The sequence below is a fragment of the Sciurus vulgaris genome (assembly GCF_902686455.1).
Source record: "Sciurus vulgaris genome assembly, chromosome: 9".
In the NCBI taxonomy this organism is placed as follows: Eukaryota; Metazoa; Chordata; class Mammalia; order Rodentia; family Sciuridae; genus Sciurus; species Sciurus vulgaris.
The window spans coordinates 115,389,176-115,461,264 of NC_136469.1; the positions used below are offsets into that span (position 1 = coordinate 115,389,176).

The window sequence follows — 72,089 nt, forward strand, 5'->3', positions numbered from 1 at the left end:
GGCAAGAAATACCCTTCCAGGGCATGCCCCCACTAACCTACTTTCTCCATCCATGCCCGTCTACCTAGTTTCCACCCCCGCCCAGTAGTCCACTCAGCTATCAATGGCATTACCACTCATGAGGTCCGAGTCCTCTTGATCCAATCACTTCCCAAAGTCCTACCTCTGAACATTGCTGCATTGAGGACTAAGTTTCAACACATAAGACTTGGGAACTTTCCAGAACCAAACCATACCATGAATGAGTACATGATTAGCTCTGAGGAAGCTGTCTTTTGAGATGGAGAAATCATATTTATGATTTAGATGCTATCCTTTCAAAATCCCTTCAAAGCAGGATGTGCATATTTGTTCTGTCCCTTATTTATTTTAAAAATCACACAAGCTTCCAATGTCAACCAAATAATACTTTCCCTTAATAGCATCGTGATTGAGATAGATCAGTGAGATAAATAAATGAGAGATAGTCCCAATAGTTCTTGAAGAGGAACAGCTGTTACTCCAGAGACCACAAAGAATAAAAGTAAAAACAGTTGTTCTGCATTTCCTCCTGCAAGTCAGACTCTTAGGTAATTTGGGACTTGAGCTTTCTAAACACCAAGAGAAAATAGACTGCCACCACTGTGCTCAAGGTGGATAATCTCCCCAGGCAGGTTTAGTGATTAGGATGAAGACTGGGCTTTGTGGCAGCTCAGTCCTGATCGGAGGCCAGTGACCCCCTGACTCTTGCAAGCACTTTTCCAGCATCTGCACACCACGAGGACTGTCTCACCTGTCACGTCAGACCACGCACACCCTTCAGGCCGCAAGAGAAGGTGTGAGCACAAGGTCACCCTATTTTGGTACAGAATATTTTCTCTCTCTTTGAGATGGTCTCTTATATGGTCTTATAAGAGGGCTAACTAAGCATTTTGCCAGGGGGAATTGCCAGTGATTTATTGTTGCTGATAGTGGCCCTTTATGGATTTCTACATAATTTAAAGACCAGCAGCATGAAATGTCCTCAGAGACCATGTAGTGAAATTTCTTCATTTTAAAAATGACAAAATTATCACCCAGAGTTCATTGTTTCCATTAGGGTTCACTCTTGGTGTCGTACATTCTATGGGCTTGAACAAATGTATAATGACATGTATCCTCCACTATAATAGCAGAAAGCACTATTTTCACTGCCCTAAAAATCCTGTGCTCTATCTGTTCATCCCACCTGCCCCCGACCCCTGGCTCCCACTCATCTTTTTACTGTCTCAATAGTTTGCTTTTTAATGATGTATGTAGATTCATTGGTTGTAACAAATGTACACTCTGGTAGGGGATGTTGACCAAGGGGGAGCCTAGACGTGTGGGGGCAAGGAGTATATGGAGTATCTCTGTACCTTCCTTTCAATTTTGCTGCAAAATTACAACTATGCTTAAAGTTTTTTGTTTTTTTTTTTTTAAATAATAAAACAGACTTTGTAAGGTGACGTGAGTTGACCAAGGTCGTAGAGCTGGCTCACTGCAGGCTAAGAATAAAACCCAGGGGTCTTTTTGCTTTGAGCTTTATGTACCAGGTAGTGGGCACTACCTTCTATCCCAGAATGAGATGAAGTTAAGAAATACTTAGTGAGCATCCACAGTGTGCTATTTCTTAGTAATGCAGATGAGAAACTGAATTAGAAGGGAGAAATCCCCTCTTGGTCCAAAGGGATCACCCATTATGCAAATGGCAGAGAAGTGGGGTGCTTCCTGAAGCTTCATCGGTTCTGTTTCCCCATCTTCCCCCTCCTCCACCGCCAGCTCCTCTGCATCTGCTGATGCTGCTCTGAGCTGGGAAGCTTCTCTCCTCCCTCTTTAGCTGCTCCTCACTCCTGAAGCTGCTCATCACTGCCTTCTCTGTGAGCTTTCTCTGGGCAGAGGGAACCCGGCACTTCAGACACGGAGTACTTGCCAATAACTCTTGGACTGAATTTGTAAGTTCTGTGGTTACTTGTCAGACTTTGGATTAGACTGTGAGTTCCACACAGTAGGACTGGGTCTTAATCATTTCAGACACAAACTCTGAAAACAGGTTCAGGGTGCGTGCCAAAAGAGGTTATAGAGAGAACACAGACCTATTTTTTTTTTTTTTTCCTAGAGAATAGTCTAAAACCAGAAAACATAAGCCAAAAATAACTATGGCTTCTCTGATGAAACCCTTGATAGAATACATTGGATATAGATTCAAGAGTTCTGGTAGAGGAGGCTGGAGAGATGGCTCAGTTGGTAGAGTGCTTGCCCTGCCTTGTAAGCACAAGGCCCTGGGTTCGATCCCCAGCACCACCCCCCCCCCCAAAAAAAAAGAGTTCTGGTAGAACACAAACTGTGTATCATGAAGATATGTTATTTTTGTCCTACCTTTAAAAAAATGATCTTCAATAGTATTATAAATCCTCATTGTTCTAAACCTTTTGGTAACCATTTAGATTGATTTTAATAATAATAATGGCAACCATTTGCTTTAATAATAGAAAGGGGATGGAGATGTATTTCAGTTCAGTGTATAGCACTTGCCTACCATGTATGAGGCCCTGGGTTTAATCCTCAGTACTAACAAAGAAAAAAAAAAGTAAATAAATAAAATAAAAAAAGAAAAAATCTTTTCAAAGTATATTTTGTTTCACTTTATGGGTTCCTGTAAATTGTATTTTCCCAAACATGAATACAACATATGACCTATTACTTTAATTTATAATTGATAGAAACATATATGTACATATACCTACATATGACAGTCCAAAATTTAGTACTTGTACAAGGTTTTTGATTATTTCAAATACACATAAAAAGAATTACACAGAAGACATACATTTATGCAAATTAAGGCATATTGATTACAATCTGTTTTTTGAAAGTTATTTTTTAAAGTGTAAAAATTCAGATAATGCCCAGGCTTAACATTTTAATAGAGATGTTGGTTTGTTAGGTTTGGCTATCTTTTCTTTAGTCCCCTTCAAGATCAAACATAAAGCAATAAGGAATGCAGATCTGTTTAAAATATATGAATATTTTTATAGTGATAATTTGAATCATTTGGCCCTCAAAAACATTGCTTAAAAAAAACCAAGCTTAAAAAGTGTTGGGGATATAGCTCCCCATGTGGTAGAACATTTGCCTAGTATGCATGAGGACTTCGGTTCAATCCCCACTACTTGGAAAAAAAAAAAAAAAATCCAGTTCAGTTTAGTTGGAGGTAAACGTAATTATGTCTAAGGCTGAAATATTTCACTCTGCCTTTGGCTGCAGATTATACTTTTGTGGCTGGAAAAAATTTTCTTCAATAGCATCGACTAGTTCATTCAGTTCCTTCTTTAGCTGCTCAGGGTCGCTGGAAAATGAGGAAAAATTCAAATTAATGGATTATTCCTAAGAACATATTAAAAGCTCCCTTCATTAACCAAGTGACATCAAAATTTAACTTTAAGAGGGGGACTAAATCAGAAAAAAAGCAGAACTCCAGTGACTACTGCATGGGAACACATTTGTTTACTTAGGCAAAAAAATCCCATGAGACAACATGTATTATTTTCCCTAAAGGTTTTTCCAAGGTCTTGACTATAAACAAAGTTAGCCCTTGGTCTTCTCATAAGAATTTTTAAGAAACAAAAAATTTTGGCCAATCATCCCTAAAAGATCTACAGTGTTTCTACCTAATAGTGTAAGCTTTCTTGATCTCAATTGCCATTAAGTCCTGCTGCACTTTTATGAATGACAGTTCTGTTAAGTCCTCAACGTCCCAGGCTACGAATGTTCCTGATGAAGGCAGTTCAAACTATGAAACTGCCTTCCTAGGATGGACACTGGTGGGAACCTCCTCACAGGCCCCCAACAGTCAAATACCAAGAAATGGGCCTCCAAGTGTTTTCTTAGTATTTATCCAACTCCAGAACAAAATTGTCATAGCTAAAGTACAAAAAAAAAAAAATCTAGGGCAATTGATCACACTAAGAAAATCCAGTTTTCAAGGATCAGGTGGGAAATATTTATAAGGAAACCGTTAGAAAGTAAATGGCAGATAAAACTGACTCAACAGTTAAACAGGTTTCTAGCAGCTTATGGAGTCTAGTGAGTTACTATAAGCACTTAAAACTCCCAAGCCTGAATATGAAAATTAAACACTTCAAGACATCATATTTTCCATTACTTTATACTTGACTATCAACAAAATTTATATGCAAAGTTTATTTGAGTGGAAATGGCTATCGCTGCAATTAGGTACAATCATTTTTACATTGCTATAGCTAAGCAGTACAATTAAAGCAATCAATTTCATTGCTGACATTGATTCTGGCTCTACTCCGGTGCTAGTTATGCGCCCTTGGGCAAGTCGCTGAGGCTCTCTTAGGCCCAGATTCCTCATTTGTAAAACTGAGATAAAGACTTTACCTTCTCAGGAGAGTTGTTGTACAGATTGAGACACATTATATAAAGTAATTAGCACAGAACCTGGTCCAAAGACCTCAATAAATGTAGCTATCATTATAATTATTTTTATCCCTATTGGCAACATTTACAGTAATTATGCTTCATAAATGCATATGAATTATAATGCTTTTTTTTCCTTCTCCATAAATGTGCTTTGAGAAAATAACAGTTCTCAAGAAGGCACACAATAATTATTTTTTAAAAAACCCCGAAACTAAAACTAAAACTCAGTGAATTTACTACTTTTTCATTTATTAATTGAGTTTGGTTTTAAAGCATGGCACAAATGCATATTGATTCCACTATGTAGTGATTTATAATGTTTCTGACACTGTGTTTCCTCTGCATAGGGGGAAAACTCAGTACTATTGTGACTTAGTGATAACCGAAAGTTTTGTCTTATTATTCTTCATCCTAATCACTAAAATGTTCCATTTTTTAAATTAATGTGTAAGAATGTTTCACAACACTTAAAAAAATAGCAGGACACCACCTATGACCTCTCAAATCAGGATGAGGAATCCCTATTTCTAAAAAATCTAAATCTGGAGCCCTTTAAGAAATGTATACGAAGTCTCATATTAGGCACTTGTTTTTCTCTAACATCATGAAAAACCATGTAAGCTAAATGAAACCTGGGACTTTCAGGCAAGTTTGAATTTGTTTGTCTAGGCTTTTGTCCCCAATTATTCAAATATGAATTATGGTGCTACTGTGAAGGTATTTTGTAGATGTGATTAACCTTTTATAACCAGTTGACCTTAACTGAAGGAGTGTATCCTAGACTATCTGGATGGGTCAGATCCTAAAAGATATTAAAAGCAGAACTGATGTTTTCCTGGAGACTTTAACCTGTGGACTGCAATTTGGACCCATGCCCAAGAACTCTAGTCTGCCTTCTGGACAGCTGCCCTATGGATCTCAAATGTGCCTCACCAACCCCCCAAAATCACACAAGCTAAGTCCTTGCAATAAATCTCTATTCTACTGGCCACTGCAACCCTGTCTTACTACAATTATCATCTAATAACATTGGGATATTAAGGGAGTGGCCTTGTTCTTAGAAGATGCATATTGAAGTATTTAGGAATGAAGTATCTTGAGGTCTGCAACTTACTTTCAAATGGTTCATAAAAAATTCATAACATATATACTGAGAGAGAGCAATACTGCAAGATGTTAGCAATGCCTGAGTCTAGGTTGGGGTCAGCAAACTATGCTTCATGGCCTGTTTTTTGTAAATAAAGTTTTATTGGGACACAATCACATCCACTGCTTTGTGTATACAGCTGGTTCTGCACTGCAACAGCAAAGCTGAGCAACTGCAGTAGAAACCACCCAGGCAGCAAACCCTGAGATGTTCACTATCTGGCTCTTGACAGGAAGTTTGTCAACCCATGTTCTAGGTGAAGGGTATGTGAGTTTGCTGCACTATTATGATGATGTTTATACATGTTTGAAAAATATTTAAGTGTTTGAAATTTTATTAGAGTTAACATTCCATGAGGTCATACTCAAATCAAAATGCAAAAAATTCCAGGCATACAGACAACCATTTGTGTTAATATGCCATCTTTCTTCTCAAAATCTCAAAATAGCACTGTTTTAATGATACAAAAAGTCTTTAGAAAGTCAAATCCACTGTCTAGCTGTGTTGGGTAAGAAACCTATGTCTTCATTCTTTCATGGAATTGAATCCCTGTTAAAAGAACCCTGTTTTGGTTTTACATTATCACAACACTCTGGTGTATTTTCCTCAATCCCCCATAGTGGACCACCATCTTGATTTCTCAGTAGTAGGGTCTATTTGAGAATCTTCAAGCTGACTGGGTGTAAATGTTTCTACCAATGCCTACTACGTTGTACAGGCCCTTTAGATGATTCAGTCTGATGATTCACATTTGCTATATAAAATACAGACTTGGTCAAAGATTTCTTTTATCTTTAAGGATAAAACTAATGTCTCAGTCTTCAAAATGACATTCCTGGGATAAAAGAGAACTCTCTGTAACCAAATTAATTTTAATCACATAAATTATCTTTATATCTATAACACTGCAGCTGCTTTTAGATTCAGCTTTGAAAGAGGCCCACATTTGAAATTTTTTAAAAATAAAAAGTTGGACAAAACTAAAATATCTCTAACAAAACTGCTTTGAAGAACCAGGACTTATACTTGAAAAGGATTTTCTATTCTACATGGCGAGTAGTCTATTGAATTCTATGAATACATGAAATCCATGATATAAAACATATTAATATTATTTAAGCTTCTTGGTCATGGATTCACTGTTGTTGTACATTAGGTCGGCTGGTGTTCTGCTTGAGCCAGGATGTTCTACTTATTGGCCAACATTTTAATAAATATAATACAAGGACAGATTTTCAGTTTTTCCATCAATGTATAAACAAATATTTGAATTGAAGTCCCGTTAGTAACCATGTGAAAAGTTTAAACAGTATAGAATCTTAAACATTAGTGTTGTTATTAAAGGAAAATATTATGAAATATTAAATACATTTCACAGGATCTTGAAAAAGAGAGGACAAACATATGGAGAAAACAGATTCTTAAGTTGCACTGATGTTCATTTGGAATGATGCATAGGGTTTGAAGACCTAAACTAGGAATAACAAAGAAATGTCTATGGAAAACATACTCAACATGGTAACAAATAGCGTATTATTTAACCATAAGGAAACACTGATACCTGTACAATACTATAGTAAAATGTTGATAATCAAGAATTGTTAGACAATGAACTGCATTACATGTTTGTTTAACGGGTGAGTTTTTGCCCCCAAATTTAAATTTAAAAACTAACACTTGATTCAGTTTTTGGTATAATCTGGATATAAGAATTACTTTTTCTATTGTAAACTTATGAATTCTAAATATAGATGAAGTATATCCAATAAAAATAGAGCATTCAAATTGAGACATACTTTAAGTGCATATACTGAATGAATTTTGAAGACTGTGAGGTACTTTTTTAAAAAAAGATGTAAAATATCTCAATAATTTATTACATGGATTATATGCTGTAATGAAAATATTTTAGATAAGTTAAATTAAGCATATTATTAAAATTAATTTTACCTTTTTTATTCTTTAAAAATCTGGTTAGTAGAAAATTCTAAACTGCATGTATGGTTTGCATTTTATTTCTATTAGGCAGCACTGGCTTAATGAACCTTTAGAAAAAATTGTGCTGATTCTCAATTATATCCTGAATAGGGAAGTGCCAATTAGCTCAGTATTAAATAGGTACACAGTACCACATTTACCTGTGCTTAAGGATGTGCACCCAGGGTTCAAAATGTTACTATTATTGGAGGGCGTCCAACTCAACTTTTTGCTGAGGTCACAGAAACATGACCCTGAAGCCAGAGGCCCTCAGCTCTTTGGTGGCAGGGACTCTTTCTGTGGTAGCTCTTTATCCTCCCCAGCACCTGACTCAGACCTGTGCAGATACTCAAAGGTATTTATTGAATGTTGTGAAATGGACTTTTATTTATTTTATCATAGACACAGGAAAACTGTCCTTTTTCCAAGAAAAAGAAAAATTCACTGTAGGGTCTATTTGACCAGGTACCATTGAAAATACTCAGAAAAATGGGGTTTTATTATCGTTACTGAAATTAGGAGTCTAATTTTCACAAAGAAAGGTAGGAGAGAAATAAGTAGGTAAGAAAGAGCACTATTATCCCTGGATCTTCAAGCAGTTGTTAATATCACAACATTGACATAATTTCTACTTACACTACACATTGGAAAGATGAAAGTTTTACTTAATACTTGAACTGAACCAACGAGAAAGTCTGGGGAATGAAAGACTCATCAGTTGCTACCCATGTCATACCTGTTTCCAGGGGGCGCACACAGCTCTGCGTAGTATTTGATCTTGGGTTCTGTCCCGCTGGTCCGCATGGTGGCCACACCTCCATTAGCAAAGGTGAAGGTGATCATTTGGCTGCTTTTGCTAGTAGGCAGAACCTAGGAATCAATTTACACATGTTGTACATTTAAGTAGTTAACAGACTAGACTGGCTTAACTAATAGTTTCCCCTGGATAAAAGCAAGAAAGTAAATGTCAAACATATTGGTTAGAAAAGAACGTTTCTGATAAAATGAGATAATGTTCTCCATATGAATGAAACAGTAATTTAGTGTACCAGTTTTTTATCTCCCCAGATCTACTAAGGTTACAAAGGTTTCATTCACATTAAGCACATCATTTCACAAGACACTAACTTACCTATATTAATAATGCACTATCAAAAAAATTAGACCACATCTCACTGTTGCTAAGTGAAATTTTACCAATAAAAAAGTCTATAAGATTTTTTTCATTTTTATTTTTTGGTATTGGGGATGGAACCCAGGGGCACTTTACCACTCAGCTATATCCCCAGTCCTTTCTTTTTTATTTTGAGACAGGGTCTCACAAAGTTGCTAAGATTGGCTTTGAACTTGCAATCCTCTTGCCTCAGCCTCTCAACTCATTGGGATGAAGGTGTGTGCCACTGTTCCCAGCAATTTTTTTAAATAAAGTTTCTGGCATATGAGTTTATAGTTGATAGCTCCCAAAACTGCTAAAATTACAGTAGAAGTATTTTCAGAAACATATACATAAGGGCCAAGAGGAAAAGAAGAGAGAGCAGTTGATGGGTTGCCAAGTAATTGTGGAAGTCAAAAAACAGACGGAGTTGCAGAACTGGTGTGATGCCAATGACATCAGAGTTCCTGAGCAGACAGGAAACAGTTGGAGCCTGCACACTATGCAGAATCCCAGCCAATGGCAAGGCATCAGGTACACAGGGGCCAGTATGAGGCAAGGGTGGAACACGGAGGCAGTATTGGAAAGAAGCTACTAGATTCTCCCAGATCCACACCCCAGCTCACATCGTCAGGGAGTCAGCTCTTCTCCATTCCTGCAGAAGATGCTTGGGTTCTCTGCAGCCTGAATCAGAAAATCTCGGGAGCAGGAAACCAGGCACCATGGAATGGAGGATATGGTATAAAAAGGGATTAAGTGAATGTGCTGAGACTGAAACACTCCAGCCTTCCCCCAGCATGTTTCCAGGGCCTTGGCATGCCAACTTAGAGCTTTAAGGCAATCCACTAGGCTTAGGCTTCCCTGGAGCAGCCAGACAGCCCCAGATGAGGGGTCCTCTTACAAAAGCTGACGTGCTATCCAATATCCCTGGAGCGAAGTAAGTCATCTGACTTGTACATCTACACAGAGCTTCCAGTCAGCTTTTAAGTATTCAAAGGGGGGCTGGGGTTGTGCCTCAGGGGTAGAGCACTTGCCCAGCATGTGTGAGGGTGCACCACATAAAAAATAAATAAATAAAAAATAAAGGTTAAATTCTTTAAAAAAAAAAAAAAAAAAATTCAAAGGATAATGAGGGACTAGCAGATACCTGGGGAAAGACCCTGGAAACATGACAATGTCCAAAACAAACTGGGAGAAAAACCCCAAAAGAACTTTCAGGAAATAAAGACAATACAGGGAAAAAAGAAAATCTATATTTTTAAAAAGGTCTAACTAATATCCTTAGATTAAATATGGCATATATAAAACAAGAACAGATGCCATTTTGAATGGTAGAGTAAGGGCTGAAACAAATGGTCAACAGAAGCACTGAAAGTTAAAGTTGAGGAAATCTCCACAAAAGTAGAGGAAGGCTGGGTGCAGTGGTGCACACCTATAATCCTATAATCCCAGCAGTTTGGGAGGCTGAGGCAGGAGGATGGTGAGTTCAAAACCAACCTCAGCAACGTAGACAGGTCCTAAGCAACTTAGCAAGACCCTGTCTATAAATAAAATATAAAAAAAAGGACTGGGATGTGGCTCAGTGGTTAAGAATCCCTGGGTTCAATCCCTGGTACTATCCCCCTACCCCCGAAAAAAGTAGAGGAAGATAGAGACAGACAACGGAAAAAAAAAAAAAAAAAAAAACCAAGATAAGTAGAACATGCATCCTGGAGAGCCGGCGTCTACCTAGGAACTCCTCAAGTAAGCCAAGTTACTTTACAACCAACCAACAAGCTCCCTCCCTCAACACATGACCAAGAAAACTCAGAAGTAAAAGGAATGATTCCACAGACCAAAACAGACTACCAAGTACCCAGAAAAATGGATAAAGAGACATATGCACCTACATCACTGAGAAATTTTAGAACATGAAGTTTACAGAAAAGTTCCTAAAATCTTCCTAAAGAGAGGGAAAAAAAAAACCCAAAAACCAATTTGCAAGGAAGTGGCTCCGTGTGGCCTTCACAACCTGGTGTGAAGCACACTGGGGCCTCGACCCTGCCGACCCTGTGGAGGGCACGAGTGAGTGTCCCTGCCACACCTACCAGTCAACCAGTAATGGGGACAGCTTTCAGAACTGAGTCAATCGAGCATGAGGAAGGAATAAGGCATTTTCAGACCCAATCACCTCCAAAAATTTATATCCCACCCGCTTTTTCTCAGGAAACAATTAAAGAACGTGATCTGGAAAAATAAATATAGGAAGAGGAAGACATGAGGTCAGGAGCAAGGGTCCCAATGCTGGCCATGCATTCCTTGGATGACAGCTGTGCACCTGACCCAGAGAACAGCTGGGTCGGCCCAGATGGAGGGACCAAGGGAGCCAGGAGGGAGGCCACTGGAAAAACACAGAGCCATAGAAGAGCTGAATCCTTGGGGCATGTGGGAAACACCACTGGAAGGTATCCAGAACAAATGGTGACAGTCACATGGAAATCCATGCATATATAGGAAGATAGCAACTATTAATTGCAGGAAATATAATTTTTTAATACAAATTAGGGAAGCCTAATAAAAAATACATTGATCAGCTAAGCAGGTCACCGTAGTTACTAGTCAATAATAATAGAGGCTCAGAATCTGATTTAACCAGGAGTTGTAGTATAAATTTATCATGAGGGCACAGAGAGGGAGAATTGAACATAGGAAGTACAAGAACTAAATCCTTATCTCCATGATAAAAAAAATTAATAAAGTCTAATCCTGATAAGTAAAAAATCACATTATTTAGAAATTTGGTGGTAAACTCCAGGAGAACCAATTGAGAGGGAAGTGGTTGTTCCAAGGATTCATCATAACTGTTTTAATACTATTTATCTCTTAAAATATGTTGTGGGCAGATGAAAATAAAATACACAAAAAGATAAATATCAAAGAAGATATCTAACATCTCATAGGATAATCTTATGCTTCTCCCAACCCCTGGCCAGAACTAGCAACTCTTTCTGCCTCCAATGGAGAAGCCACATGGTGTGAAGAAGATGAACTCCCATTTTTCAGCTCACAATTCCATACATTCAGAGAACAGGGTAAAATTAACTAGAAACCAAGTAGTGGAAGCCGAGTGTAGAGGTGCTCACCTGTAATACCAGCTACCTGGGAGGCTGAGGCAGGAAGATCACAAGTTCAATGCCAGTCTTGGCAATTTAGAAAGATCCTGTCTCAAAATAACATATAAAAAAGATGCTGGGCTGAGATTTCACCTCAGTTCAGTCAGTCAGAATGACTATTATCAAGAATACAAGTAACAATAAATGTTGGTGAGGATGTGGCGAAAAAGGCACACTCATACATTGCTGTTGGGACTGCAAACTGGTAAAACCACTCTGGAAAGCAGTATGGACATTCCTCAGAAAACTTGGAATGGAACCACCAGTTGACCCAGCTATCCCACTCCCTGGCATATACCCAAAGGACTTATCAGCATACTATAGTGACGTGGCCACATCCATGTTCAGAGCAGCTCGATTCACAATAGCACCAACCTAGGTGTCCTTTAGTAGATGAATGTATAAAGAAAATGTGGACCATATGCACAACGGAATATTACTAGCCATAAAGGAGAATGAAATAACAGCATTTGCTAGTTAATGGATGGACCTGGAGACTATCATGCTAAGTGAAATAAGCCAATCCCCAAAACCAAAGGCCAAATGTTCTCTCTGATATGCGGATGCTGACTCACAATAAACAGGTTTGTGGGGTGAGAGGCAGTGTGGAGATTTGCCAGATTGGACAGGGGGACGTGGGGGAAAGGGAGTGGGGGTGGGAATGAGAAAGACAGTAGACTGAACTGGACATCGCTTTCCTACGGTCATCAATGAATACAGGACCAGTGAAACTCCACATCGTGTACAACCACAAGAATGGGAAGTTATACTCCATGCAAATATGATATGTCAAAATACACTCTACTGTCATGTATAACTAACAAGAACAACAACAAAAAGAAAGGTACTGGGGTGTAGCTCAGTGGTTGTGTGTCCCTGAGTTCAGTCCTTAGTAACACACACACACACACACACCCAAAAAAAAAAGGTTAAGAAAAGAAAAAGAATGCAAGTAGTGGTTCCAAAGGGTGGACTGATTGTGTCAGCATCCTCATCACCTGAAAACTTGCTAGAAATGCACATTACTGGCCCCAGTCCTAGACCTGCTTGATCAGAAACTGCTGGGCACGAGCAGCACTGTTTTAAGGAGCCCTCTGTGTGACTCTGATGCTCCCAGTTGAGAAGTACTGATAGAAAGCAGAAGTTGCACCCAGAGTCCAAAAATAAACAGAAAAGGTTTTAGTTGATAAAAGTAAACCCTGCTCACCGCTTTTTTATCAGGCTGGCTATCATCATAGCCAGTTGTAAGATCTCTAATGGCAGAAATTTCAAATTTGCCACAGGTTTTGGGATAATTATTCTTCCCATCATAGTTTCTCAGGTTTCCAAATAATTTCTTAATGGTATCTTGATCGTGGCAGATAAAATATGAAGCTTTGGTAATATGGTAGCCATACCTATCAAAAAAATTACAAAATCATGCAAAATTAGCAGCAAATAATTCTGCAGAATATATACAGAGTATGTATTAACCTGTATATTCTAAAATAAATGAAACAAATAACCATAACTAACGTTAAAGGAATAATCTACTATTTAAAAAGAGGCCAATGTTGAGCATGGTGACACAAGTCTGTAATCCCAGATACTTGGGAGGCTGAGGCATAAGAATCGTAAGTTTGAGGCCAGACGTGGCAATCGAGGGAGATCCTATGTCAAAAAAGTTGCAGAGGGTGCTGGGGATGTCACTCAGTGGTAGAGTGACCCTGGATTCAATCCTTAGTGCCGCAAACATACAAAGAGACATCCAACGATCTATCTCAGGGATCACCAAATGCCTACCTGGTCTTCATACCATAATTACAAATTAAAAGTTTTATTGGAACATAGCCACACCATGTCCACTACTTTGTGTGATATCTCTAGCTGCTTTTGCACTATATATACAGAGTTTGGTACTTGCTACAAAGACTAGATAAATTATGAATATCTTTTAATTTTTCTTTAACCTTGGATACTTAAATCACAATCTTCAATTGGCTATTTCTGCCACTAATGTTGTCATTTAAGAATAAATACAGCTAGGCATGGTGGTACATGCCTATAATCCAAGTGGCTCAGGAGGCTGAGGCAGGAGGATCTCAAATTCAAAGCCAGCCCCAGCAAAAGTAAGGCATTAAGCAACTCAGTGAGACCCTGTCTCTGAATAAAATACAAAATAGGGCTGGGGATGAAGCTCAGTGGTCAAGTGCCCTGAGTTCAATCCCTGGCCCAATAAAAGGTCAAGTGCCCTGAGTTCAATCCCTGCCCCCAAAAAAGAATAAATTCAACCGCAAATGAAATTACTAATAAGTGGTTAAATACCAAAAGGAAAGGTATCATTTTTTTTTCCCTAAAAAATAGAATTCATCACCAAAGTAAGAGCATTAGGAAGAATATTAGTGTCTCATGCACAAGAACACAATAAAACATTTAAAAATATGACTACAATCAAACAAAGTCAATAGAAACTTACTCCACGTAGATGGCCTTTAACTGCTGAGATAAAGACAAATTCTTGGTTGCTAGAAAGCTAGCCAACTCTGCACTTATGACAGCAGCACTGACTCCATCTTTGTCCAGAACAAAAGGGCAGCACATATATCCTGCAGAAATACGCGGAGTCCTTCATTAAACCACGTCAGGCTGCTCATGTGTACGCATCCTGGCTGCTGCATATTAGAGGTGGTATGCACTGGGTACAGGCAATTTCTCATTTACTACCATACAGTAAAGAATTTACCCAGTGCCTAGTACAAAGCAGATCTTCAAGAAGTCTATGTAGAATAATCAGTGAGATTTTTCCCTCCTGGCCAAATGATGCTCACCGACTAGATTCATGTCAAGCCCTCCTGGCTCACATGAAGTTGGTTCTAATTGTTTTAGCCAATACCTATCTCTGTCTCCTCTGAAATGCGACAGTTCTTGATTGTCAAGTGCTTCACCTCGACACCTGGCCTATATATCTCTGTGTGGTTACTCACTAGGACTACGTCAGGAGCTCTGGGCTGAGGTCAGCGTCATCCATCTCTTCCAGTCACCGAGTCACAGATATAAAATTAATATTTGATAAGCAAATATAAGACAATCTTTTTTAAAAGGCTATAAAAACAATTCTGACAAGAATATAAATGCTATTACACTTCATTCAATTAAACAAATGATGTGCATTAGCTGCACTGCAGGGAATATACAGATGAACATAAAGTTAATGTGCAAAAGCTTTTACCAAGTTAACAGTTAAACAATTTCTGGTGCAAATATCTGATGTCCGTGTTTCTAGAGCTGCTCTCCTTTCTGCTCTTGTTTACTGACAGATTAGTACGAGGGTCTTCAGTCATTCTGGGTCATGGTTTCCCGTGACCGTGCCTTTCATGGGAACACCAAAGCAGTGCCTTCCCCTCGCTTTGGAGAGACTCAGCGAACATCCTTGTCAGCACTTTTGCAAGGGGGTAGACTCATTTAGGCTGGGTTCTCAAGCTACCAGCAGCCAAGTGTACAGTATTCTGTTTTCAGTCATCTGCAGATGGCCTGATTATTTGTAAGATATTTGTTAAAAAAAAAAAAAAAAAAATGAGATGCCAATTTTGGAGTGGGACCTGAGCAATAGAGAAACAAAGTAAACTGTGTGCTCTTATTTTACTGTGGATATTTTGAACGCAAATTCAAATCTTTCACCCATTTGTATCCTATATATTAACTGATTCTATGATCCTCATTATTCTTACCAATAGCTTCTTCAAATGCAAATAAGACAGTCTTCCCCTGGTCTATGAGTTGTTTGGCTCTGTTTCCCATCCACTTAAAGCCAGTTAATGTTTCCTAAAGGGATAATGCAAAAGAAAAAAAAAAGCTTTAGATCTTCTATAGAGACAAAGGAAGGAAAAATGCATGAATGCGTCCTTCCAACACCTTACCTCAAAATGAAAACCCTCCTTTAAGGCAATGGCCCGCAAGATTTTGGAGGAGACGGTGCTGGACAACATGTATGTGTCTTTGAGGGTACCTTGATCTTTGTTTTTCTCTTTCCAAGAAGTAAAGAGCCACCAGCCCAAGAGGGCCCCCAGCTCATTGCCAGAAAACACTCTCCATTCGCCACTGAAACAAAAATGCATTCAACTTTGTGATCTTAAGGAAGGCGTTAGAAGCCAGCAGAGTAGGATAATCGTGCAGATAAGGCCTCCCTGTGCTTTCTGTAGGACTGTCCCCATCTTTAATAACACATTGGAAACCTAACTGCCACTTCACAAATACGTGAGCAGCAACCATGTACTGGGCAAACAGTTCATCTCTGAAGACAGTATAAATAAACATGTCAAAGATGACAGGTAATGCTTTATTTTAGTCTTCTACAAAAACTTTGGTTTTGAAACATAATAGACTTACTTGCTATTCCTTTGTACAAATTCTATGGCTGAACTTGTCTTAAACAGTGTGCCAGTACCCCACAGGTATCGTTCCTGTTCCACCTAAATTCAACATTTCCTTGAAGATCCAGCTCCTTAGGATACACACTAACAAATACTGAACTGTGAAGGCAGCACTAAGCAAGGTATTGTGCCCTTATTCGCCACTGAGAGTTACATTAAAATCAATCGTAAAGTGATGGAGGAGCACAAATAGCAATTTCAATCCCAAGTACACACTGTGTTGACGTTCCCTGCATCATGCTGGCAATGATGTGATCCCCCTGCCCTTGAGATCAGTGTCTCTTTCTAAGTTAGAGAACTCCACAGAAAGTTCTTCAAGGTAATTTGCAAAACAAATGCAAAATAAATGGAAAATGTTTCCCCATGGATTCGGCATTCCCAGAAATACATTATTGCCAAAGATGTTGTCCTTTATAATTTCCATTATATGGATAATCACAATTCATTTCACCTGTCTTGCTTTTCTGCCACAGCAAGTCTATCGGCATCTGGGTCATTGGCTAAAACAATTTTGGCCTTGGTTTTGTCGGCCAAAGCAAAAGATAAAGTCTGAAAAAGAGTATGAAAAATAAAAAAACAATTACTGAAATCAAGAAGCAAGCATATCCCAGTTTTTATATATGTTCAGGTTTTTAAGAGCTGAAAAGAACTTTCTTCAAGCTAAGGCTGACTTTTATTTCTGGAGCTGGTCTTTCTTGGTCAGATAATATCTTCCTAGGTCAGAGGTCAAACAATGGGAGTACAATGTGTGGCCCATACCTGCCCTGTAATTCAACCCGCATGTGACAGTACATATGTGGTTGGACTGGTATTTCCCAGCAAGCCGTGTGATCAACATCACAAACAAACCAAAGTAAACTGATTCTCAACATCATTGTTACCTAACCTTTAAATATGTTATATGAATCATGATTTAAATAATACTCCTTTAGATCAGACAAATGACAATTAAGGAATAACAATCATAACATGAAAAAAATCCATTCTACTATTATTACTTTTGACATTAAGGAAACACAGTAAAATGAATTTTAAGTAAACCAATATTTAGATTCCAACTCATATCCTGGTTCTAAGGTGTCTAATTTCAAAGTTCCTTTAAGAAATTAATGACTAATAAACACATATTTCCAATGACAAAATTCATTTTCCTCCAGCACAATGAAAACACATAAAATTCACTTGGCAGTAATAATCTGAAGATTAAACGTAGGTTTCATAATTTTTAAAAATTAGGTTACCAAGACATCTTTACCCTCTTCAGGATTCGGGTATTTGACGGTTGGAAACTCAGGATCAGGATCTTTCTGCTGGGGAACAGCCTCAGGAGGAACAAGGTCAAAGGCCTTGAAAGCCAGCTGCACAAAGTCATGACCCACACCATGGACGGAGGTGTGCACAAACTTCACCTTGGTCTCCCTGTTCACACTCCTGGAATCAAACACATGATGGAAAACGTTAAAGCTACAAATAAGACTCTCAAAACTGAAAGGTTTGCAAAATACCAAGGAGCCTTAGTCCTCAGAACATAAGAAATCAATGCAGTTAAGGATGTATAAGACAAGTGAACAACTTTCCAATTTCATTTTAAAAAATAAACAAAGCTTACTATTCTCTCCCTAAACATATATTATCTCCCTCTGACAAATGCGAATTTACTCTGTAGTTATTTTCAGCAAATCTGACACTTTCTGATTACTATCATATTCTATGGTTAAGCTTTCACAGTCCAAGGGAGGTATAAGAAAGAACTGTAGCTCAGTTTCCAGGAAAGACACACAGTTAGGTCCATGCGTGCTGATCACAGCAGTGCCTGAGCTGGGGTCCAGGGCTCCATATATTCCTTATTAGTTTCAGAAATGACTTTAAAATGTCTCTTTCAACAAATTGTGATAAATTATGCCAAATGTAAAAATAAAAAAATAAATTAAAAAAAAACTTTTCTTTGCTAAGTAACAGTCCTGCTTGGCAAAGTGTCATGACCTAGGAATTTAAATATAGATAGAATAACTATAAAAATACAAACTGGCAGAAATTACAGAGAAGCTGACAACTTCCAATGCTCTGATTGCAAGAAGCTTAAGTTATTATTCATTTTTTGGAAATGAATAAATGTACAAGGTTTTGTTTACAAGAACAGTAGTTTAAAACACTCGTATAGGGCTGGGGCTGTAGCTCAGTGGCAGAGTGCTTGCCTAATATGTGTGAGGTCCTGGGTTCAATCCTTAGCATCACATAAAAATAAGCAAATAAAATAAAGGCATCTGTCCACTTACAAAAAAAATTAAAAACACACACACACACACACACACACACACACACACACATATATTAAACAATGCATCTGGAAAAAGAAATATGCAAGATCAGGGAGGACAAATCTGAAAAAAAAAACTTGGATATTAAAGTACATTACAAAGCTATAGTAATTACAGAGTTTGGCACTGGATATATAAAGGAGATTAAGGGGAACACAAACATCAGGCTACGGCAGGCATGAGCGTCTATTTTGAATGCTGTTCATTAGCACAGGTAGGATAAGGACTGAGAGCAACCCGTGAACTTGGCAACCTGGATATATGCATATAAAAAAACTCATGTTCATATGCGTATATGTATATTATGTATCTATGTGTATGCGTATGTGTATATATAAAAACTCATGTTTATATATAATACTATTGAAAAAATAGCATGTGTGAGGTACTGGGTTCAATTCTCAGCATCACATATAAATAAATAAAATACAGGTCCATTGACAATTAAAAATATATTAAAAAAAAAAGAATGAACTAAAGAGTCTAGAAACTGATTAAATTTGAACTGGGAAAGGTATAGGAGAAGCAGTACGGTTTAGTGGTTAACATGCTCTGGAGTGAGACTCTGAATCCTGGAGTTCTGCCCCTGTGTGACTGCTGGGCACTGCTTAACCCCTCTGTCTCAGCTCTCTCATCTATAACACTGCAAAATATCAGAACCTACTCTTACACTTTGTTGGGAGAATTAAAATGAAATTATATGTGAAGAAATTACAACAATTATCTGGTAGGTAACAGCATTCAATTAACATTGGAAACTGATTCTTAGAGTGGACATTTCCAATCCATCCAAAAACTGATGCATTCTTCAATTTATGGCTTATATAACTGCAAACCTTTCAGGGGGAAAAAAAAAAAAAAAAAAAGCTGCTTTTCCACTTCACATCCCAATCAAAATTAAAAATCACCAATGACACCAAGACTAAACATTACAAAATGTAAACTTGAAAATTTTAGAAAAAACAAGACTTTCTTTTCTTATAATCTTGGTGTAGTGAAAGCCTTTTTATAAAAGTATGACATAAAACTCAGAAGCTACATATTAGAAGACTGATAAATATTAACAAAAAAATTTTTAAAAGTTCAACAAAAAATTCAATAAAAAATTCCACAGCTGGAAATGCATCTTAGTGGTAGACACACTTGTCTACCATATGTGAGGTCCTGGGATGATCCCTAGAGCTACGAAAAAAGAAAAAAAAAAAAAAAAAAAAAAAAAAAAAATCCAAAAGTAACAACAGAAATAGTTTTCTTTATAAAGCAGCTTTCCAAATATAAAATATTAACAAACACATAGAAGAATATAGGTTAATAAATAAGAAGAAATAGTTTATTCATAAAAGAATGCAAATGAAAGTAATATCATGCTCATCTAGCAAATCAGGAAAAATGGGAAATTTTATGGGGTCATATACTGTTAACATATACTGTTGGTGGAATTGTCAACTGCTATAACATTTTTGGAGGGCTATTTGTTAACTATCAACTTTGTAAATGCATATACACATTTTTTTTTGGCAGGGGGTTACTGGGGTGCTTTACCAGTGAGTTATATAACCAGACCTTTTTAAATTTTATTTTGAGACAAGGTCTCACTGAGTTGCCCAGGCTGGCCTCAAAACGTTATTTTATGGATACATTGACACAAATATACACAAGCAATGTGCAAAGGAGATTTACTTCAGTGCTACCTGACGTATCAAAAATGTAAAGTCTATGAAGTTGAATTGGTGGGTCAGAGGTAAGGTTCACAGATGTGTTTTGCTTGGATTATGCAGCAGTGAAACAATGATCCTCAAAATTTAGACATTGGCAATTTTCCCTCAGGGAGAGAAATATTTCTATGTCTGGCAACTTGAACTTATATGTCACAGTTGAGGGTGAAATTCCACTGTCTGGCTTCTCCCTTCAGATGAGATTGGAGGCCACACCCTGCACTGCAACCACCACACCCAGGTGTCCAACAAGTAACAGTATTACAGACAACCCAGGAATTCAGCTTCCTAAAGCTGGGGACAATCGGGAGTCCTGGGACCTACAGCACACTGGTGAAGGACAACACTGCCACCCAGCTATACTGCTTAGCAATTGAAATGACTGAGTCTGTCACAGGGTTAAATAAATGGGTGCAGTGACCTTTAGAACACAAGGTCAGGACAGACAGGGACTAATACAGGAAGGTAGGGTCAGGACAGACAGGGATTAACAAAACAAGGTGCCCACAGCAAACTAACTGGGTGGTAAAAATTACAGAATGAGCTACATACATACTATATTGCTATTTATGATTCTGAAATACACAAGTATATGCTTGTGTATGCACAGAAAATTTCTCTAAGGATAAGAAAAATGTCAGTGCTTCCTTTGTGAAACTTTTCTGCAAAATTTCAAATATCTATATGTGTGTGTATACATATATGCACATGTACATATACATGTGTACATATATATGCTTAGAGAAATTTTCTGTGCATATGCAAGCATATACATGTGTATTTCAAAATCATCAATACAATACAGTATGTGTGCAGCTCCTTCAAAGACTTTTACCACCAAGTGAGTGTATTGTGGGCACCTTCCTGTGTTAGTCTCTGACCTGACCCTGTGTTCTAAAGGTCATCGCACCCATTAGTTGTAATATATGTATATGCACACATACATATTTATACACATGCATGTATTGCACATCACACCTAGGTCACAGTTCACAAACTATGGCTCACGGACTGGCCACCTGCTTTTGTAAGTAGTGTTTTGGGAACACAGTCACATATGCACTGCTTCCCTGAAGGGATATCTGCAGCTTGCTTCCTACACAACAGTGATATGGAGTAGTTAGAGAGGCCGGGTGGCCTGCACAGCCTGAGAGTATTTACTATCTGTCCCTTTAATGAAAGCTGACAACCCCCGATCCACAGGATACAGCTATAGGATATGCAACAACTCAAGAGAAAAACTTAGTGGAAATTGACAGAATTTGGCTGAATTGCATTAACTTAACTCCCCTAACGTCAGGAAGACACAATCTACTTACCTGTGGAAACAGTATTTTTTAAGGTCTTCAAAGTAGCTGGTATTGATGGAGGCACTGGGGTTGTGAAGAAGGGCATTGCCATCAATTAAGGAGTCGTCCCAAGCTTGAGGCCAGGGCTCGAGGTTTTCTTCAATAGCTCGAGAAATCCCTTTGTCGTGAGGAGAGATGATCTGCGCTCCGTTGTCCCAATAGACCTGGAGAAGCCGGCAGTGTATTCGGGAGGGTGAGAGTTAATGTTAATGGAAACAGAGCAGCCAGCCATCACCTCTGCTCCAGAACAGTTTGGGTTTGGGATTCTGATAAAGGACGAGTGGAGAGAAAAACGCACCTTATAGCCATTATCCTGCTTTGGATTGTGGGAGGCAGTGATCATGATTCCGGCGCAAAGCTTCAAGTGTGACACTGTATAGGGCTGTGAGAGAAAAGGAGACGCAAATGGTTTCTAACAAAAGATTAGACAGACTTGAAATGCTTGTTGTATATTACCTGTGCCAATTTAGTTCCTATTTAATAAATGTGAGTATCAGAATTCTGACTCGATACTTTTGCTCTGTATCCAAACAGTGTATGCAAATCCCCCCTTCCAACTAGAACTAACTGGCTTGGAACTAGCTAGCTGCTTATACTTGGAACTAACTGGTTGCTGAAAATTCCATGATATGTGTCCTAAACAGAAAGCTAAGTGCTTTCCTAGAAGCCTTCTTCTCTCAATAAAATATTTTTTTTTAAAAAAAGGGAGGGGGGCTGGGGATGTGGCTCAGTGGTTGAGCACCCCTGGGTTCAAACTAAAAAAGCCTGCCTAAGTCTCCATTCCACATCCTTTTAAAGCTTTTGCTCAAGATAGAAGTTCAAATATTCAATTTATTCTCTCCAACTGATTTCCTTCTCCTCTTCTTTCTCATTTGCTCTTTTTTTGGTACTGGGGATTGAATTCAGGGGCACTCGACCACTGAGCCACATCCCCAGCCCTATTTTGTATTTTATTTAGAGACAGCGTCTCACTGAGTTGCTTAGCACCTCGCTTTTGCCGACGTTGGCTCTGAACTTGAAATCATCCTGCCTCAGCCTCCTAAGCCCCTGGGATGGATTACAGGCATATGCCACCATACATGGTTCTCATTTGCTTTTAAGGGATAGATTGAGGAAATGGAGAAATAGTCCCTATTGCTCATTTATCTCTCACCCCAGGATTAAACATCCCTCCCTTATATTTCAACTTAGCTCCTTCTTTATAAGACTACTTTCAAAATAAAGGAGAGGGTTTGGATTATATCCCTTATGGCTGCAAACAAGACCGACTATACACAGGCAAGCTGAGATTTGAATTGTCTGCCCCCTCCACCTTCCCACCAAGCGTCACTGCACTTATCTGCCCTTGGAAGTTATGTCACATCCCTCAGATGCCCTGGTGCAAAGAAGAGGTCATCAGAACTACTCCATAATACAGAGAAATGATCAGGAGACACTCATTTATTTTATGCCTGAGACAAAAATAATAGCTACTAACACTTGGTCCAGAAGACAATAGGATGTTTAATATAATGCTATTTCCTATCAGACAAAAAAACTTGAACAACACGTGGGTGTGAAACAGAGTGTCTGCTGGGTGGGTAACTTACAACCCAAGAGGTGCTGATCTACCTGTCAGCATCCTCGGGACAGCCAACACAAATGAGCAGACGGACTTCTACACTAACACACTCACACTTCTACTTGATGCAAGAAACTGCATCCAACCATGAGTTCTAAAAAAATACTTCAGCATCCAGCCCAGCTCTTGATGGTTCTGTCTACTTGAAAGTAACAGCTGTCCCAGGCCCTGGTCCTCTGTTCTTTAGATTCTGCTTCATTAGAGATTCCATAAACATCTACCCAGGAATAGTATTTTATTTATACACCAACTTGTCAAAAATATTCATAAGACAGAGTCTGAAGCAAATTCAGATTTAGACCCCAAAAGTTTCCTTATTATAATAGTGGGGAAAAAGATCTACACCAATTTAAAAACAGACAGACAAACAAAAACCATTTTGCTTACTTACTGAAATATCCTTAGAATGCAAGCAAAAGGAAAATTACACTTAAAAAAAAAAAAATCAACTCTGAAGAATCCAAAGTTGAATACTAGAAGAATACTATTAGGATTTGGGTGAAATTTCCTGGCGAGAAAATAGGTGGCCTGATCAATGAAAAGATGGAATTCTGTCACTGAAATACCTGAATCCCAAAAGCACTGAAGACTGAAAAATTTAGCAAAGTCCCATCCCTGATCCTGTGACAAGAAACTAGAAAAGGAAATAATACTTACCACAAAAGGGGTTGGGGTTATATCAGAAAAGAGGTGCACAGGAATCCCCTGGCTGATAAACGTGGTTGCAGCAAGTCGTGCAAACCTAGAAACACAGGGACAAGGAAGAAAAGGAGAGTCCAGTTGTCAGGGCCATGGGTGAAGTACATGAACATAGGTTCAGTTGCATACAGCAGTCAGAGCATATGCATATGCATAGGTTGCACATAGCAGTCAGAGCAAGTAAATTGTTCCTTACAAATATTTACATTGGTGTGGAGCAAAAGAGCCAGAGGACTCTTAGGAGTTATCTCATTACCATCCACTGTTTTACAGAAATGGGACTAAAGCCAAGAAGGGCCAAACAACATGCCCCACATCCGAAGGTTACTCAGCATCTGAGCATGTGTCAACTTAAAAGCAGCAGCTGTCATGTTCCCTGCTGCCCTGTTCTTTAAATCATGCTTCTTTAAAGATTTCAAAAAAATTGACTGAGGAATAGTGACTCCGCCCGCCACAGGACATCTGAAATGGAGACATCTTCAGTTGTCACACTGGGGGAGAGATTCAGATAACTGTGAGTTGAAAATGTTATGATGTTGCTTACACGGTGGGCTATGTGATTAGCCCTAGCATGGTTGTGTCTGTGCCAAGTACCTGCAGACCTGCAGACATTTATTCTTGTTATTATTCCCCAAACAATGCAGTATAACCACTGCTTACATAGCACATACATTGATTAGGTATTATAATCATCTAGCGTTCATTTGAAGAACACAGGAGATGGTGCTTAGGTTATATGCAAATACTCCATTATTTTATAGAAGGGACCTGAGCACCCCTGCAGGTTCTGGTATCTGAGGGGGGTCTTGAGACCAATCCCCCAAGGAAACCAAGAGATCTTGTAAGTACCGTACAGGCTGTTATGAGGAATCAAAGAGTAAATGCATGAAGGCCTGGTGCATAACCAGCACTCAAAATGATCACTGCTATTCTTATCATCAGTACCATCATGAATAATCACCTACAGCTACAGAAAAGAGTCCCATTGGCTTGGGAATATTTGTCACAAAAATGCATCCTGAGATGGGTGTTCAAGAATGGGAAGGGGGTGCTGAGGTTGTGGCTCAGTGGGGAGCACCTGCCTCGCATGTGTGAGGCACTGGGTTCGATCCTCAGCACTGCATATAAAGAAATAAATAAAGGTCCATCAACAACTAAAAAATATATTTAAAAAAATGGGAAGGGACCATGAGGTTTGTGAATAGTAGAAGAAGAAAAAAAAAAATAAAAGAAAGCAAGCAAGAGGGAGGAATAATATTGCCACTTTATAATTTTTCTTCCCCTTCAATACATATTACTTTCCAAAATCACTTTATTTTCTTAACCCAAATCTAGAGCCAGAATTTTTAAAAGCTCGAGTTTACTCATTGTTTTTATTGTTAAGCAATGTAGCTAATGAATGTATTTAAAAATCAAGCTATTGAAATGTTAAATAAAAACAAAATCTTTTGCAAAGGGAACTATCAAAATCTGTTTCCTGAAAATTGTCACAGTACCTTCTACTGCTGCCACCACTGGGTGGATGTGCTCGGGCGTCAAAGCTGATCACAACGCCCCTTTGCTTCAGGTCACTGAACTGCTCTTCCAGGTACCTGCAAAATCCCTGAAGACACAAAAGGGCATGTTTTTTAACACATCCTTTTTATACATATGATATAGAAAAGTTAGCCCTGAATTACATTTTTGTTTTACTTCTATAGGAGAATATTATAGCAGAGGGAGAAAAAAATTTAGATGAACAACAGGAAAACAATAGCTTTATATTTACTGTCTATGTGAACCAGGCACTGTGTTGGGTGCTTAGTACCTATCATCTCTAATCCCAGATCAACTTTGCCAAGAAATTGCATTTTATAGATGGAAAAACAAAGGCTCAGAGAGGTGCAGTGACTTGTTCAGTTTCAGGCACACCTGGCTTTGTCCCCAGATCTGGTGAGAGGTGGTTCAGTGAGGGGGTTCAAGCACATGCTCTGGAGTCAGAACCTGGATTAGTACTTCACTCCACCATCTACGAGCAACTGACAGCTTTCGTCACATCTCGTCACCTCAGTTTCCTCTTGTGTAAAACAGGAGGAACAGTACCTACCACACAGGGCTGTCCTAAGAATTGATGCTAAATGCTGCGAGTCCAACACCGAGTGTGCGCCACATAGTTCTAATTCTTGTTTTCCTTCAAAGCCTATATTCCTTCTCTTTGACAATTAAGTGATCAAAATCAGTTTTGTTTAGTTTATTTGTGATATTATTTTCCAAAAGTCTAAAGGAGGCCATACAGTCCACATACAGGGCACTACCAACTAGACAAATAAAAATTGTGTGGTTTGGGGCTCTCACCACCTGCCCAGACCTGATGGGGCACACTACTCCTGTACCCCAGTGATAGAGTGATATCACATCACTCTCAAATAGAGAAGCCTGAAAAACAGTGAACCTGGAAGTAAGAAGATGCAAATTACTGGATATTACTATAGAACAGAGAGAACCCTGGTTTTGCAATAATGATGGTTCCTATCACTTATTTCACTTTAAAAAAAATTTTTTTTTAGTTGTAAATGGACACAATACCTTTATTTTACTTATTTTTATGTGGTGCTGAGAATCGAACCCAGTGCCTCACACATGCTAGGTGAGTGCTCTATCAACTGAGCTGCAACCCCAGCCCATCATTTATTTCACTTTAATTAGAGAAAATCTTGTAAAATAAATATAACTCTTCACAGCCTACTGCCAAAGCAGTGTCAATGTAGGATTCCTTTAATTTTTCCCTGACAAATATACTGCATTAGGCACATCTTCTGAGGTTCAGTGATTCAAGGAAATTAGGAAGCATGGGTATGTGTTTTCTGGGCTCCCTGGAAGGTATCCGGATGCCTAATACTCTGTGGCTTACAACAGCAAGAGCACCCCTCACTTTTCCTAGTCAACCTGTGTTATTCCTCAGTGTTTGAGGGGCCAGAAAAGCATGCAACTTTAGTCAAAATCCTCACATCTCCAAATTCTCTAAAAGCTCTGGGCCTGCTGAGGACAAGAAATTGGGAGAATGGCCAAGAGAAAAGGATGTTTATTCTAAACAAATGATTCACTGGGAATGAGGGAGGTTTTCAGAATTGAAAAGTTATTATAAAACACAAGGAGGAAACTTGTTTTTCTGACTTTAAAAAGTAGAACTATGATCAATATGTATATGCTACAGAAAGATTTAGTTTCAAAATTATAAAACCATTTTTTTTTTTTTTTTTTTGTACCAGAGATTGAACCCAGGGGTGCTTAACCACTGAGCCACATCCCCAATCCTTTTTTTTTTTTTTTGAATATTTTATTTAGAGACAGTGTCTTGCTAAGTTGCTTAGGACCTTGCTAAGCTGCTAAGGCTGGTTCTGAACTTCCTATCTTCCTCCCTCAGCCTCCCAAGCCTCTGGGATTATAGGTATGCAGCATAGCATCCAGCCTTGAAACCATCTTTGAATAGAGAATGGTCCAAAGACAGAATGGGCTACTCTAGAGGATAGTGATAAGTCATCACTGATAAGTCATGTCTAGATTAATTAATCTAAGCTTAGGGATCACAAACAGCATAAAATAGACACAAATTAACTATCAGAAGGAAATGATAACCTCTATCAATGAGGCAAGAAATAGACGCTTTCTCCAGCTTCTGCCCTGTTTTGGAACTGTTGTTGACTCACATATATCAAACAAGGCAAATTTCAAAGGAACTTGTGGATAGGACTCCACAACCAGAGGGTGCCTCCACCAGAACGGAAGTCAGAACTGGGATGAGTAACCAATATGGCTGCACATCCACATTCTGCCTGGGGATGCTCCTCACAGTTGGGGTGCAGGGCTGAGGGGGCTGTTCCGGGAATTTTCTTTCCTCCAAGGTTGGAACTATCCTGAAGTTAAAGATGTACCTGTTGCTCTCATGAAGCTTTCTTAACACTGTCATCCTCACCTCCTGTATTCCCACATAGCTAAATCATCACTTTGGAGTGCTGAGGTTGCAAAGTGTTCCAAGGGGTGGCTGGTTGAATCAGATGACCTTTAAAATATCTATTCATTTTGCTTTACAGGATTCTTAACTATCACAGGGTCTATCCTCAGAAGAAACTAATTCTTCTAGGGGAAAGGTAGGTGAGATAAATTCTAAGTCTTACTTGGGGATGCATTGACCCATTTTTGAAAAGTAGATATAATGGATACTTGGAAAAAGCTTTTGGGTCATCTAAAATCTTGAGATCCTGTAACAATTAGACCTAACAGAAGATGTGACCAATCATGGCAATATATCCCATCCCATGATCTGATATTGACCTTCCTCCAATGAGAAGTAGGTTTCTACATTCCCTCTCCCTGAGTACGAGCAGCCTTACCGAGTCACTTTCAACAAGTGGAATATGGTGGAAGTAACTCTGTGTGGCTTTCAAACTTAATCATTAAAGTCAATATGGCTTTTACATGTAGGTGTTCTAGCCCTGGTGATCCCAGCCTATACCAGCAATAGATGCAGACATGTGAGTGAAGGATATCACAAATTATTATTATTATTAAAATAAAACTGGCTCAGATGATGCCAAGAGAAGCAGAGAAGAGCTGTCTGCATGGATTTCTCCCCAAACTGCAGATCTGTGAGCAAAATAAACGTGATGGATGTTTCAAACCACGACGTTTTGGGGTGATTTATTCCATGGCCTTAGTAACTGAAACAAAAAGTGATCTCATTCAGGGGCCATCCCTACAATGGCAAAGGACTCCCATGCCTACCACATCCTAAGCCTTCCCTCCAAAAACATCTCAGGGAGGCCTGTAGCTTGACAGGCCTGTGGTTTGTGGCCAGGGTTCCCAGGGCTCATCCCTTCGATAAGCTTTCCTTATTGAGGTCTCACTAGAACATGCTCAACTCCACCTTTTACACAGGGGTATACATGCAAGTAACCATTATTAGGCAATTTTTCTAGCCTTGCCTTTCCCAGAATTAAGGATGATGTTTCTTCATTTATTTATTTATTTTTTCTGGTGCTGGGTGCAATGTTCATTCTTAACAAGTCTAAGGAGTTGGAGAAATAGTGAGAATAAGCTGTTCTACTTCACCTCCCTCAACAATTGTTCTCCCAGTCTTCAGGGGCAGCTTTTCTTGTTTTGTCACGTTCTTCATCTCTATTCCTAAAAGTTGGGTTTTAACTTTGACAATGAAAGTCACAAATTGAGGTAAGGGAACTCAGTAAAACTTCAACCAGTAAAAATTTCAAGTAAGCTTCAATTTAACGTAAGTTAAAACTAAATAGAATAGGCTCTTGGTAACTCTAGCAGTACCTTTTCATCACTAGCATCTATTAAACCATGGTAGAAATGCTAAGACCTTAAAAGTCAGCTTAGTAGGTGGGTTTGTACTGCCACAGAATCTCCACAAGGGGATCTGTTTTAGTCATTAATACATCTCCAATGTTTGCAACATAGTCAGTATTCAACAAATTTATTAAGTGAATGGATGGATGGATAGATGGATGTCAAAATGAGTTTTAAAACAAAATTTCTTTGACCAACTGCACAAGCCTTACTTTATAAAGTAAAAGGTGCTGACTCCTTGCCACTAGCCAAGTCCACAAACACGTCCACAATTGTAACAAATTAGGTCCACAGATACAAAAGGAGCCAGGGGCTATGTTAAGAGGAACTAGGAATTATAAAAACGTGGTACCTGTGTAGTCTGGATGATGGTTAAGTCATTCATATGAGAAATCCCTGCTCCCATAGGAGCTCGAAGGCCAGCTGTCCCAAACTCCATTCGGGCCCCGAAACATTTCTGTAGTTCTTCCTTATTACCTTCTGCAATTAATTGTTTCACTGATTCCAAAGTTAAAGGATTCTACAAAAAAGAAATATACATTAAAGATGCATAAGATGAATAAGAGTGAAAAACTTGTAATCGAAAAAACTCCAACAACAACAAAGAACCCAGCTGGGCATGGTAGCACACGCCTATAATCCCAGTGACCCAGGAGGCTGAGGCAGGAGGATCACAAGTTCAAAGCCAGCCTCAGCAACTTAGTGAGACCCTTTCTCAAAAGGAAAAATAAAAAGAGCTGGGTGGTAAAGTGCCCCTGGGTTCAATCCCCAGTACAAAAAAACCAAACAAAAACAAAAACAACAACAAAAAGAAACCACAACAATTCTAATCTCTGGGGGAAAAAAAAAAAAAAAAAATATATATATATATATATATAGGCTTTCCAATTTTTTGATGATTTTGAAGTCTGAAATAGGGAGTTGGTTTGATGTTTAGGGTATTTTCTTTCCTACCAGGGCAAGCACTTTTGGAGAAATGGAAGACTCAGAATGGGATTCCAGACACATCACTTACCAACTCCATGTAGGTCAGCTAGCTTCTTGAATTTTCAAGTTCCCTATCTTTAACCTGGGCACAAACTAGAGCTTTCCCGACAAGGTTTTTAAGGTTTTAAATTAAAGTAATGAAAAATATCTTTCTCTGCTTGGCACTTATATAATTAAATGTTCATTTTCTTCCATAATGTCCTCATGTTTTCCCAGAGAGTGACAGAGTGAACAATGCAAATCAAAACCAAATTCTCTACAATGCTTTATAATTTGTACAAGGTATTCACATAACTGATTAGGTTAGAATCTTAAAATAACTCCTAGAGGCAAGCAAGTAACAGATGGAGGGCTTTCATAGTGTTTTTAAAATTTTTTTAAATTATTTTTAGTTGTAGATGGACACAATACTTTTATTTTATTTATTTATTTTTATGTGGTGCTGAGGATTGAACCCAGGGCCTCAGACATACTAGGCACTCTATTACATTAATTGCTTCAAATGAGACACTTAAGACAATAACTTAAGTTCATTATACATTGCCCTATTTTTTCTGTACAACAGTTGTAGAAAATATTAAGAGGGAGAAAAATAATGACAATCACGTTAAATCCCCATCAGACTTTTCAATGAAGAGTTCAGGGAAGGGACTGAGGTTGTGGCTCAGGGGAAGAGCACTTGCCTAGCACAAGTAAGGCACTGGGTTCAATCCTCAGAACCACATAAAAATAAATAAATAAAATAAAGGTACTGGGTCCATGTACAACTAAAAAAAGTTTTAAAAAAGAGTTCAGGGGAATATAGAGATGGTATCTTATCACTCACTTAGATGAGCACTCAGGCAAGACGTGACCACATAAACTTTGAAATGCTATTGCAATAAAACCTTAGCTTCCTGGAAGTATGCCCATCTTTCCAGATTGTCCCAGATTCAAAAGGAATTGCGTAAAACCCCACCTTTTTTGATTAAAAGCCATACACACTATAATCTTACCCATCAAATTGTCAGGTGCCCCCAAGGAGGGGCTCAGAACTGGTACGTAAAAGAGGCTCAATAAATATCTGTTGAGTGGATGAGAAAACCTAGATTTCACAGTCACATCCAACATCCAGTGATTCTCTGATTCACAGTGTAGATGTGGTTAATCCTAATTGGTCTTGGATATCTATAAAGGACTCAGTAGCCTGAGAGAAACAAAGCAGACAGAGAGATAATGAAAAGTCAGAGGGCAGCAGAAATGAGGACTGGCACTGGGAGTGACCAAAACTAACATCCAGGAAAAGTACAGGGATGAAGGTACAAAGGAGGTGTCCAGGGGCTCCCCAGCCTGTGGGGAATCAGACCAACAGCTGCAATGCTTTTTGGTGATGGGAGTTCCAAGAAGGATGAATTGGCTGGTGAGGTGACTGAGTCAAGCCAAAGAAGAAACAGAGGAAAAGAGCATCAAGGACAGGTGAATATTAAAAAATAAAAAAGGACAACATCCTTTCACTGTTACCCAACAAGGCTTCCAACACTGTAAGGATACAACATTTTGTGGAAATGACATTTTCTTTTTCCTCAAAGAGAAAGATTTATGGAAAAATGAATTACTAATTCTGACTTTAAAAAAGAATGCTATATACTTCACATTACTAAGTTATCAGGAATGGAAACATTTTCCTTCCCGTAAGAATCACAAAGTTATTTTTTTCCAGAAAAGAAAAAAATCCCCATATGGAGTTGCAAAGAGTATCCTGGAAATGGGATTTGCTGACTTTTCATATATAGGAGTCAGAGAATGGTAAATAAAGACAAAGACAAAGGTCCCCTCTGAATGGATTGCAGTCCCCTGTATTCATTCATTCAACAAATATGTCAGACACCTACCGTATGCCAGGCACCGTCCAGGCACTATAAACTGTGGAAGTGAGAGCAGATGGCACTGGCTAAATAATTTTCAGGAACCCAGTGCAAAATGAAAATGACTGAACAGTAGAAAATGAAACTGTTCAACAATTAAGTATTTGAAGACAAGACAGCAGAGAATGACATCAAGAGTAGGCCCACCTAGGCAGGGTGGCACACACCTGTAATCCCAGCACTCAGGAAGCTGAGGCAGGAGGATTGAGAGCAAAGAAAGTCTCAGCAAAAGCGAGGCACTAACAACTCAGTGAGACCCTGTCCCTAAATAAAATAGAAAATAGGGCTGGGATGTGGCTCAGTGGTTGAAGACCCCTGATCAATCTCCAGTGGGGGTGGGGGCAAGAATAGGTCCTTGGGATCACAGGTCCTGTCCAAGTGCAGTCTCACTGCCCCCTGAAGTCAGCCCCGGACACAGATACTAAATAAATAAATCTACAATTGTTGTGTGTGTGTGTGTGTGTGTGTGTATGCCCGTGTGCATTTTTTCTAATCGCAGGAAGAGCTCTGGAAAAGAACTGGCAGTTTAGAGACTGTATTAGAAAGAAATAAGTTACTCTTAGGAGTTAGGGAAGCCTTTCTATGTAAATTCCATAACAGAAGCAATAATATGAGATCTTAGACACCAAACAGGGGTTATAATATAAGACATAAATTCAGCAGAAGCAAGCAGAGAAATGTTCTGGGCAAACAACAGCACCCTGAAGGAACAAGTAGTAAAGGACGGACTGAAGTTAGGAGAGAGGAAGTGCTGCCCAGAGCTGGGTGGGTCCCAACCCTCTTTGCTCTAAGAAAGTAAACAGAAAAAGTGATGCTATGTCCAAATGGTTCCCTATCCCTTCTCAGAAAAGTGGCAGTCCTAATGAAGCCAGAATTGGGAACAGGCAGTTAGAGTAGAAATAGGGGATCGGGTCAAATAATAGAAATGAAGGCCATGAAAGCCATCTGCCTCCGGAAGTTGGAGACTGCCCCTGGGAGAATGGAATAGCAAAGATCTCCGGAGCCCACTGACTATCAAATTTACCTGTGCTTGTTAGGGACTACAAGCAGGGAGCTGCTAATTAATGCCCCCTGGGCCCTTGCCTGGCTGAATCACTTTGGCCCTTCCCCTGCCCCATCGCTTCTCATTTTTTACATCTCACCTGCAAAACCTGGCACAGGAAGGAGAGATAAGGGGGGAGAGAACTGAGAACAAAAGAGACCTTAACCTATAAAAGATGTAGGGTGGCTCACTTCGAGGGACTTTAGAACATCAGCCATGGCCCCCTTCTTCCTGCCGGGAGAAGTCTGTACTACTACCTTTAAATAAAACTTGCTTAATATGCTTGCCTTGGCATGCTTCTCTAGTGTTCAAACTTCAACATTAAAAGGAGCAGAACTCATCACTGGTAAACGGTGGTATCACTAATGCAAATTCCTGAGCCAGCCAGGTCCACTAGGGAGGACTCTGTAAGAAAGCCCTCAGGAAGGGTGGAATGGAACATTACTCTGCAAAGATCCCAGAGGCGAAAGGAACAGGCGGGACGGCGCGATTTTGAATCTGTGGGGACACACAGCCCAATGCGGAGGATGAGCGCGGGTCTGAGTGACAGGAAGCCATGCGCTTCTCAAGTAGAAGGAGCCCGGAGTCACGCAGCGCTCAGACCTCCCGGGCTCGCGCCCGGACACCCATCATGCAGTCCAGGCCGACCAGATGGCTGGCTTTGTTCCGGGACAACCTTTACCGGACTAATCTGTAAGCCGCTACATGCCAGCGGCAACCCGGGAGGCCTGGCGGCCGCCGTATCCAAATCTTCCCTGGGGCCGGCGGCCGGCGGCCGGCGGGCTGGCAGGCGAGGGAAGGAAGGAAGCTCGGGCATCCGCGCTCGCCGCAGGAAACGCGGCGCCGCGCCTGGGGAGGAACCAGCACCCGCTCCGGGCGCTCCCAGGTCCGCTCGCCCCTCACCTTGTCCCAGCGCAGCCACTGGGCGGTCTCCTGCTCCAGCCGGGCGTCCATGCCGATGCCGATGCCTCCTTGTGCCGGCGTTGCAGCTGCCGCAGCCGCTGTCCGCGCGCGGCCACTGCCGAGGGCAAGAAGCCGAATGGCCCTTCCGGAGGGGGCGGGGCGCCGGGAGAGGGCGGGGAGAGGGCGGGGAGACGCCGGAGCAGCCAGCGCCCGGCGGGAGGAGAGTGACGCACCGCACGCCGGGCCTTCATTTCTTGCAGTTGGCAAGTGCGACTCCGGGGCTGGGAGTGGGGACGGTCTCTGCTCGCACCGGGCAAGTGAGGACGTCTTTGCCATCATCTCTGGGACGCCGCGAGATCCTGCATTCATGCGATAGCTAAGGTTGAGTTCCTACTGTCCGTCAGGCACGTGGATGAGTACAACTGATAGGAACCTAAAAATTATGTAGAAAAGAAAAGTAAGACAAACGTGAACAGTGGGAACATGAGGGCAAGAGATTGATTCTATAAACCGGGCCTACTGTGCTGACCCCCAGCATGCCTTCTTTTAAAAAATTCCTGCCTGGTGTAAGTCAACTGGGCATATTACATTCTTCAGCATACAAGCTGTTATTTGCAAGAAAAATGCAAGTCCGAATGTCTGCTCCCTGCGGATGAGAACACAAGTTCCTCTGAAGAGGAGAGATTTTGTGACTTTTACACAGGCCAGATTCCTGAACTCAGGGAGGTAGGAAAAGGCCCCTAACCATAGAATCTCCAATTTCCAATCAAAATGGGTCTGCAAGGCTGAGGAGTTGCCTTGGATCTATAATAATAAAATTATAATAGTAAAATCTCCCCACCGTGGGATAAAAATCTCACACAGTGGGAACTTGGAAATCTGATGCAATATTACCATCAGTCAGAAGTCAAGAAGACCTCGGCAGGACTCTGGAAACTTCCCTGGGACACCCAAGAAAACTGGAGGGCAGAAGGTGCTCAATATCCTTTTCCTTTCCCCAAGGACCCACTTACCCTTAAGAAGTTCCCTTTTCCCCTTTTCCTATACGGTCTAATAAATGTATGCCTGCTACTCTGAGCCACAAGTCTGAAATCTTTTAGATGTGAGTATAAGAACCAGTAACTGAGGACTACTGTGGTTGCCACAGCTCTGCAGTGGGGCTCTTGCTCTGTAACAGAAATTCAGAAGGTTGAGAATAGATGACTGGGCAGGTTGGCACATGCTTTTAATTCCAGTGATTCAGGAGGCTGAGGCAGGCGGATCCCAAGTTAGAGGCCAGCCTCAGCAATTTAGCAAGACTCAAAATAAAAAGAAATAGATAAACAAACAAATAAATAAAAGGGATAGGACTGGGGATGCAGTTCATGGTAAAGCACCTCTGGGTTTAATGCCCAGTACAAAAAAAGAAGGAGGAGGAGAAGAAGAGAAAGATAAGAAAGAAAAAGAAAGCAAGGCTGAGAAAAATCTTGAAAAAGAATAAAGTGAAAGTGTTAAGATAAATAGACTGATGGAACAGAATGGAAGATCCAGAAAGGAGACTAGATGTGCGTGGGCAATTTATTTCCGAGGCAGCACCGCAGAGCAGGGGAAAAGACTGTCTTCAGTTCATAGTGCAAGATGACCTGTATATCCACATAGGAAAAAGAAAAAGAAACCACGCACCTCACATCACACACAAATACTAATTCCAGGTCAGGTGTCACGTTAAGTGTGAAAGGTAGAATGAAACTTCTAGAAGCCAACATAGGAGTACCTGTTCATGATGATAGGATCACTAAGCCTTAAAGATGCGAGCACCTCAACATAAAAAAATCACGTGCAAGACTATTCCTGGCAGCATTATTTATAAAAGCTCCAACTGCACACAACCCAAATACCCATCAACAATAGAATGGATATATTCATTCCAAGTTGTAAAAATAAATTATAGTGGGCTGGAGCTGGGGCTTAGTTGTAGAGCTCTTGCCTGGAACATGTGAGGCACTGGGTTTCATCAGCACTACATAAAGATAAAATAAAGGTAAAAAGATTTTTTAAAATAAATAAATTATGGTCTATTACATAGCAATGAAAATTCTGTTATACACAACGTCACGGATCTCACAAACATTAAGTTAAAAGAGGCCAAACTCCCCACCCTCACCCCTCCATCCCCCACCAAAAAATATTGAATCTTTTAATTTGTGTGAAATTCTGGAATAGGTAAAATTATAAGGAGAGAAAACAAATTAGTGGTTTCCAAGAGCAGGGAGTGGGGCATGGGGTTGACTACAGAGGGCACAGGGAGATTTGGGGGATGGTGGAGCTGTTGTGTAGTTTGGTTGATATAGTGGTTGCACAACTCCATGGATTGATTGATCGAAACTCAACTGTGCACTATAAAGGGTAACTGTCACTGAATGTAAGCCAATTTTTAAAGGTCATAAGAGTAAAAACTAAAAAGGAGGCAAAAGCAGTCTGTGGCCATCAAGAGAAGTCCCCTTGGGAAAGAGGGAGATGCTCTCTGGGATTCTGGACTTGTTTTACTTTTTGACCTGGGTGGAGGTCACAGTGGTGTGTTCATGTGTAATAATTCACTGAACTGCAGTTTTATGACTTGTTCATTTCCTATATGTTCTACTTATATCGTAAAAAGAAAAACATACATATCCAGGATCAGTAATATCTATTTAAATGTAATAGAAAAGGCATATTAATCATATAGTCATACAAGTTAATTCATAATTATCAACTGATAAATTTGCTGAAAAGGAAGCAAGGAAAGCCCAGGTTGACAGAGGTTGTCCAGGTCAGGAAGTTTCTCTGAGCATTTGCAGTTTGAATAGAGACATGAACGAGGATGTGGTTAAAGCCCAGAAGGCAGCCTGGCAAGTGTGGTCATTCCCCTACCCAGAGAAGAAGAAAAGAAGGAGGTTTTCTTAGTCCAGTTTCTGTTGCTATAACTGAGTCCCAGAGGCTAGGTAGTTCAGAACGATGTCTATTTAACGCATAGTTCCAGAGATTCACAAGTTCAGGATCAAAGTGCAGAGGACTCTGCCAATTATGTTTCCAACACATGAACTTTGGGGGAACACATTCAAACCATAGCAAAGGGACAGCCTTGGCTTCCCTGTCCATCAGGTTGTCTGCAGTCTGCTCCTCTTGGTTTCCTTTCTCTGCATGAGACCAATGTTCTTCTCAGTAACACTATGGCAGAAATTGTAGGGCACAGAGACCAGGCAGGTAGAACATAACCCTTGTTTGACAGAGTGCTCTCAGATGCCTTTATGCACATTCCACCCTTCTGCTATGGCAGGGATGGGGCCAGGTGACCAAAACTGAGCAGTCCTAGGACTCTAGGTGCATATGGGTTCCTCCATGATGCATGGGCTGAGTCTGCTAGGGTTCAAAAGTTGTATGAAGTCAGGTGGCAAGGGAGTGTTTTTTTTCTTTTTTTTTTTTTATCTAAATTTTTATTTTTACATACTACATTTTGATTCATTGCTCACAAATGGGTATAACTTTTCATTTCTATGGTTGTACACAATGTAGATTCACACCATTCATGCAATCATACATATATATATATATATATAGGGTAATACTGTCTGTCTCATTCTACTATCTTTCCTTCCCCCACCCTCTCCCACCCCATTTTCCTCTACAGCATCCAAAGTTCCTTCATTCTTCTCTTCCCCACCTACCACCCCACCTGGTTATGTATCGTCATCCACTTATCAGAGAAGACATTCAACATTTCGTTTTTTGGGCTTGGCCTATTTCACTTAGCATGATATTCTCCAACTCCATCCATTTACCAGCAAATGCCATAATTTTATTCTTCTTTATGGCTGAGTAATATTCCATTGTGTATATATAGCACATGTTTCTTTGTCCATTCATCTGTTGAAGGGCATCTAGGTTGGTTCCACACAATCTAGCTTTTGTGAATTGAACATTGTTTTTTATGAACATTGTTGTGGCCGTATCACTGTAGTATGCTGATTTTAAGTCCTTTGGGTATAAACTGAGGAGTGGGATAGCTGGGTCAAATAGTGGGTCCATTCCAAGTTTTTTGCGGAATCTCCATACTGCTTTCTAGAATGGCTACACAAATTTGCAACTCCACCATCAATGTATGAGTAAGGGAGATCCCATGGAACCACACCGGACACGGGAAATCACATAAGGGAGTTTATTAAGCAAACAGAGTGTCTCCCTACAGGGTAAGAGAGAAAATGAGAGGAAAAGAGAAAGGAAAGAGAAAGGGCGCACACTAGAGAGAGTGGAAAGCCAGGAGGATAGAGAAAAGTGAGGAGGACAGACAGAATGATGGGAAAAGATGGCGAGGAAGCTATAGTAAACAGTTGAATTCCCCCAGGCTAACAGGGGACCAATATGGGAGAAGGATACTTGCAAGCTGACTGATGAACCAATAGCTAGCTAGGATGTTCACAGATTGACAAGTGGTTGGGAGGCGGGGAAAATGACTGCAATGGAATGGGCAGAGGAGCAGCTTTATACATTACATTCCCCCATTTCTTTTTGTATAAGAAAATCTTTTGCTCTCCAGTTCTTTCTGAAGCCTTCTCTCTCCTTCCTGCCTAAGTGACTGGGGCTGGTTTTGCAGGTGAGATGTAAAAACTCCATTCCCCCTTCCAAACCTCCAAAGGCAGATGGTTTTCATGGACTTCATTTCCTCGAGTTGACTGATCCCCTATTTCTACACTAACTGCCTGTCCCCAGTTCTGACTTCATTTACCCCTCTAATTCTAGGAACTCCTTCACTGCTGTAGGGAAAGAGGGTGATAACCGATCTGGCTTTTTCGAGCTGGAAAGGGGCAGCATGGGGCAAGCAGTTTGGAGTTCCCTTTTTAGAAATCGGGTCAATTGAGGGGTCCAAGGTAGAAGTCCGGTTGGGGAAGAGCAGGTTGTAAAGGCATCTGGGTGCTTTTTGGAGCCATTCTGACCTGCAGCAGGGTTGTGAGGCAGAGCCTTACTCAGGTAAGGTGGGGCTTTTAGCTCTATTCTCTGATGGAAATGCAGATCTAAAAAGTTATGTCAGCAATCTTTAAGAAGTTTACATATATTGACTCCTGAGTCTATATGAACATTAGTTAACACAATTTAACATTATATCTAAAACATGAATTAAAGAAAGGCTGAGAGAGCTTTTAAGTTTCCTTTTGTGTGGCAAAGTGGTAAAACGCTTTCATGCTTAATCTTTAAACAAATCAGGCTCTCAATAACTTTTAGAAATACATTTAATAAATTTTACATATACCCTATTGATGACAGGTCCTATAATAGAACATTAAATGATAGGTTTACCATTACAGACAAGTTTAATTTGGAGAATAGCAGCTTGATAAATTTTTTACTTTAAAGGCTTGTATACCTGGAAAATATGAACACATTTAATATACAAAGAATAATGTTTTTAAGTATGTTACTCCATGGAATAACTTTGTAAATTAATTAATGTCTCTAACAAACACATTTGAGTAATCCCATACATGTCGACTCTAATTCACTCATCTTACTGTAAAAAAACCAAGATATCAGACAAGTGTACCAACAGTATTTGCTTCTCTTTCTGTTGAAGAAAAGTCCTAGAAAAATTGATGTTAGACATTTTATAAACATCAACATTTTATTAGTTTGACCACCTAGAGACTTGTGAGTTAATTTTAAAGACATTTTACTTCTATTAGTTTACCCAATTTAAATTGAACCTTTTTAAATTACATGAATTAAAAATATTTGGATCCATTTTTAAAATTTTAATTTTTATGCACGCTTATATTTAACACAAAAGCAAAGGCCTTGTAATGCTTATCTCCATTGCAATGTAACGGATGTTCAAAAATAGAGTTGGATAAAAAGAACTGATCAAAAATCATTAACCTAGGTATGTAGGATCAAAATTGTGAGCTCAAAAATATAGCATTTAAGAAAAACAAAAGTCCTAGAAGAAAAATGATAATGGTCATTAATTATAGTATGAGAAAATGAGAAGGAGAGAAATGGTAAAAGGGAGAAAAGTATTTTGAGCTGTAGCCCAGGAGAAATTTAAAATGTACACTTTTTTTTCCTTTGGGTTTGAGACTGGTATCCCACTGTGCCTTCCTCCATTTACATTTCAGTGTAAGCCTTGACTGAGATCTAAATCTGAAAGGGGCTAAAATGTTCTAGCAGAAACTTGATGCTTAGGTCTTTTTAACCCTTTTTCCTGGTTAGTAATTAATTTAGGTTTGGATGCAGAAAATTGTCAAACAATTATCTCCCACTACTTGTGGGGAATGGGACTGCTTATGTTACATGGGGAAGCAGGGGAAGACGGAGAAGCAGGGTCTGGAGGCGCTTGAGCCTGCAGGAAGAGCCAAGAAGCAAGAAAGAAGAGACTTGAAGATAAGGAATCCCTTTCCATCTGCCCGCTTGCTCACGGAAGCTGTGTGCCATTACACAAACGGATTTTGATGGCTTTAAGTACCGGGGGTCGGGTGAAAGTTTCCCAGGGTGGAATCTGCCAGATGGGAGGACCCAGATTCCATGGTGGGGACTGATACAGCCGAGTCTGTGGCCAGGGCGTCCCGAGGCCAGAGTACTGGGCTGGAGATGAGGGGCAGCACATTGATTGTGTCGTCACACAAGCACCAATGTGCGTGCCGGGCAAAACCTGATGAGGGTTTGAGGACCTGATATCAGGATTTTCGAGTGCGAATGCGAGTGCGAGCCTCAACCCTGAGAGATCTCCACCATAAAATCAGGAATCCACCCCGCAGATAAGACCAACTATAGGGGCCTGCCGTAACTATAAAAGTTGTGGCTGGGGGTACCGCACCCCTCAGCCGCCTCGAGGGTATAAATTGGCCTAGGGGAACCAGCCTAGAGGACTCACCAACCTGAAGTGGGGCGATGGATGCAGAGCAGAGCGTCTGGGCAGAATGGAAGATGAGGCTGTGTCCGGGGGACACTGGGGCTTAGATGGAGTTCCACTCACAACAGTGGAAGGACCCATCCCAATTCACGGCACCAATGTAAGGGAAATCCCACGGAACCATGCCGGACATGGGAAATCACATAAGGGAGTTTATTAAGCAAACAGAATGTCTCCCTGCAGGGTAAGAGAGAAAATGAGAGGAAAGAGAAAGGGCGCATGCTAGAGAGAGTGGAAAGCCAGGAGGATAGAGAAAAGTGAGGAGGACAGACAGAATGATGGGAAAAGATGGCGAGGAAGCTATAGTAAACAGTTGAATTCTGCTGGGCTAACAGGGGACCAATACCGGAGAAGGACACTTGCAAGCTGACTGATGAACCAATAGCTAGCTAGGATGTTCACAGATTGACAAGTGGTTGGGAGGCGGGGAAATGACTGCAATGGAATGCACGGGGGAGCAGCTTTATACATTACAGTATGAGTGTGCCTTTTTCCCACATCCACACCAACACTTGCAAGGGGATGTTTTGACACATTTATTATTAGAAATCTGGGGACCAGAGTGATGTCCAAACAATTCGGACCTCATTGGAGACACCAAGAGGCAGGTTTCTCAATATTTCTTTATCAAACCAAGTAAAATTTTCAAGCAGCCAGAACTTCTAACAAGGAAGTTGCCAGACTGTAAATAAATTCTCCCTTACTGAGACTAGTGCTATGGGGTGGATGGATGGGGTGTGTACATGCAGGAGACATTCTGGGGTGTCCAAATGAAGCCAGAATTAAGGACAGTCAGTTAGTGTAGAAATAGGAAATGAAGACCTTGAAAGCCATCTGCCTCTGAAAGTTGGAGGCTTCCCTTGGAAGAATGGAATGTCAAGGATCTTTGGAGCTCATTGATTACCAAATTTACCTGCCTTTACCAAGGACTGAAAGCAAGGAGTTGCTAATTAATGCCTCCTGGGCCCTTACCTGCCTGAATCACCTTGGCCCTCCCCCTGCCTATCACTTTTCACTTTATGCAAAACCCGGCCTAGTCTAGGAGGCAGGAAGGAGAGATAAGGGGGGGGAGGACTGGAGAACAAAAGAGACCTTAACCTATAAAAGATGTAGGGTGTGCTCACTTCTTGGGACTTTAAAACATCAGCCATGGCCCCCTTGTCTCTCCCCGGAGAAGTCTGTATTACTACTACTTTTAAATAAAACCTGCTTAATATGCTTGCCTCGGTGTGCTTCTCTGGCGTTATACTTCAACACCTGAGGGAGCAGGACTCCGTAAATGGCGGTATCACAACCATTGAGGTCTCTTTGTTTCTGACAGTGATTACTGTATCTTGAAGTCGCTGATTCCCCGAAGGTATCATTCCACACTGAATAGTGGACAGGACCTGGAAGGATTCTTAGGGAAGAATTCAGACTTCCTGTTTTATAGATAAGATACGGATTCACAGAAAATTTGAGCCTATCTTCAAGACACACTGCTGGATGGTAACAGTCAGAATTCCCACCCTGAATCTCCTGATTTCCTAATCCAATACTCAGTCCTCTGCTCTACTCAGTTCATTTTTACACAGGCCCAAAGAAGGAAGTTCCATGAACTCTGGTAGTCTGTTACCATGTGATAACAGCCTGCTCTTGATGAAAGACAAATATTAACCATCTCTGGCATTGATAAGGTGAGGTGATGCTCAAAATAACTAGGTTTGTTTGTGCATGCTCCCTCATAACCTAAGAACTCTTTCTCATATGGATGTCTCAATTTTTTTGGAAGCCTTCCCAACATTTCCAAATACCTTGTCAGCAATTCTTCAATTCCTTTGTGTCTAGCCCAGAATGGCTCTTTTAAAACTTTTTATTATGGGAAGTTTCAAACATTTACTAAATCAATCTCCATGTAACCGTCATGCAGCTCAATAATGATCAATCCATAGCCAATCCTGCTTCATCCACCTACTTGCCCCTCTGGAATTTTCTTTGAAGGAGATTCAAGACATAGCATCATTTTGGCTACAGATATTTTGTTTTCAAGAATGCTTTCTTTTGTATGTGTGGGTATTAGAGATTGAACCCAGGGGTGCTCTACCACTGAGCTTCACCCTCAGTCCTTTTCTTTTATATATTTTGAGACAGGGTCACACAAAGTTGCTCAGGCTGGACTTGAACTTGTGATCCTCTGGCCTTGAGCTTGTGATCCCAAGTCCCTGGGGTTACAGGTGTGTGCCACTATATCCAGTTCAGCTACAAATATTCTGTCATGTATTTCTGAAATGCAAAGACACTGATCACAAGACCATAATCTCACCTAAGATTTTTAACATCAGAGTTAACAATTCCTTAATACAATCAAATGTCTATTTAGTGTTCAAATTTCCAATTATCTACTATGTCTCGATTTTCTTTTTCAGTTTGCTTGAATCAGGAGCCAGGTTGCTAAGTTTCCTTTAATCTGTAGGTTCTGCCTCAATTTTCTTGTACTTTCTTTGTTGAAGACACTGGCTCACCTGTCCAGTAGGCTTTCTCATCGTCTGGATTTTGCTCATTGCATCTCCGGTATCCTTTAACCTGTTCTTGCTCCTATATTTCCTGTAAGTTCATGTTATTATAATTTTCTCTTGTGATCTTTCCCTCACTCTACCGTGAACTCTTGCAGGACAGCAATGTTGTCTTGTTTATCTTTGCAGAGCCTAACACTGTAAATACCTAATAAATGGCTAAAAAGATGAATATAGTTAAACAGCTGTTGGTTCTTTTCTTATGTAAGAATTGGAAGACTCTAACATCAGGGTACCTGGGACCTGATGTGGTTTCAACCTTTATTCCTCTGTGAACCATCGGCAAGTCATTTAACCTTTTCTTGTTCCAAAAATGGAAATAATCGTTGTGTCTACCTCGTAGGAGTGAAGTGGCTTAAAGTACATGTAAAATGGTTAACAGTGTCTGGCAGAGTAGGTTGGCTATTGTTAGGAAAGCTCTCCTGGCTTGACATTCTGTATTACTTAGGATAGACTAAGCCAAGTTAAAGCAATCGCTTAATCCACAAATTTCAGGATTTAGTCAAAGAAAATCCTGTCATCTGACCAGAGTAAGTGGATGCTGTATTCCACACAGCCACACGGGGATCAGGAGGCCTCCGTCTCACGGCTCCTCCATCTCACCATGTGGCCTCTGCAGTCACCATGGAATGAGAAAAGCGTGGGGGTCACGAAATGACTCTTAAAAGCTTCTGCCTGGAAGTGGCACATGTCACTTGCACTCACATTTGATTCCCCGCCACCCCCCACCAAGCCCCTTTATAATTTTTTTCTTTGAAGACAAGATCATACTAATTTGCCCTGGCTGACTTTGAACTTGGAATCCTCCTGTCTCAGCCTCCTGAGTATCTGGGATTATTAGCCATGCGCCAATGTACCTGGTAAGAATAATTCTTAGTAATTTCAATTCTTAGCTGAAGTTTAGCCACCACCACTTGATAAAACAGTCCATTTTCTTCTATAGAGAGAAGAGACTATGTTCTTCCCTACAAGAGTGATCCTTAGGAATACAAATCAGACCTCAGTCCCCTCTGTTTTCAATCTTCCCATGGCTTCACTGTGCACTTAGAATAAGATCTGCACCTTTTTCCCTGGGTTTCAAAGTTCTGCTTCATGGGTCTCCTTCCCTGGTTCTCTGCTACTTTTCTCCCTCCCTCACTGAGACCAGCCCTGCAGTTCTCTGGTCCAGTCAAGTGCACGTGTCAAGCAAGTGCTGGTCTAAGACCTGGACCTCTGTTGTTCTTGCCCAGAGGTTCCAGTGACAAATGTCCAAATTTCATTCAGACCTCTGCCTAAATATCAGTTAATCTGAAAGTCTTCTCTTCCTTAAAGTGCTAGTAAATGTTTAATAACTGGTGATCTGGGATAAAAAAAAAAAAAACAGCCTGTTTTCATGACATAAATGAATCCACCATGGCTGATTTCAAGCTACCATGTGACATCATCAAATGAGTTGGGAAGAAATCACAGTATCATACCTTTATGTGCTATTTTTAACAAAGATATGCTATATTATAATATTTCAGTCAAGAATGAACCTCATACACAATGGTGGGATCAGAAAATTATAATGGATTTGAAAATTCCTTTGGCCTAATGACACCATAATTATGGAAGGTCACAGTGCCAGACACTGCTCACCTGTTTGTGGTGATGCTGCTGTGAACAAATTATTGTTTGACTGGAAATATGCATTTGCCACATCAAATTATGTGCAGTACCGAATACTTCATAATGATTTTAACTGTATAACTGCTTTATGTATTTACTGTACTTTTATCATTATTTTAGAATATATTCACCTTACTTGTTAAAAAAAAGTAGCCCAGGGCTGGGGAGATAAGTCAGTTGGTAGAGTGCTCGCCTCGCAAGTACAAGGCCCTGGGTTCGATCCCCAGCACCGCAAAAAAAAAAAAAAAAAAAAAAGACAAAAAAAGTAGCCCAGCTGGGTGTACCCCTGTAATCTTAGCAGCTTGGGGGGCTGAGGCAGGAGGATCAAGAGTTAAAAGCCTGCCTCAGCAACAGCTAGTTGCTAAGCAACTCAGTGAGACCTTGTCTCTAAATAAAATACAAAAAAGGGCTGGGAATATGGCTCAGTGGTTGAGTGCCCCTGAGTTCAATCCCTGGTACCCTGTCCCCCCCCCCAAAAAAAAAAAAAGTAGCCAGGCACAATGGTGCATGCCTGTAATCCCAGCAACTCAGGAAGTTGAGGCAGGATGATCACAAGTTCAAAGCCAGCCTCAGCAACTTCGCCAGGCCCTAAGCGGCTTACAAGACCTAAGCGGCAAGACCCTGTCTCAAATTAAAAAATAAAAAGAGTTGGGAAAGTAGCTTAGTGGCAAATCATCCCTAGGTTCAATCCCCAGTGGCTTCCCCACCCACCAAAAAAAAAAGTTTAGCCAGCTTGGTGGCATATGCCTATAATCCTAGCATTTGGGAGGCTGAGGCAGGAGGATTGCAAGTTCAAGGTCAGCCTGGGCTACTTAGCAAGAACTTGTTTCAAAATAAAAAAGTGAAAAGGGCTGGGGATGTAGCTCAAGAGTAGAACATACCCCTGGATTCAATCCCCAGTACAAAAAAAAATTTTTTTCCCCTGTAAATAGGTGAAATAGCTGTGCTGTTATGTGTTACACTGGCAGCAGCCCTGTGTACCTTGTGTCTTCCTCATCTCCTGAAACACATTTTCTCTCTTGCTTGATTTAATTTCAAGTTCTTTGTTCATCATGGCCCTAGGAACAATAAGACACATACACACACATGTATTATATATTATGGCATATATATATGGCATATATATATATATATCATGGTGTGTGTGTGTGTGTGTGTGTGTGAATTTATCCCTCACAGCCTGGGTGCATAGTAGGCTACACCATCATTTCAGTCTGTGTAACTAAATGCTTGGTTGTTCACCCAATGACGGAATCATTGTGTATCAATTGAAAGAATGGACATTTTTTTTAAGCTGTCTGAGGTCACCCTCCCAGTTATCTTAACTCCCTAAGGTCACCCTCCCAGTCATCTCAACTCCCTAAGGTCACCCTCCCAGGAATGGGAACAAAGCCCTTAAAGCTGTTCCAAGAAACAGCCCCAAACAGAGAATAAAAGGGTAAATTGAGCCAGATAGCCAGATAGTGATCAAACAGAATGATTACCAGAAACTATTGACCAGAATCTACACCCTGTTGTAAAACATTGTGAAACATGTTGTATGTTATCAGCAAACCCAGACCCCCCTTTGAAATTTCCCGGCAGCTTTGTCCCCCTTTTCCCCCTTTCATGTGTGACCCCTCCCGATGTGTGGTTTCTGCCTTTATAAACCTACAAGATTTTCTGCTAGGGACTCGACTCCTCGAGTTGGGTCCCAGCGCTCTGGAATAAACACCTCTTGCGGTTTGCATCAAGTGACGCCTCCTGCAGTTGATTGGGGTTGCCGTCCATCCATGGGACAGAGTTGGGGTTTCCTTTTTGGGGGCCTTACACAATGATGTATATACCACTTTGACACATTTCTCAAAACATATTTAGTCATTAAGCAATACATGACCGGAACATAAAGAGTATAGTTAATGGTAACAAGTGGCAAACAAAACAGAAAATGGTGAATTGAGGCATTCATTATGTTTTTAACATAATATATTTACTTGTGGCTTATCTGATTTAATTTTTAATTCTGCCTGTGTTTCATATCTGGCTTGTGAGTTTCCTAAACACGTGCTCGTGAGCCCTCGTGAACTGGCAGGAGCCGTCACCCACATGGTACTAACTCTCTTATGCACCTACCCCTTATTCCACTTGATTTTTCTTCATAGTTTTATCACCGCATGCCACAATGTTATAAATGATTTTTTAAAATACTGTCTTTCCTACCCTTTTGTTCTGACCTAGAACAATGCTGGGTTCATAGTACATATGCAATAAATGTTTGTCAAAGAATGAATCACTGGGTCCCCTTACATCCATGAGTAATAAATTAAAATATACTAATAATACAATATACAGGTATAAAATGATGTCAAATATTTCTCTTAAACATACTAAGCTCTTTGAAATTAGCAAAGAAAATGAAGTTAGGCCTTCTCTAGGGGCCTAACTTCAAGGCTGATGGGAGAATGAGTAAATTATATGCCAGTAGACTTTATCAGTGTACTCATTGCTAGCCATAAACCCAAAGTACACCAACAGTGAACATTTCTGCAGACCAGCAGGCGTTCAATGGACTTCCTCAGTGAAAATTTAAAGTATCTATTACTTATACCTATTTTTATTATATTCACGAAATTATCTAATTTTCTCTCATTATTCACTTTAATAATTCCTTGCACTTCAGTTCCCATTAGGTTTTCTGATCATTAAAAATTAATACCAGGGCTGGGTGTGTCCCCTGCTTCCTCTTTCCTCTTTTTCCTCTGATGGTGCCCAGCTGCCTAGCACTGCCACCCCACCAGCCTTGCCTGACGCAACTAGATTTCAAGGCACGTGTCATTCGTTCTCTTTAGGCTATGGTGCCACTGAGGCATTCATCATTGTGTCCTTTTGCTTGAGGTATTTGGGTATTTCATCAGGTGTTAATGATCTGGTGAACCTAGGAAAGCTCTGTCTTAAATCACTGAGAGTTTAGTTTCTACTTGATCAGAGGAATGCCCAAGTCACATCAGAATGTGCAGGATAAAACCCGAAGAGATTCACGTTTGGAAACTTCAATACCCTCTACAGTGTTAGCATGCAGAGCAAATGCAGCTCTACAAAGAGCTGGATTGAGGAAAATTAGCAGGGTGTTTTGTTTTTGCTTTTCCTGGATACTACGTGATTCCTGATGTTTCGGAAACATCACTGTCTCAGCCTTGCCTTTTAGGTCAGAACCCACAGAACTCAGAATGTCTGCTCGGGTAGCCCCTGGGGAGATGATTGTACAAAGTTGCCTGAACATGGTATTTTTGTTTTTCATCAGAATTACTCTGATCTACCACCTTCTCTTCTCATCTCTCGTTTCTAGTTCTACCTGCGTTAATGTGGAACATCTGTACTTTCTGAACTGAGCAGTATTAGAAAGGAGACCTAGGTGCACTATTTTTTTTATTAGTTCTTCTAGATATAGTAGAGTGTATTTTGACATGTTACACAAACATGGAGTATAACTTTCTAATTAGGACCTTCATTCTTGTGGTTGTACAAAATGTGGAGTTCACTGGTGGTGTATTCATAGGTGAACAAAGGAAAGTCATGTCCAGTTCATTCTACAGTCTTTCCTATTCCCATGTCCCCTCCCTTCCCTTCATCCCCCTGTGTCTAATCCAATGAACTTCTTTTCTTCCCTCCCTGGCTTATTGTGTGTTCATATTTGCATAACAGAAAGAACATTCTGCCTTTGGTGTTTTGAGGACTGGCTTCTTTCACTTAGCATGATAGTATCCAGTTCCATTCATTTACTGGCAAATGCCCTAAAGTCATTCTATTTTTATGGCTAAACAATATTCCAATGTGTATATATACCACATTATCCATTCATCTGTTGAAAGGCATCTAAGTTGGTTCCGTAGCTTAACTATTGTGAATTGAACCGCTATAAACATTGATGTGGCTGCATCACTGTAGTATGCTGATTTTAAGTTCTTTGGATATCTACCAAGACGTGAGATAACTGGATCAAATGGTGGTTCCATTCCAAGTTTTCTAAGGAATCTCCATATTGCTTTCCGGAGTGGTTGCACCAATTTGCAGTCCCACCAGCAATGTATGAGTGTATCTTTTCCCACATCTTCACCAACTTTTATTGTTACTTTTATTCTTGATAATTGTCATTCTGACTGGAGTGAGATGGAATCTCAGTGTAGTTTTGATTTGTATTTCTCTAATTGCTAAAGATGTTGAACATTTTCTCATATATTTGTAAACCATTTGTATTTCTCCTGTGAAGTGCCTGCTTGGTTCCTTTACCTATTTATTGATTGGTTATTTATTTTTTTTGGTGTTAAGTTTTTTGAGTTCTTTATATATCCTGGAGAATGCTCTATCTGAGGTACAGGTGATAAAGATTTTCTCCCATTCTGTAGGCTCTCTCTTCACGTTCTTGATTGTTTCCCTTACTATGAAGAAACTTTTTAGTTTGATACCATCCCATTTATTGAATCTTGATTTTACTTGATTGTTTCCCTTGCTATGAAGAAGATTTTTAGTTTGATATCTACCATTTTTTGATTCTTGGTTTTACTTCTAGTGCTTCAGGAGTTTTGTTTGAAGAGTTGGTTCCTAGGCCAACATGATAGAAAGTTGGGTCTACATTTTCTTCTAGTAGGCACAGAATCTGTGGTCTAATGCGTAAGTCCTTGATCCACTTTGAGTTGAGTTTTGTGCAGGGTGAGAGATAGTCCTTGAAATTCTAGCCAGAGCAATTAAGAAAAAAAAAAAAAAAAAAAAAAAAAAAAGAAATTAAAGGGCTACAAATAGGAAAAGAAGAGCTCAAACTATCCCTATTTGCCAATGACATGATTCTATATCTATACTCCACCAAAAAACTTCTAAAATTCATAAACAAATTCAGCATAGTAGCAGGATGTAAAATTAACACCAATAAGTCAATTGCATTTCTATATACCAATGATGAATCAGCTGAAAGAGACATCAGGAAAACTATTCCATTCACAATAGCCTCAAAAACAACAACAACAACAACAACAAAAACTTAGGAATTGATCTAATAAAAGAGGTGAAAGACCTCTACAGAACATTAAAGAAAGAAATTGAAGAAGACCTTAGAAGATGTAAAGATCTCCCATGTTCTTGGATAGGCAGAATTAATATTGTCAAAATGGTCACACACTACCAAAAATGCTACACAGATTTAATGCAGTCCCTATTAAAACTCCAATGATGTTCTTCATAAAAATAGAAAAAGCAGTCATGAAATTCATTTGGAAAAATAAAAGACTCAGAAAAGCCAAAGAAATCCTCAGCAAGAAAAGGGAAGCAGGAGGCATCACAATACCAGACATTAAATTATACTATTGAGCTATAGTAACAAAAATAGCATGGTATTGGCACCAAAACAGACATGAAGACCAATCGAACACAATAGAAGACACAAGAGACAGACCCACATAAATACAGTTATACTATACAAAGTCACCATTAACATGCATTGTAGAAAAGACAATCTCTTCAACAAATGATGCTGGGAAAACTGGAAATCTACACGTTTGTGTACTATTGAAAGAATATTGGTGGGCTGGGGTTGTAGCTCAGTGGTAGAGTGCTTGCCTTGTACATGTGAGACACTGGGTTCGATCCTCAGTACCACATAAAAATAAACACAAAATAAACACATAAAAAGATATTTTATCCATTTACAACTAAAAAACATGAAAAAAAAAAGAATATTGGGGGTGGGGCTGTGTAGCTCAGTGGTAGAGCGCTTGCCTCGCATGTGCAAGGCACTGGGTTCCATCCTCAGCACCACATAAAAATAAGTAAATAAAGATGTTGTGCCTATCTACAATTAAAAATATTAAAAAAAAATATTGACCTTGGATTGTGTATCAAAGATAATCCACAAATTATATATGTATTTATGTGCATGTGTGCATTTATATGATTTATGCATCTTCTGTATATATATGTGTGTGTGTGTGTATATATCTCTCTCTCTCTATATATATATATACATTTTTTGTTGTATATTTTTGGTGATGTTGGGAATTGAACCCATAGCTTAATGCATGCTCCGCAAGTGCTCTACCATTGAACTATACCACCAGTCCACACAAATCATAATTTAAGGTGTACTATAGAGCTTAAACTTTCTTTTATTTTCTTTCTTTCTTTTTTGTTACTGGAATTGATCCCAGGGGTGCTTTACCATTGAGCCATATCTCCAGTCCTTTTTAATTTTTTTTTTTTTTTTTTTTTTTTGTGAAAACAGTGTCTCATTAAGTTTCTGAGGGCCTCAATAAATTTCTGAGTCTGGCTTTGAACTTGAGATTCTGCTCTCTCAGCCTAAGGTGTGCACCATTGCTCCTGGTTTAAATTTATTAAAATACTTAAGTGTTTAACCCAAGGTGGGGGGAAAAAAAAACCCTTAAAATCTATTGATTTTTCCATTCTAATTACTGTTCAATTTTTTTTTCTAATCCCATTTTCTTTCAGTAATTTAAGTACTCAATCTCTCTTCCTCTCTTTTTTTCTCTGTCTCTTTTACTGTAGAGATTACATGAGCATTTAGATGACTCACACATCTCTTTCCTTGCAGAAGGATTATGGACCTACCCTTTGTCCTTTGTGAGGGACAATTAGGGTTCTTAGTTCCCTCTCAATGGTAAGGAAACAATTGTTTCTCAATAAACTTCAGACCCTATGTTCACATTTGGTTTTACAAAATGTGCTGTGACTAGCACAGAGATAAAGATTTCTGCAGAAGTCTGCACAGGACAAAAATGTCCACAGTTCTTTAATACTAGTAATTATCTATTCTTAAAAATAATGAGTCAGTTTGACTTGATGAAATCTTATTAAAATATGGTTTGACAACTATAATTTGCTCTACTCAGGTTACTCTTCAAATTAAAGACTTAGATAATTATATACTTAGCACTTAAATAATTAAAGCTTTTCAGTTAATTTGAACATTTCTGTATGTTGGATGACCCACTCCATAGTTTTATGTCTTAATATTCACTTACGTTTTTATGTAGATATATATCTTAGTCCATTTGGGCAGCTATAACAAAATGCCATAGCTTGGTGGTTTTGAAATAATGGAAATAACAGTTCTGAGCTGGGGAGTGTCCGATGAAAGCACAAGCTGATTTGGTGTCTGCTAAGGCTGCTTCTCATAGATGGTGACTTCTCACTATGTCCTTAAATGTGGAAGAGGTGAGGGGTCTCTGTGAGTCCTTTTATAAGGATACTAATTCCCAGGTCCCACCTTTTAATGTTATCATCTTGGGTTTAGAGTTTTTGTTTTTTGTTTATTTTTATGAGGTGCTGGGGATTGAGCCCATAGTCCTAGGCAAGCTCAGCAGGTGCTCTACCACTGAGTTACAACCCAGCTCCAGGAAGGTGGAAGGACTTAACATATGAATTTGAGGGGAATACCAGCATTCGGTCGGTCAGTCCCGTAGCAACTTATATGCATGTATTAGTTTTTAATTTTAGTCATGGAGGAAAAAAATTTCATGATCAATCAAGAAGTGTATTTTATTTTAATTAATTAATTAATTAATTAATTAATAGGTGCTGAAAATTGAGCCCAGGCCCTTGTACATGCTAAGCATGAGCTGTACCACTAAACTCCACTCCCAACCCCCACCCATAAAATTATCTTTTAAAATGACTTTCATGGTCATTTGCTAAAACATCAAATAGTTTAGTTTCATGTAATATCAACGAAATACACAGATGACCAGATGCAGGAGATATTACACCAAACAAGAAAAAATGGAATAAAAAAGGTAAATAGAAAAGTCACTGATTCAACTTGGATGGCTAGACATTAAATAGTAGTTTTATTACTGGTAAATCCTGGATTGAAACTTTGCATCAGAGATAGCAGGTTGAACTGGGCATGGTGGCACATGGCTATAATCCCAGCAAGGTCGAAATAGGAGGATTGCAAATTCAAGGTCAGCCTCAGCAATTAGTGAAAGCCTAAGCAACTGGGTTGGACTGTTTCAAAATAAAAAATAAAAAAGACTGGGAATGTGACTCAGTGGTTCAATGCCCCTGGGTTCAATCCCTGGTACAAAAAAAAAAAAAAAAGCAAGTTGACCACATACATTGCCTTCCACTTCTAAAACCACTCTAAGATAGAAATAAAGGGATATTTTAGGAAGATACAAATCCACAGAGAGCATGGGGAGAGTCAGGCCACAGCAGCCAATCTGGAAAGGGGGAATGCACTCTGAAGAGACAACTGAACCCCAGGCTCGCAGTGGGAAAACCAAGAACAACCCAGAAAAAGAATCCATCAGGATGCGGTGGCAAACACCTGTAATCCGAGTGGTTTGGGGCTTGAGAGGCTGAGGCAGGAGGATCACAAGTTCAAAGCCAGCCTCAGCAAAAGGAAGACCCTAACCAACTCAGTGAGCCGCTGTCTCTAAATAAAACACAAATCAGGGTTGGGGGTGAGGCTCAGTGTTGCATGCCCCTGAGTTCAATCCCTGTCTCCCTCCCCTCAACCCTACAAAAAAAATGGCAGAATCCCAGACTGTGGTAGTGGCAGACCCAAATGCTTCTGAAAGCAGAGGCAAAGGTGGGACTAAAGCCAGAATGACTGGTTGAACATCTGTCTAAGACACAGTCAGATCCTTATTTTTCTTGCCTTCCATGTTCATGGTCATTGCTTCCTTGCCTCATACAGGCAGCAGAGGACTGGGGATTTATTTTCTGTGTTTAAACTGAGGATTTCTTGACCAAAGAACTCCAGATTTGGATTAAAATCAGAATACCCAAGTGAAGATAAGGGGAATAGGTAAAAATTTATATAATGAATATTGATAACACCCTAGGCTGCTTCTTTTTATTTGTTATTAATTAATTTGATTTAAATAACAAGATCTATGGATGGGTGTGGCAACTTCTGTAATTTTGATTTATTTGTCTTGATAATTTTTTTATTAGAGCTTTATAGTCATACATAGTAGTTGTATCTATACATGCAGGGAATTCTATTTCAGTTCATGATCCCTGCTTTTCCCTCCTGTCCTCCCTCCCCACCCCATTCTCCTTCCTCTACTCTGCTAGACTTTCTTTCACTCTTTTAGTTGTAGATATTTCATTGGTTCTTTCTACCTATGCAGAAAGGTGAAGTTGCTGTGTATATTTACATATGCATGTAACATTTTTTTTTAATCAAGAATGCTTTTAATCCAAAATTCAAAGGAGTATAAATTATTAAATTAACATTTTTAAGAAAAATATCTTAACTGAAAACTCATTTGATTGCCATGAAACAAGACAAATTTACTTTTTATCATTACATATTAACCTATACACATTTTGAAAAACTTAGTAAAAATGTTCTAATATGCAAATCTTACAGAGAGTGAACTGTTAAACCTTTCCTTGGAAGACACAAAGTTTCAAAGTCTTTATCCTAGAATCAGTAGTTTTGATCTGTTTTGAGTTCCAGAGTCTAGAGGCTTAGCCAAGAGGCAGTTGGATCAAAGCCTGTCTCCCTGAACTGTGTCAAAAAGAGAATGGTTAATCATGTTTATTATAAATGGGGAAGCAAGACACCAATAGCATATCTGCATCTGATGAATATGAAATATCTATATGAACATAGTGAGAAAGGATATCTTTTCTTACTTTTTTAAAATTTATTTTTATTGTAAACAAATGGGATACATGTTGTTTCTGTTTGTACTTGGAGTAACAGCATACCATTTGCATAATCATACATTTACATAGGGTAATGATGTTTGATTCATTCTGTTATTTTTTCCTTCCCCCCCACCCCTCACACACCTCTTTTCCCTCTATACAGTCCCTCCTTCCTCCATTCTTGCCCCCCTCCCAACCCCCATTATGTGTCATCATCGGCTTATCAGTGAGATCATTCGTTTTTTGGTTTTCTGAGATTGGCTTATCTCACTTAGCATGATATTCTCCAATTTCATCCACTTGCCTACAAATGCCATAATTTTATTATTCTTGATCATAGTATCTTTTTTTTTTTTTTTTTTTTTGGTGGTACTGGGGATCGAACTCAGAGCCTTGTGCTTGCAAGGCAAGCACTCTACCAGCTGAGCTATCTCCCCAGCTTTATTATTCTTTATAGCTGAGTAATATTCCATTGTGTGTATATATATATATATATATATATATATATATATATATATATATATATATATATACCACAGTTTCTTTATCCATTCATCAATTGAAGGACATCTAGGTTGGTTCCACAGTCTGACTATTGTGAATTGAGCAGCTATGAACATTGATGTGGCTGTATCTCTGTAGTATGCTGATTTTAAGTCCTTTGGGTATAGGCCAAGGAGTGGGATAGCTGGGTCAAATGGTGGGTCTATTCCAAGTTTTCTAAGGAATCTCCACACTGCTTTCCAGAGTGGCTGCACTAATTTGCAGCCCCACCAGCAATGTATGAGTGTACCTTTTTTCCCCACATCCTTTCCAACACCTATTGTTGCTTATATTCTTGATAATCACAATTCTAATTAGGGTGAGAAGGAATCTTAGTGTAGTTTTGATTTGCATTTTTCTTATTACTAAAGATGGTGAACATTTTTCATATGTTTGTTGATTGCTTGTACATCTTCTTCTGTGAAGCGTCTGCTCATATCCTTAGCCCATTTGTTGATTGGATTACTTGTATTCTTCGTGTAGAGTTTTTTGAGTTCTTTATATATTCTGGAAATTAGTGCTCTATCTGAAGTATGTGTGGCAAAGATATTCTCCCACTCTGTGGGCTCTCTCCGCATTGCTGATAGTTTCCTTTCCTGAGAGAAAGCGATTTAGTTTAAATCTATCCCAGTTATTGATTCTTGCTTTTATTTCTTGTGCTATGGGAGTCCTGTTAAGGAAGTCTGATCCTAAGCCAACAAGTTGAAGATTTGGACCTACTTTTTCTTCTATAAGATGCAGGGTCTCTAGTCTGATTTCAAGGTCCTCGATCCATTGTGAGTTGATTTTTGTGCAGGGTGAGAGATAGGGGTTTAGTTTCAATCTGTTGCATGTGGATTTCCAGTTTTCCCAGCACCATTTGTTGAAGAGGCTATCTTTTCTCTATTGCATATTTTTGCCACCTTTGTCCAGTATTTATTTGGGTTTGTGTCCATGTCCTCTACTCTGAACCATTGATCTACCTGTCCATTTTGGTACCAATACCATGCCGTTTTTGTTACTATTGCTTTGTAGTATAGTTGAAGTTCTGGTATTGCGATACCCCGCCCCGTTTCATTCTTCCTGCTAAGGATTGCTTTAGCTATTCTGGGTTTCTTATTCTTCCAGATGAATTTCATGATTGCTTGCTCTATTTCTGTAAGGTACGTCATTGGGATTTTAATTGGAATTGCATTGAATCTGTATAGCACTTTTGGTAGTATGGCCATTTTGACAATATTAATTCTGCCTATCCAAGAACACCGGAGATCTTTCTTCTAAGGTCTTCCTCAATTTCTTTCTTCAATGTTTTGTAGTTTTCACTGTAGAGATCTTTTACCTCTTTGGTTAGACTGATGCCCAAGTTTTTTTTTTTTTTTTTTTGAGGCTATTGCAAATGGAGTTGTTTTCCTCATTTCCCTTTCAGCTGTTTCATCGCTTGTGTATAAAAATGCTTTAGATTTATGCATGTTGATTTTATAACCTGCTATTTTGCTGAATTCATTAATGAGGTCTAGAAGTTTTCTGGAGGAGGTTTTTGGATCCTCTAAATATAGAATCATGTCATCAGCAAATAGTGACAGCTTAAGTTCCTCTTTTCCTATTCGTATCCCTTTAATTTCTTTAGACTGCCTAATTGCTCTGGCTAGAGGTTCGAGGACAATGTTGAATAGAAGTGGTGAAAGAGGACATCCCTGTCTTGTTTCTGTTTTTAAAAAGAATGGTTTTAGTTTTTCTCCATTAAGAATGATGTTGGCCATGGGCTTAGCATAAATAGCCTTTACAATGATCAGATATGTTCCTACTATCCCTATATTTTCTAGTGCTTTGAGCATGAAGGGGTGTTATATTTTCTTGAACGCTTTTTCTGCATCAATTGAAATAACCATATGATTCTTATCCTTAGTCTTGACATGATGGATTACGTTTATTGATGTTAAACCATCCTTGCATTCCAGGGATGAACCCCACTTGATTGTGGTGCACGATTTTCTTAATATGTTTTTGGATACAGTTTGCCAATATTTTGTTAAGGATCTTTGCCTCTATATTCATCAAGGATATTGGTCTAAAATTTTCTTTCCTTGATGTGTCTTTTCCTGGTTTGGGTATGAGGGTGATACTAGCTTCATATTCTATTTCCTGGAATACTTTGAGAAGTATTGGAATGAGTTCTTCTTTGAAGGTCCTGTAGAACTTGGCTGAGAATCCGTCTGGTCCTGGGCTTTTCTTGGATGGTAGATTTTTAATGGCTTCTTCTATTTCATTGCTCGTTATTGACCTGTTTAAATTGTGTATGTCCTTCTGGTTCAGTTTGGGAGGAGCATATGTCTCTAGAAATTTGTCAATGTCTTTGGTAGTTTCTATTTTGTTGGAATACAGATTTTTAAAGTAGCTTCTCATTATGTTCTGTATCTCTGTGGTGTCTGTCGTGATATTTCCTTTTTCATCACGAATTTTAGCAATTTGTGTCTTCTCTCTCCTTCTCTTTGTTAGTGTGGCTAAGGGTTTGTCTATTTTGTTTACTTTTTCAAAGAACCAACTTTTTGTTTTGTCAATTTTTTGAATTGTTTCTTTTGTTTCAATTTCATTGATTTCAGCTCTGATTTTAATTATTTCCTGTCTTCTACTACTTTTGCTGTTATTCTGGTCTTCTTTTTCTAGGGCTTTGAGCTGTAATGTTAGGTCATTTAGTTGTTGACTTTTCATTCTTTTCTGGAATGTGCTCCATGCAATGAATTTTCCTCTTAGTACCGCTTTCATAGTGTCCCAGAGATTTTGATATGTTGTATCGTTGTTCTCATTGACCTCTAAGAATTTTTTTTATCTCCTCCCTGATGTTTTCTGTTATCCATGTTTCATTCAATAGCATATTATTTAGTCTCTAGGTGTTGGAGTAATTTCTGTTTTTTATTTTGTCATTGATTTCTATTCTCAGTCCATTATGATCTGATAGAACGCAAGGCAGTATCGCTATTTTTTTGCATTTCCTAAGTGCTGCTTTGTGGCATAACACATGGTCTATTTTCGAGAAGTTTCCATGGGCTGCTGAGAAGAAAGTGAATCCTCTCATTGACGGAATATTCTATATATGTCTATTAAGTCTAGGTTATTGATTGTGTTATTGAGTTCTATGGTTTCTCTGGTTGGTTTCTGTTTGGAAGATCTATCTAGTGGTGACAGCGGTGCATTAAAGTCACCCAGAATTATTGTGTTGTGGTCTATGTGATTCCTGAAATTGAGAAGGACTTGTTTGATGTATAGGGATGCACCATCATTTGGGGCATAAATATTTACTATCGTTATGTCTTCCTGATTTATGGTACCCTTAAGCAGTATGAAATGTACTTCTTTATCCCTTCTGACTAACTTTGGCTTGAAGTCCACTTTATCTGATATAAGGATGGAAACCCCCACTGTTTTACTGAGTCCACGTGCATGGTAGGTTTTTTCCCATCCTTTCACCTTTAGTCTGTGGATGTCTTTTTCTATGAGATGAGTCTCTTGCAGGCAGCATATTGTTGGGTCTTTCTTTTTAATCCATTCTGCCAGTCTATGTCTTTTGATTGATGAGTTTAGGCCATTAATATTCAGGGTTATTATTGAGATATGATTTGTATTCCCAGTCATTTGGCTTTTTTTTTTGGTTTTTAAGTTGGCTTGGTTTCTCCTTTGAGTGGTTTTTCTCTAAGGTAGTTCCTCCCTTTGCTGACCTCCATTGTTGTTTTTCATTTCCTCATCATGGAATATTTTGTTGAGAACATTCTGTAGCGCAGGCTTTCTATTTGTAAATTCTTTTAACTTTTGTTTATCATGGAAGAATTTTATTTCATCTTCAAATCTGAAGGTTAGTTTTGCTGGGTATAGGATTCTTGGTTGGCAACCATGTTCTTTCAGAGCTTGATATATGTTGGTCCAGGCCCTTCTAGCGTTTAGAGTCTGGGTTGAAAAGTCAGCTGCTATCCATATTATTTTCCCCTATATGTAATCTGATGCTTTTCTCTCGCGGCCTTCAAAATCCTACCTTTATTTTGAATGTTAGGCATTTTCATTATAATGTGTATTGGTGTGGATCTGTTGTGATTTTGTGCATTTGGTGTTCTGTAAGCCTCTTGTATTTGATTTTCCATTTCATTCTTCAGGTTTGGGAAATTTTCTGATATTATTTCATTGAATAGGTTGTTCATTCCTTGGTTTGTATTTATGTGCCTTCCTCAATCCCAATAATTCTTAAATTTGGTCTTTTCATGATGTCCCATAGTTCTTGGAGATTCTGTTCATGATTTCTTACCATCTTCTCTGTTTGGACAACTTTATTTTGAAGATTAAATATTTTGTCTTTATTTTGAAGATTAAATATTTTGTCTTCATTTGGTTCTGTCTTCCAAGTGGTCTAGTCTTTTGTTGATGCTTTCCGTTGAGTTTTTTATTTTGTTTATTGTTTCCTTCATTTCAAGGATTTCTGTTTGGTTTTTTTTTTTTTGAGAATCTCTATCTCTTTGTTGAAATGATCTTTTTCTTCCTGCAGGTGTTCTTTCAGCTTATTGGTATTATCATTCATTGCCTGTATTTGCTCTCTTATCTCATCCTTTGCTTTGCGAATCATCTTAATTATGTATAATCTGAAGTCCTTTTCTGACATTTCTTCTAACATACTGTCATTGGATTCTATTACTATAGAATCTAGATTTGTTTGGATCATTTTCTTCCCTTGTTTTTTCATGTTGTTCATGTATCTTCCCTTCTAGCAGTGCAGATCTGGGGTACTGCAGATTTCCCCCTATGGCTTATAGTGGCCCTATAGGTTTCCAAAACCCTTTCTTTAAGGGGAGATCAATATTAGCAGTGCCCAATTCAGACACTGCAATCCTAGACCAAATAGCTCCTATGAGGACAATAACAAAATTGTCATAATAAACAGAATGAGTTCAAATATTATCTTCAGTAATACAAACAGATTTGCAATAAGGTCTGCAGTTTCTAATGGAGGCCAAAGAGGATGCAGAGGGATGTAGAATGTGGCTATTAATGGGATAAGAAAAGAATATACAGAAGTTCTAGATAATAGAAAGGGTGAGAGTGTAATCAAGGGAAATTGGATGTTAGCATGCAAAAAAGGGAGAAAGAGACTCTGAAGGAACAGGTAAACAAAAGAAAAGAGGTCAAGAAAAGTAAAGAAATAAAAACTTAAATTTTTTCAATAAGGAGAAAAAAGAAAATCTACAGTGTAACAGTCATATAGTAATGAAACCTCCTAGTCTTCAGTAGCCTGATGCTTGAGAGGTACCTGACAATGAGCTTCAAGCCTCCAGCAGGTGTCTCAGGATGGGATTTGCCCCACCTAAAGATTGGAGCTACGACTTCCAGGATTATCCAAGATGGCTAGTCTGGCTTCAAAATGTATTGGCAAATGGGGAGCTGCAGATCAGGTTGTGAACGTGGTCAGCAGGAGGTCCTGGAGGCGGGATGCAGTTGGTCAGGCAGGGGTCCTGGAGGTCGGGTGTGTTTGGTGTGTTTGTGGGATCCTGGAGGCTGGGTGCAATCAGTCGGTCTGGGGTCCCAGTGATAGGGCGCAGTCAGTTGGTCTGGGGGTCCTGGTGACAGGAGGCAGTCAGTCGATGTAAGGGCCCCAGAGGCAGGGAGTGATCAGTCGGGCTGAGGGATCATGGAGACAGGGCTCAGTCAGTCTGGCCGGGTGTCCTACGGGGCCTGGCTATTGTCTCAAAATGGTGGCAGCCACGAGTAATCAAACCTCCAGGTACTGTCACAGTGAACTTCCAGGCAACAGCAGGCAGCTGGTGCTCCACTGGCGGTCGGCGATCAGTTTGCTGACTGTTGTCGGACGATCAGGGAGGTGAACCTCGTGCATTGGGTGATGGATAGGTGTAAGGCAGGTGATGGACAGGCGAGAGGCAGGCAAATGGCGGATGATAGGCACCTGACAGTGAGCAATCTGCACTCAAAAAAGGCGTTGACATGCTGGCAGACTGCAGGTGATCACAGCAGACAAATGGGGTAAACAGCAGGGGATCGATAAGCAGCATAAACTGCCTCACCAAGAAATAGATATCCTCTGCTTGAAACTGGAGTTACAGAGCGACAAGGAACGCAGCCTCTTTCTAGTCTGCCATCTTGGATCCCTCTTCACTAATTTATTTTTTACCATCCTGGTTTTGTAGGAGGCCATGAATGGTCTCAACCAAATGGAATACTTCCATACAGAGAAGGCAGGGCACTCTGTGCATAGTCTTGGTCAAGATATCAGGGAAGTACAAGATCTAGACAATATGCACAGTCCAGGACCCTGTCTACGGACAGGTTTTAACTAAGAAAGGTAGTCAAAGGCTAGCTGAGATACAGTCACAAACATTATTAATAGCGTATACAGTGGATGCCAAAGCATTGCAAATTCCCACCAGAAATCATGTATATACAGAAAAGTAGTGTCCATTTCTGTATTTTCCTGTCTCCATCATGAGAACCTTGAGAATGCTCTGATACTGGTGATGGGGGTAGATATTGGGAGAGTTTCCTCAGAAAACAAGTGAAAATTTAAAATGTACATACTGTGTGCTTCAGCACTTCCATCTTAGCTATATAACCCAGAGCAGGTGTCTTGCAATTTTTTTTCCACAAAAGGCCAGATAGTAAATATCTTGGGCTTCACAGGTCAGAAGATCTCCATTGCAGCTACACAACTCTGCTGCCTTAATGTAAAAGCAGTCATAGATGACATGCAAGTGGATGGGTGTGTTACTGGAATTTTCCTATTTCTAAACTGAATGCTAGCTAGGCAGGGGTTCCTTCCTTACCATGATTTAAGCAATACTATTTATGTAAATGGTATAATTTATGCATGCCTCTTTTATTAAATATTTAATTCAAAATAGCAAGGCTACTGAAAATTTGAAATTGATATAGTGCTTCTATTTTACAGATTTTATCTTTTTTCTTTTCTTTTTTAAACTTTTAAAGTTTTAGCAAAGGCAAAGGGTGCCCTCTTCAGGCAATATATTCAAATGTTAAAGCATTTGAATAGAAAATGGGAACTGAAAACACACCAGAAACTTGTACAATTATTTGGTGGGATGGTCTTTGTCTATTCTTACCAATCCAAAGTATTTTATTTTTAGAAATTTCCAGTAAAGGATTCTTCCTATTTCCATTTAATAATATTACTTGGTTTAGTTATCCTTTTTAAAAATCCCCAGTTCTTTTGTACCTTACTTAATATGTATATCTTTTCAATATATGAAACCCCTAAGCTCTTTTCTTGAAAGATTTAAGGTACAACTGCAGAAATGCTCAGCATGGGACACCTCTTTTGGCCCACAGCAGCACCGGGGTGGTGAAGGCTGAGTTTCTTGCTAATTGGCAGGGCCTTATCTTCACTCACGAGTATTTCAGAATTTTATTTCTATTCAGTGGATAGAAAACATTTCTATAGATCTAAGATCTTATGGGAAGTACTCTGGTTAGCCCGAATATTTAATTTGAATATTACACGTGAGTAGTTTATGAAAATGATTTAAGCAGAAATAACCATTTACTTAATAATTACTAACAATATAGTTGAAGCTGTAGCACTAGCAGCTTGGAATTAATAGACCTATATTTTGATCAGGCATTAAAATGTAGTTAAATAATATTTGCTACTTTGGTAAATCATGTAACAGACACTGGTTTATTATTATTGTAACCTTAAATCAAAATTTATTTGCCCATATCATCTTATAGAATTGTGTGTTAAAAAAATACATTGAAGAAATCAGTTTTTTACATTGTTAGTCTTAAACAATTACAAAATATTTCAGATAAGTTATCATTTTCCTTTTCTTTTACAATTATCTGAAACTCAGTACAAAAGTTTTATTGGCTCTAACATCATGTCCCAGAAAAGTATTTTTAATCAAGTCAAAAATGGGTTCCATTTCTTTGAAACATTTGTACTATTTTTGTTATGTATAGAAGAAGGGAAAGTGAACAGTGGGAATTCGAAATCCTGGAATTTGAAACAGGAAGAGATTTTAGAAGTCATGTTGTCTTTGATGATCTTTGCATGTCTATGTATACTTTTTACACAGCTGAGTAAACTGTGCTCAAAAATGCTCACTTTATTTGTACCAGCACACATGATTTTTAGCAATGGAGACAACTCTTTTAACCAGTTTCAATCTTAGTGAAGGTTGATTTTGTCTTGACAGAATAGGCTTTTTAATAGCTGGGCATGCCTCATCTTTTGTCACGGGTAGCTGGGAGGCAGTGTTGTATAATGGAAAAAACTTTCAAGTCAGGGGGTGGGGCCTAGCTTGTGACATTCTGTGGCAGATCTTGGGCAAATTACTAGGGATATGAATGGCAATAATCATAACATATATCCTATATGGTCATGATGGGGAGCAAGAATGCACCATGCTTGGATCACAGTGGGTCTTTAATAGTCACTTCCATTATGATTAAATGCATATTTTTATTAGTAGTGGTATATTTTGTTATTAGTTTTTTGTATATTATATACAGATTATATAAATATATATATATTTTTTCGGTACTGGAGATCGAACCCAGGGCCTTGTGCTTACAAGGCAAGCACTCTACCAACTGAGTTATATCCCCAGTCCGATAGTATATTTTTATACTCAAATGCATTTTTCATCTGAAACCCACCTCCTTAATTTTGCGTGACATGCCCTCATTCTCCATATTTGCTCACATCTATAGAAGAGTGTCTTGTACCATACTTAATTCCTTGGCATCTCAGCTTCTTCATTTGTAGTAGGAGGGAAGAGTTCAACAATATAATTTTAAACTTCTTTTTAGCCCTAAATTTCTATGTACTCACCAGTTGAAGCCAAAAATCCCTATTTCTCAAAGGAAAACTTTCAGGTCTGAATTCTCTACCCTAGCTTCCTACAATGATTTATTGCCCTATCTCATGAAAAACATTGGATTGAAAAATCACTGTCAGAAGTGGGAAAAAAATGCTGGGGGTGGGTGTGGAGAATAAATGACTGTGTAATAAATACCGCCAAGCACACAGATAACAGTATGGAGAAAAATTAGCTTGGATCTCTACTTCACATGATGTATTGAAGTAAACTTCAGATGTTTCAAAGAGTTCAATATTTAATTGCAATCTATTGAATCAAATAATTATTTTGCAAATCTATTGAATTAAATATTGAAAAAATCTTTTGAAAATGTCATACCATATTTCATCCAGCTATGAAGGAAAAATAAGTATTTGAAGCTTTAAATATAGGCTATGATCAGAGCTGCAATGGATCTGATTACAGAAAACCACCCAAACCAAAATTTGTATATATAATGCATTTAAGTTGATATTGCAAGAAATTAACAAGAAAGAGAAAACAAATATGACAACATCGATAAAACTTCACTACTCAAATCTAGCAAGCACATGGATATAAAAACCAACACATAGAACTCATTTACTGGTCATGCTAAGTGGTGCAGAACAGGAGATAGTACAGTCTCATGGAAAAAGAGTCTATGAGGAAGAAAATAGAAAAAGTAAATATAAGAGTAAAAAGTAATAAAAACAATAATAGCCAACATAGCCAAGGCTACATGGACACTATAAGAAAACAAAATATGCTTTTTTTTATAACCCACTGTACAAGGGTTACATCTTTCTTAGAATAAGTTTATAATATTTAGCAAGTCCTTTAAAAAATTCTTCATACATTTTAACCTAGTAATTTTGTTTTGGAAATATACCCGAAAGAGATAAGCTAAAAGGAAACAACTTCAGTTGTAGCACAAATATAGCTGTTTCATTTATAATACAAAATAAATAAAAAGGGAGAATTTTTTTCTTTCTTTGCAGTACTGGGGATCAAACCCAGGGCCTGGTGCTTTCGAGGCAAGCACTCTACCAGCTGAGCTATCTCCCCAGCCTCTGAGAATTTTTTTTTAAAGGCACAATGTATGATACACCCATATACACACATTGACACATTCTCTGGGCAGAAGTTTATGTGATTGTGCAAATACTAGGAATTGTGCTAGTGACAAAGTCTTTTTGCTACTTTTGGTACTGGGGATGAAACTCATGACCTCACATATGCCAAAAAAACACTCTACCAATGAGCTCCACCCTCAGCCCCAGGGGTAATTTTAAGGTGAAAAAGAGAAGCCCAAGAGAGTAGTTCTACATTGAAGGCAGGGGTGCATCACTCATGCAGATTCAATTGAGTTTATGTCTCCTGGACTCTATTTCCACTGTGAAGCAGAGGACGATGTTTGCTGCAAGTTCCTGAGAATGAAGATGGCAAGGAAGAGAGGAAGATGGCAGAGGGATCTCGAGAAAAATGTCCAAGAATTGAAGTAGCTGTTTGGAGGGAAGGGACGAGTAGCCGAGTACTCCTGGAAGGACTTTGGCTGGAATTGCGGAGCCTCGATTTCTGAATTTGTTCCAGGTCGAAGAGTGTGATTTCTCTTTTCCCTTCAAACTGATACAAAGTCAGAATGTGGGAACAAAAAAGGGGACAGAAGTCATGATTAAAGGCTGAATTTTGCAGACAGGTGAACAGAATGACAGAGCTGAATGTTGGTAAATGTGTCAGTCACTTGGCTGATGTGGAAATGAATCATTCGCTTAAGTAGAAAACGGACAGCTCATAGACCAAGGGCAGGTTGAAGGACCAGGCTTAACAAAAGAGATGGAAACCAAGGGAGATCAGACAGCCATCATAGGAGAGGCTGAACACCTGCAGGAATGGCTGCCTGTGGCCAAGGGGCCCCTTCCACCTCTGGGCCTGCCTTGTCAGGATGCAGCAGCCATGAGCACATTCTAAAGTATCCTTTTGTCTTTGGAGGTCAAGAGCTGAAGCCTCAGGCAGTGCATCCATTGGCCAAGCCTTGGTCATGTGTCTAACCTCCACCTCCAGGAGGAAGAGAAAATTGCCTGATCTCTCGGCTCCCATACCAGGGGGGAATCTCACCCCTAGCAGACTCTCACTACAGCAGCTCCCCACAACCAGGAAGGGGGTTTAGACACCCAAGAGGTAAACACACACCAACAATGACGACAAGCCCTTTTATTCATTTTAAGAGAGAACGATCAGGCATTTGGATCCTTTTTAGACCACAGGTTTTAGACCTATCTCAACTCACAGCCAAGAACCTAGTACTTAAACTAGAGGGGGAATAAATGAAGATTCTTTTCTTCTATAGAGTTTTCTAAACTTACAATTTATTTTTAAAACACAGAAAGTTGAACCTAACATTTGTCCTGATAATCACTAAATCTGATTGTTTGCACGTCCCATGCTGTGATACAGCAGAGCCACCAAGACTAAAAAACCCAGCCTCATTAGCCTTTCTGCTTCATTAGTTAGGTACTAATAATGCTTTATTTGTACAGACATAAGCTAAACACCATAAGCAATCCATCTGTCTGCTGTTAGATTTAAAGTGTTGATTTGCAGGGGGCTGTATTTTATTATTGATCACTGGTCTGTTGGCTATTAGAGCCTTTCAATGCCCTCTCCACGCACTACTCTGTATTTAAGGACCTATGTTTCTCAGGCTTGTTTGACAGTTGGCTTCTTGGGAGGTTCTAAAAGGCAGTAAAGGTAGACTTAGGGCAAGGTGTTTCTCTCTCTCTTTTTTTTTTGTGTGTGTGCACACACATGTGCGGATATGCATGCACATCTGGCATACTCTCCTACAACAGTTGGCTATTCTTCCGGGACTCACCTTCTGCCCACCAGCCCTTCTTTCTCTGGGCATGACCCACAGAGACAATACCACTCATCTATTGGTCTCCCAGTCCTGGGGACAGCAATGATTTCCTGCATCTCTGATTCCTGGGTAGTCTCATGGTTCCCTATTTGGTTCCTCAGGCCTTGTATTAAAGTCTCATTGTTTGAAAGGCCTAGAACGTTTTCTATTCTCCTTTCTGGATCCTGACCAACACCATATTGATAGCAAAATCTAAACATGATAGAATTCACTTGCTCTTCATCTGAATTCTAAGGTCATCAGATTCATTCTGCTACCTCAGAACACTTCCATTCAAGTGAAATGTTATAACCTGACAATAAAATCCTCTCTCTTCCCTCCTAGATTCTGAGGTAGACTCCATTTTCCAACCACAAAATGGGTTGCTGGCGAATGGAATGAGAGTAGAATTTATGTCTGGCATTTTTGTTCCTGAACCATAAGGATCTCCTCTCTCTCTCTGCTCTTTTGACTGGACATCAATGCTCAGAACAAAAGATGTCAGTACCTCCATCTGCCTGTGTCCCTGACTAAGTGGAGCAGACTCTTCCCCTACAACTCACTCCTCCCACACAAACTTGACATGAGTGAGAGAGAAACTTTTGTCATAACAAAATGTCACTGAGATTTGGCAGTTTATTTGTTATAGCATCCAATGTTATCTTAACTGATATTTAATCTGAGAAATTTTTTTATTTGGCAAAAACTGGCTGAGAATGGAGGTAGGTAGGTTTGGAATCCCATCTCTATCATTTACTACCTGTGTGGCTTTTTAACTGAGTCACTAAATCTATCTAAGTCAGTTTCTTTTGCTATAAAATGGGAATAATAACAGCATTATTCCATGGCGACATAATAAGGAATTATAATACATAATTCTATGATTATATCCATATGCATAATTCTACATATAATTGCTGTACTATATTGCATGCAGTGAGTAAGAACTTCATAACAGTTAGTCACTTTGTTACTAGTTAACTAGAAAGCAGATTAGATCTTAAAAACAGCTTCACTTGCTCTGTGTGCTATTTTAAGTAGATAACATCCCACATGACTTTAAAGTGCATCAATGTAAGTTGAATAAACTACTATTTTTAGATAAATGGAACTTCATTATATAGTCAATCACATTGCTATTGAACTTTCTTTCTGGGATTGTCATCAGATTTTTCCACCACAATTTCTGAAACATAATGTGACTGATTTCATCTTGCTAGGGAAACTTCAATGTGCAAGTAGAAGGGTCAGTAGGACCAGGACTTCATAAAGCAAAGCCTCACTTGACACCCTCCCCACCCTCAGTTAGCACCAATGGATTTTCTTTCTCACCCTGGCTGTGCAGTTGACTATAGGATGTTTACTTGTCTTCTTGTATACACATACAGGAACTAAATGAAAGAAAGCTAGTGGAGGGGTAGTTTGCAGGTCACAGAGAACCAAGAGTTGGGGGAAGAAGCACTTCAGTCCACACTACTGGGAGCCACAAAGAGCCCTGGAATTGGTAGAGCTGGGCACAAAGAACGGTGATTGGAATCTGGTTGGACTTGTAGCTCTTGTCGCTCTCAAGAGCTTGACTGTAGGGGAATGCAGCCATGCAAAGCCTTAGCAAGGCAGGGAAGGGGTCAGGCAGTAAGAACCTCCACCTCTTTACCTTCCTGACCTTCTTCTCTGATTCTGCTCCCCATTGGTTGAATACATCCAAAACTGGAGGGAAGGAAGCCCAGTTGGGGCTATTCATGAAAGTCAGCCTCCAGGGGCCACTGGGCAAGACGGAGAAAAGTGGAAAACAGATCAAGAGAGGCAAAGGAGAACACCCTGCACCCTGGCTCTACTAACTGTGAGCTTCTTATGAGTCCCCATCTCACTGCTGTGTGTCCTCAGTTCTCAGAGAAGGATGGGTGTTAATGGAAGTTAGTTGAACACATGAATGTGGAGAATGAAGGTTCTTGCATTTAAACTTGAAGAAAAATATGTAATGTCTCCATACCCTTAATTCACCCTTGGAATGATGAAACTTGTTCCTGGAAAGGCTGACTCTCCGACTCAGGGGCTATCTGCTTTATGAGTCCTTCGTTTCTCAGTTCCTGAACTCCATTTTTTTTTTTTTTTTGGCTGGGGGAGGTACCGGGGATTCAACGCAGGGGCACTCAACCACTAAGCCACATCCCAGCCCTATTTTGTATTTTATTTAGAGACAAGGTCTCACTGAATTGCTTAGCACATCGCTTTTGTGAGGCTGACTTTGAACTGGTGATCCTCCTGTCTCAGTCTCCCCAGCCACTGGGATTACAGGCCTGCGTCACCACACCCAGCCTGAGCTCCAAGCTTCATCATGCATTGACAATTGTTCTTCTCCCCTGAGGTCATTCAGTGTCCTCCAGGGCAGGGCAGTCTTCCCAGGCTGTAGTGCTGCTTCTGAAGCTTTTCAAAAAGTCAGAGGGCTTCTTTCCACCAATGCCCAATTGCCTGCTGCTCTTCATCCTCGATTTCCTTGACCTTTTCCTTCCTATCTCTGGATGTACTAAAACTTGTGCTTTAACATTCAGGCTGATTCTCGTTTCCTTGACTTTTTCCTTGATCATTTTTGAGATGCACTAAAACTTGCATTTTGACCTTCTGTCTGAATTCTTTTGATTCTTTACTGCAGATCCAGCTCTATCATTGCTCAGGATTTCTCAGCTAATGGATAAAAACTGTTTGCTAATAATGGCAAAAAAGAGATTTCATACAGAGGAGCAGTAACTATCTCACAATGTCTCAACCTAGGGCAGAGCAGAGCTGTCACTGGGCACAGTGGGAATGTACTGTGGAGTCTGGTGCACTTGATGCTATGAGTAATGTACTTTTTCTTTTTGGTTCAGAAAAAAACTATTTTAGAGATGAATAGCATGTAATAAATTGGCAATATTCCAGGACTGCAATAAATAGAATTTACATTTATTGGCAAAAGAGAAACTTTTGGAAGTTATAAAAACTTATATCATATGAAGAGTAGACAGTTTTACTAAGAAACTTGAAATTCTATTGTTGTTGCTTTAGAAATATCATTTCCATGTTTTAAGTCAATTTATTTTGAGATGAGTCTCTTGTCCTAGGATGAAGTATATGTCTAAAATGAAAGTAGACATAAGGGAAATTGAAAATGTGTCTCCTGTGGCTTTTTTGATTCTCTTAGTTGTTCTGAAGACCATCAGAAGGAAAATAATATTAGAAACAGAAATTTTATCAGAAAAGTATCTCTCAATAACTCAGGTGTATTGAGTTGTAGGATTCACATAAATAGATCTATTTTAAAGACAATTTTTAACAACCTTCATTAATCATTAAGCTCCTTTACATTTCTACATTGAGGGTGTCATTGAAGGTCATAGATAGAGTTTCTTTTTTTTTTTTTTTGTGGTGCTGGGGATTGAATCCAGGGCCTGAGCTATCTCCCCAGCCCACTCGAGTTTCTCCTTGATCATGACTTGGTCATGTGAAATTTGCCAAGCTTATGTAGGAAGGAGCTTCTCTGGGAGATGAGATGATTTTTCTCTGTATATGATGGCCAACGGGGAATCTGAGGACATAACATTGTAAGTTCATACTATGTACATGCATGTACGCATGTATGTACACTTACGCTTTGTATCTTACTCATGAACTCATTGATTATTAGGTGCTTTTCTATGTGAGTCATAGCTATACGTGATAGTCCAGAACTTAATGAAGAGTGAGACATGGTTCCTGCCCCAGAAGAATTTCCCTAGCCAGAGAGACATGGAGAAGCTTCCAAAAAGGAAAAGTGGAAATGAGATTTGGTGGAATTTGAAACAATTATCAGTGAAGGAGATGATGTGAACAAAGGTCTCCAGAGGTTTGTTATTAGCACCTTTACATGATTTCTCTGCTTAGCATGAATCAGTAAGCACGTCAGCCCATAGGAAACAGACTCATTGAAGCAGCACAATGGCTGGCCATCTGACTGTATAGGCCAAACAATTGTGTGCATGATATGTCTGTAATCTTTCCTAGGTAGAATGCTCAGATCATGAAGAAAAAAACCACAACTGGATAAGTCATTCTATTTTAGAAAAGATGTTAAGGGAATATTTTTTGCTTTAGGACAAAAAAAAGGGGGGGGGGGGAGAAAATAGGTTAAAAAATGTGGACTTGCATTTCTGAATATCCAGTTATTGACACTAGATAATAAAAATATGTTATGATACAATGAAAGTCATTGCAGACTCTGTCAACACATGACAGAAAGGAAAAGCAAATAAATAAAAAATACATCAGTACATCTAAGAATTAAATACAAATCTAAAGAGACTCTATGTGCCCTTTTTCTCTCTTAGTTTTACTGGTTCCTGAGTTTGACCAAGGGTTTTCAATGCCAGTACTGTGAACATTTACATCTGGGTTATTATTTGATGTTTGGGACTGTCCTGTACATCACAGAATGTCTAGCAGCACCGTGGCCAGCAGCATCACCCTCCTGCTACCAAAACCCCAGTAGTGACAACTCAAATTGCCTTCCAACATTACCAAATATCCCCAGGGAGGCAAAACTACCCCTGCTGAGAACAAATGATATGACAAATGAATGTGTTTCCCCCAAATAAATCCTGAATAGGTTCAACAAAGGATGTGGGATAGAGTGTGGGGTTTGCACAGAAAGGGGAAAATTTAGCCAGGTGTATTGGCTCATGCCTGTAACCCCCGCAGCTTGGGAAGCTGAGGTAGGAGGATTGCAAGTTCAAAGCCAGCCTCAGAAATTTAGTGAGGCCCTAAGCAACTGAGTGAGACCCTGTCTCTAAATAAAATTCAAAAAAGAACTGCAGATGTGGCTCAGTAGTTAAGCATCCCTGGGTTCAATCCTCAGTACCACCCCACCCCCCCA

At 39.4% G+C, this 72,089-nt stretch overlaps 1 protein-coding gene across 2 annotated transcripts; it reads right to left on the reverse strand.

The window, feature by feature from the left end:
• Positions 1 to 2,615: 2,615 nt before the first annotated feature.
• Positions 2,616 to 34,313, reverse strand: PGM2 (phosphoglucomutase 2). Of its 2 annotated transcripts, none has more exons than XM_079153793.1 (14): positions 34,166 to 34,313; positions 29,682 to 29,849; positions 25,483 to 25,589; positions 23,945 to 24,029; positions 21,965 to 22,048; positions 21,637 to 21,830; positions 17,526 to 17,715; positions 16,736 to 16,833; positions 15,772 to 15,952; positions 15,583 to 15,676; positions 14,331 to 14,460; positions 13,083 to 13,272; positions 8,307 to 8,440; positions 2,616 to 3,346 (listed from the first exon to the last, which is right to left on the reverse strand). In XM_079153793.1, the coding sequence occupies exons 1-14, from the start codon at positions 34,214 to 34,216 to the stop codon at positions 3,244 to 3,246; spliced, it is 1,809 nt and encodes a 602-aa protein (XP_079009919.1). In that variant the 5' UTR covers positions 34,217 to 34,313; the 3' UTR covers positions 2,616 to 3,243. The 2 variants fall into 2 exon arrangements, with proteins under 2 accessions (XP_079009919.1, XP_079009920.1); XM_079153794.1 differs by lacking the exon at positions 34,166 to 34,313 and adding an exon at positions 31,312 to 31,532.
• Between the last annotated feature and the right edge of the window lie 37,776 nt (positions 34,314 to 72,089).

Coding starts and splice junctions, on each gene's coding strand:
- PGM2 (XM_079153793.1), bottom strand. CDS start 34,216: ATGGACGCCCGGCTGGAGCAGGAGACCGCCCAGTGGCTGCGCTGGGAC. Junction 25,590..29,681: donor CCATCATCCAGACTACACAG/GTACCACGTTTT, acceptor TTGTGTCTTCAG/GGATTTTGCAGGTACCTGGA. Junction 24,030..25,482: donor AGTGGTGGCAGCAGTAGAAG/GTACTGTGACAA, acceptor CTGTGTTTCTAG/GTTTGCACGACTTGCTGCAA.